This window comes from Anguilla anguilla, chromosome 5, assembly GCF_013347855.1.
Source record: "Anguilla anguilla isolate fAngAng1 chromosome 5, fAngAng1.pri, whole genome shotgun sequence".
Classification (NCBI taxonomy): Eukaryota; Metazoa; Chordata; class Actinopteri; order Anguilliformes; family Anguillidae; genus Anguilla; species Anguilla anguilla.
In genome coordinates, this window is record NC_049205.1 from 47,962,085 (window position 1) to 48,019,583 (window position 57,499).

Genomic DNA, 57,499 nt, shown 5'->3' on the forward strand with positions numbered 1-57,499 from the left:
CCCAGGATCATCAGTGTTGCAGAAGGGAATGCACGGATCTCCGGTAAGATTCGACTCAGAATTTCAGACATTAAACAGGGAAGCTTTAAGCCCCCTTTTAAATGGAAGTCAATAAATGCATCAGTGGTAATAATAGCTTTTCATTAGTGGTAGTAGTGGTTGTCCCATCCCTGTCAAGTCAAATCAAATGAATTTTATTTGTATTGCACTTTTTCCAGAAAACTGTCACAAAGATACTTTACAGGGTAACAGAAAAAGGGGACTAAAACCAGGCCTGAACCCCCAAATAGCAAGCACATGACGTACAAACTCCCAGTGGGGAGATGAACCCTCAAATTATGGTGAGAAAAAATAAGTAGACCAGGCTGAAATATCTAATTTAAAGGCATACTATGCAGGATCTTTACCTTGAAAATATTATAAAATAATCATGCTAAGGAATGTCTAAGATGCACTGGCAATCTCTGTTTTTACGTTATTCTAATGTGCTTGGGAGGTTTCTGGGCGTGGGACTCTTTTCTGTGTGGGGAGGGGTGGGTGTGGCTACAGAGCCTGTGGTTTGGAATACAATTTCAGCTGAAAGTTTGTTGCTAGCTAGCTAGCTGCTGCTCTACAGCGAAGCAAAAAGACAAGCCAACAGGCCTTGTACAAGAACTACAGTTAACCTTGGAAATGCTTTTCCTCAGTGGCGTCAGCTAAAGTTCGCCTAGGGGATGAAAAGCAATAAGGAGTTGGCTTACTTTCTGTTGGATTTGTAAGTAACGTTACCTCTAGCTATCCAGCTAGCTACGTTAGGTGAGGTACTCTCAGTGAGTGGGTGGGGTTGAAGACTGAGGAGGAGACTTATTTGAGTGTGAACACAGGACTACAGCAAGGCTTTAAAAAATCCTGCATAGTATGTTTCTCACATAAGCCAAAGTTACATGCAGATTTATTTTGAAGCTCTCAATTCCTATGAAGCCAGTCCTTTCAGAGGGATTGCATGAATCGTTTTTCTCTGCAGAAGTTTAGTTCCAGTGAAGGCTATCAGCTGATGAGTTTCCCATCACCCCAAGCTTGCATCCCTCACAGTCCGGTTAGAAGTATAATGGCATGGATGAAGAACTTCCATGTTACAATAGTCCCACGGGCATGCATGGGCTCCTTTGTCTTTTTCAGAAAAATATAAATTGGGAGTGCAGTGTTATAAAGTATGAAGCAGAGATTCACTTGTACATAATTATACTTGTGGGCTAAGATAGGCAAAATCCCAAAACGGCATAAGGTTCCTCAATTTCAACCATCTCCTCTTCCTTTTTTCTGGCTTTATCTCCCAGAGCGCTAATGCTTCCTGTTTAATCAAACGCGGTAGGACCCTGGAAATGATTAATTAAAAAAGGGCTGCAAAGATGCCAGCTCTCAGCGAGAACTCTCATTATGAGGAATTAATAAACCAATGCAGGGGACGGTGGCAGATAGGTTTGGCTCGTGCGTGCCCCGGGGACGGTGTCGCCAGTGCCCCGGGAACAGAAGTCAAAAGCGTGACGTGAGGGAAGTCGAGGAGGCCGACGTCGTGAACCGCGCTTACTTTCATGCGGCCGCTTCGCCGAACGACCCTGAGAGAAGGTAATGGAGGAGGAGTGATGCTGCCCGCTTTTCAGTCGAGGCGTCGCCGTGCGATTGTAGACAACACTTCCCACTAGTCACTACGGATGAGGAAAAAAGGGTTGCGCCGGAGAGTTGATGGAGAAAGACCGGGACTAAAACGACCCTCAGTGTAAAGCCCCGTAGTTGACTTTAATCCACTGCCGTTTTCCTGGTCACCTCTGTCCGTGGTCTGTGAAGCGCACTGTCACACAAGGATTACAGGGCATTGGTATGGACAGATCTTCCTCTTTTATTTCTGCTTTCCATCCGTTTGTCTCCCAGTATTACACAGTAGCGAATTTGACATTAATATTACATAAGGGGGACAGTGTTGCTCAGCTCTGGGGAGTTGAATGGTAATTGCTTTATGTACTGTTTTCTCTGCAGAGCATTTACACTGCTCTCTGATAGAGAGCCGTCCTTTCACTTAATACACTGAAAGCGTGCCAGAAAATGTGCATAGCACAATAAGCTTGGGAACACTGTGATGGATCTTTTAAAAATTCATTTTGTTTTATTATTAATATTTTTTTTACATCTGCAGAAATCATATGTTATTGTGCATTTAGCTTTTGGAGGAATGCATGCAAGACCAGACATGAATGCCATATTTGTTCTTTCCAAGCAATTATTATTACTGTTAATGTTGAATATGGGCTAGAGGTCAATTTTTATCATGTGGTACTGATCTGTTAGTAATATACATTGACAACCGAATCTGCATTAAGGATTAATATGCTTGCATGAATTTGATTTATGTATTTATTTATTTTTTTGGTTTTAAGATTTGCCTACTAAATTCTTTTTAATGTTCCTTTTTTAGAAATTCCCAAAGCAGCAGTAATGATCCATAGCTGTAAGCATACTCCAAACAGCACACCAAGCTAGCAGTCAGTACCAAATGAAATTTGAAAATGTCACAGAAAGGAAATGAATAATAGTCAAACTGCTGGAGTTCAATGTGGCATTCTACTTCCAGAAGCTCTCAAATGAGAGGGGGGTGAGAGAATGTACACTAGATGGAACTATGATTTAAAATCCATTCTAGACAGACACATTTATTTTGGTCCTTTGAAGAAGACAAAAAAGATAAATCTAAATTTAATCTAAATCTAAAGGAAATTGTAGAATGCATTGTATCTATAAAACAGTCTGCAAGCTGCAGGGTTTGTCATGATTAAGGAATGTGATAGGTCGCTGTAAGAAAGTACACATAAACTGAAATTAAACATTGATTCAAAACATCTAAATTAGTCTGATATTTTTAACATTTACTTTATATTTTTCCCCCTGAATTTGAAATAGGAAATTGCAACCATGTCTGCAGCTGTCGGTTCAGGAGGCGGTATGATAAGGCAGGTAAACTCTGGAATCTGCCACTTCTTTTCATTTTGCAGTTCACCGACTGGGCAGACACACTTTCTGTGCTTGCAGATTGCACAACTGACCCAGTCGGTGTAGGATTGTGGGCTGCTGATTAACTGTCAGAAATGGCTTCAGGACGGATGCGAATCACTCCTGCTCCTGACCACAACCTTGCTGGCTGTGGACATCCATTTGAAGCAGGCCCTATATTTCACAGATGCTCACTGCGTTGTCTGGAGCGGGCAGACAAATGAACCCTGCTTGCTGTCGGCGGCTGGGGGTACAGGCTTCCTTTGCCGGAGGCCTGGAGGCTCAGAGCCGATTGCGTAACACTTTATGGGAGGCCGCTCATAGGAGAGGGGGGGGAAAAACCCAACTCATACATGTTTTCAGTCGGGGAGCGTCCCGCCAGGTTCATAGCCCAGTGATTCATGAAGGTGGAACAACGCGCACAGGCAGGCCAGGAGGGGACCGCAGATGGTGCGTCATTTTTCAAGGTCGGCTCGGCCAGGCTGCACTTTGCCGAGTCCTGTGCAGGCTAACTTTTCCTTTGGCTGCGATTTACTGAAGTGCAAATTCGGCAAACGTAAGTTCTAAAAGCTTCATTAAAGAAAAAACCGACATCGGCGAATCAATCCGAGGAACATAAAAAGGGCGGAGTGGTGTGCTGCAGTGGTAAACCGCAGTCGCCCCGTGGTGGTCTGCTGCTCAGAGATGCACAGATCTCTGAGATGCACTGGTTCTTTGATACTCAGGTCTTGTGATGTGTAATCTCGCTGTAGAGAGGGCTCTTCTGGCTTCCAGTGTTGGTGCAAGAACACAAACAGCAACCAAGATGGCACAATACAAGAGGATTAGCCCCACTTTTCCCTTTGGCACCCAAAACTAAATTATTCCATGATATCCAGTACATTGATTTAGAAAATATTTTTAAGATTTCAGAATAAAACCTGTAAATAAGTTATTGAGATACATTTTAAAATGTCCTCCTTTTATCTTTTTTTAAACTAAAGACTAAATTGTAAAATGAGAGAATTATGACAAAAAGAGAATTATAACAAAAAACACTTTTGGCTTTGTTCCTGTAATTGCAGAGGAACACAGACATCTGTCTTTATTTGAGGAGATAAAATTCTAATTGAAATACATGCCTAACTGGAGTGGAGCCCTGGGTTGAGACAAAATTATGATGGGAAAGGAGGTTTCAAAAATCATTTAATGGATAAAGATCTCATATGCTGTCAACCTCTGACTTTTATGAACCCATAAAACTGGCTTTGTTATCTGTATCTGAGCACTATACGGCTGAGAACAATGAGTCCCTGAACTATAGGGCCTGCATTTCTGCCAGCAGAGGTTTGTAGCCTGCAATTCAGTCAGAACATACAAGCCTTTTGTAGTTGCCATAGTCAAGCACACAATGGTATAGTATAATTTACATAACATTACATTTACATTACAGGCATTTAGCAGATGCTCTTATCCAGAGTGACTTACACAATGTTTTACATAGCATTTACATTGCATCCATTTATACAGCTGGATTTATACTGAAGCAATGCAGGTTAAGTACCTTGCTCAAAGGAACAGTGGCAGTGTCCTACCCAGGAATCAAACCTGTGACCTTTAGGTTTCAAGACCAGGTCCTTACCCATTATACTGCACTGCCGCCCAACAGTGATTAATTATGTAGAGAGAACAATCATATGGGGGTTTTGTGCAATCTAGCAAATTGTCACAGTAACGGGATGGATAGGACTACCGCAGTAGATGCATTATTTAAAAGCATCGTCTTGATCCTGTGTGTGCAGCTCTTGGTGCACTGGATTACATGTATTTTACGCATGATGCAAATTTCTGCAACACAGCTTTAATCCTTGACAGATATTTCTCAGAAGACTAGTGGCATATTTCTTCTAGTAACATGCATAACATGCATGGTTCTTGTGAAGAAATTATTCATTATTTCTGTTTTTTTCTTGACATTGTAGAGGCATCATGTAGCTGGTAATTGTGAAACCTTCAGAAACATTATGAATAACAGGAAAGCATGGATTTGAGGAAAAGACTGAAAAGACTAGATTTTCTGTTGTTTGTGTTAATTCAAATTTTAAGTTGCAAATATTGAGTTTGGGTACCACTTTGTTGCAATTTCCTTTTTTGCAATTTTGTTATGATTTATCAACAAGCTGAACACCACCAGTTAACTCTTATTCGAAATATGATACTCTATTACTGGCATGTTATTACTGTAAATACTGCTGAATAAAACATAAATACGGAGCCATTAGCTTCGCTAAGTTAATCGGCAGGCAATTCAAGGCAATTAGTAATCATTAAACTAAATTGAGTGACTACAGGTAGCTCAACTGGATGATTGTTAATGATTACTTGACAGGTGGTTTCATGATGAGGCTGTATTATCATCTTATATGATTACTTGACTGAAATGAAGATATCTACCGATTGAAGCTGAACCCATTTGAGGTTTATGAAGCCTAAAAAGGAGGCGGGGACTCAACATTGACATTTTCCTTTGGTTATCCTGAGCAGCAGTGGTTGCGCACTGGTTAAGCTATCAGTATGGACAGGAAACCACTCTCCTAGTCACATAGTGCAGACAGTGAGGCTTGTGCCACTGTTTTCAGAGGCCCCCAACCTGAATATCCCTTTAAGCAATTGATTTGTATTATATTGCTTGTGATTCATTATTCAAGCCACGGCTCTTTGGTTTTACTTTAAATCTACTGTAGAGCTCTACTAACTTACAGGGAAAGTGTACTGCCATTTGTAACACTAGTATGCTTAACTGTGCCCTTCAAGTTCAAATTAATTATATGTGCTTAGTTATCCAATTAAATATTTTTCCCTGGGGTTCATATTAAGTGCTTATTGACTTTTTATTCCAGAATGTATTAAATTTATTTCAATCAATTTCATACATACTCTACATGTTACACGATAAATGGAAGGTAAAACTCTGGCAGTTTCTCATCAGAGATCTAATAAGTGCTCTTTAAGAGAGCCCTCGGGTCAGCTTCTTTAAGGTTCTGGTTGCAATCAAAGAGATGCAAAGAGATTTCCACCAATAGAGCTCACTGAATGATTGCCCTTGCATTACATGCAAAGCCTGTGCCAGCCATGGGCCTTTTAATACACTCAGAAATATAGATTTGTTTACGTTCTCAGTGCGCCTGTGTCTTGATTTCATTTTTCATTTACACAACGTGTTTGCTGTCCTACTTGTGAAGCGAAGGTGTAGCGTTGACATGGGATTCATTTGTTAACAGAATTTTGCTGCTGCGAGTTTGTACTCGCAGGATTGACATTGCAATTATACATTGCTCTACTGCAGAGTTATATGCATTGAAGTGAGAAGGAAACAACAGTCAGCATTAGTTTTATAAATCCACTGCTGTGCAGTAGTCACCTTACTCACCTCTCTAAAAACCTCCACAGAAAGAACTAAAAAATAAGCCACAAAGAATTAAATAAAATACACTGCTGGCAGTTTAATTTGTGCAGTAAGGATTTCTCCGAAAATGGTTGTTAGATGACAGAATTTTTCAACCTACTGGTATATTGGTTTGATGATTATGAACATCATTTTTTATTTGTGGCGACTTATGTGAAATGTTGTGGTACAGTGAGTGATGTTGTCTCATAATGAGTAATGTTGCCCACAGTCTGGGCTTTTAAATTAGGCTCTGTCTGTATGGAGTTATTCCTGTATCCATTTCAGTTTCATCCAAGCCCAGTTTTCACCCTTCCTTGTTTATGAATTTGCCCTCTGATGAACTTGATGTCCTGTCTAAGGTTCTGACTTGTTGACTATGGTACTCTGTGACTGCCGCGTTTGATTCTTCCTAATTGCGATCCTTTACAGTAAAGTGGTTACTGAGAATGGGTGGGATGTATTGTCATCTGAACATCTTTAGGCAAAACACTGAAAATCTTAGTAAAACTTTCGTAAAAATAAATCTGTATTTTTATGAAGCCTGACTTCGCCCATTACTATCTTGGATGTGAGTGATTGCAGCTAGCGTCTTTAGTAGCAGATCCTATTGTCTTGCATTCAGAAGTGTGATTGAAGGCATGTGGAAATCCTCCTGTTATGGGGTTTTCTTTAAGGTTTCCCCAATCATTAATCCCAAACCAAAGTATCTCCATCACTGCTGAACATCTCCTGTAGGGACCTCTTTGAGTTACAAAGGGCCATATGGCGACTGGAGAGGCAAGCATGGGCAGACATAGCACAGAGTGGGGGGTACTCACTCTGTCTGCCAGGCTGTGAGCCACACAGTTGGGGACGTAGGGCACCTCTTGCCACCCAATCTGGGATGGAGCCCCTTCCTCTGTGGGAGGGGGCCAGTCCTGGCACAGGCCACCTCCACTTGAAGGGTACATGTCTTGGACAGCTGGCCACATGAGGTCCAGCTCCAGCCCTGCAAGCAGCTGTAGCACAATGCAATTATCACTCTAAAAACACCCCTCACAAGATATGAGGGGTGTTCTTTATAATGCAATTGTTGCTTTAATAAATTTGTACTTAGATAAATATGCTAATATTTTGATTTCTCCAAGGTTAGAGTACCACTGCAATACTTCCCTTCTAGTCAATTAACATAATTAAAAACCCAAAACATTCTGTGTTTTGTGCTGTGCTGTACATGGAATGTTTTATAAATACAGTAGAAGATATTTGAATTCTACTTAGAGCAATTCTCTAGTCTATACAAACAAATAATTCATAGTTTAAACACGCATATTTCTGAGTTGTGTTGTGTTTCCTTTGGTAGTATTGGGGTGTTGTTGATTTCAGTTTTGTTTTTCCAAGAGGCCATATCACATTTTATTCCTGACCTAATTTCAGCTTCTTAAATTTTACTGTCGCTCTCTGTTTGAATTTGAAAGCTATCTGAATCTTGCGAAACATTTCTCTGGGATATTTCATTGGAATGAATTCAAACTCCTCTGCATTACAAAGCAAGGGTTAACACTTGACTTGGGTAATATTCTCATTTCAAGACTTCAAATTAACATCAGATCTCTAAAGTCAGAGCGAGACAGGACTGACATTCGCCATCAGTCACATCTCAATGGTGCCTCGTCTCATTTAGGTGAAGGTAGTAATTCACTCTGACAACCCTGGTACACAGACACATTATGCAGATGTTCTCAAATCTGCAAATTGCTTTCCTTCACAAAAAGCAACTGCTACATTCACAAAAATAATTACTATTAAAAGAAGGACAGTGAGGTGGTCAGCGCCCTTGAGGACATGTTCGGTCAGCTCTATAACAGCCCTGAATAATGTCATTATTGGAACCATGCAGGGATGATGAACACAAGGTCTCTGAGCAGAGGTTGGAACTGGCTGTGATTAACCGTCACAGGTCACACTGACACAGAAAAAATCTCTTCACTCCACTGCTCTTTAACTGCATCATGTCGAAGTCAGTGAGAAAATCACTACTCTCTCCTTATCTTAGGGAACTGAGAAGAATTTTGAGACTGATGGGACTTAGTTTTGATTATGCCTTTGTTTATCAAGATCTGGGCTTCATTATCAATGGATTTATGACTCATGCCTATGTGCATATGTTTACCTCAACATTATTGATGAGAAACCTTCAGCAAGTCTCCCTCAAAAAAATTTTATACCGTACTCTACCCTACGAAGCCACAAGGGCTTAAGTAATTAATCGCTGAACCATCAATCAGGCAAAAATGATAGAAAGTGTACCGTGCAAAACGACAGACAGGGACGAGAAGGGAAATTCATCAGCAATGCTGCCGTCTATCGTACACAGTTCCTCTGTGTGTGACCCAGCCTTTCTTCACCAAGCCCATCTGCATTCAGAGGTTGTAATGTGCCTGTGTTCCACTAGCTCCGTCATTCAGCAGCAGGGCTTTGTGTGTTTCCAGCCTACAGTTGGCTAACTTGCCATTTCCCCGCTTTGTTGCTCACCGGACTCATTATTTCTCTTCACCCTCTCGTAAAAAAAAAAGTTATTCTGCTACAACAGTACTACAACTGGGCCGAATGCCTCTTGGACTCTTGTTTTGCTGGCTAGCCAAGCTGTAATCTGTCATCAAGAAGCTCGTTTCTGATTTTGACCTTGTGTGACTACAACCTTTTTTGAATTTGAATAATGCAAGGGTTGCCTTTGTTCTTTTTTCTGTTCAAGGTTAAGATGAAGTTAAAAGGGAATTACCAGAATGTTTAGAATATTTGTATTTGACATATTCAAAATACTTCATACTGTCTGAAGTTCAAATGCCATTTTTCAGTTAAGAAATAGCTGAAATTTTGAATTAATATTGTCAAATTCATTAAACGAGTTAGAAGGTACATCCAAAATGATTGAATGTATACTGAGTAGCAGATGGGTAATAAGGAAAAATAACATTCAGGAACTAATACAAAGTGAAATAAAAGCCTTGTGCACTTATTCAGGTGGTTAATTATTGTTCATAAAATCTTGCAGTGAACTGTCTGAGGTTAGGCTGCTATTGTCTTCTATTTGTTTTAGTTTATGACACTATCTATATCTACATCCTGGAGTGTTCTTGATCTATTCGACAGTTAAAAAGGGGGGTTTCTTCACAAATTAATGTATTCTTTAATCATCCAGTACAGTGGTCTTCCAGGTTCTTTGCAATTGCTGAGCTCATCAATATGTTCTTGTTTCTTAACAATGTACCCATAAGTTGACTTTGACACACTCAATGTTTGATAATGTCTCTGATTGATTTATATTCTGATTTTTCAGCCTCAGGATGGCCTGCTTTACTTGCAATCACACTTCTTTGGTCCTAATGTTGAGAGACAACAGCAGCTGCCACACCTAGCATCAACTTTTTTCTTTCTTTCTTGAGCATGAACTAATGATGCAACACAGCTGAGCAAGAAGATGCTTAAAATGAGGGAAGCATTCATAAAAAGGGCTGTAATTCCAACACAGTTTGCCTGATGAGGATGTAGATGCCCTCAAATTAAGTGCACTTTAACCCCGTTTTAACTGTTCTAGTTATCTCATGTGTTGGAGTATAGAGCCAAAACAAATACTTACAGCCTACACTGCACTGCACATATATACATTCATATATGCAGACACACACACACACACTCACACACTCACACACGCATGATTATATAAAGGTCCCAATTGGTAAACGGGGAAATGTCCCCATACAACTGTACTCATCATTAGGCTGATTAATCTTGCAAAGCAAATGACTGTTTATCTGAGAGGAGTGCATTTTCCAGTACAGAAATCAAATGCATCGTGGCACATCAGCGCATCACAAGCGATAGAGAACGTGACAGGGTTTACAACAGTCCCTAATGGTCACATCACTTGATTATCAGATGCGCCACCAAACACAAATTACATGATTGACATGTCAGAAAACTGACCGTTAGGGAATTAACATCTCCATTAACATTTATTACTTCAGCATAATTTAATCTAATCTAAAATGAGTTGCGCATACAACTAAAGAAAAATATAAAATATGCATGAATGTATATATGAAAAAAAAACAATTTTTCAAGAACAGTGATATAATGTAATATGTCTACTGTGCAGCAGTGACCCTACTAACTCCTGCCTCCCTCCAGCATTCTTTGGGATGGTGTTTGTTGGCGAGATCATTCATACCCCCCCCCCCCCCAACACACACCCCTCCAACCCTGCCAGCCCTGCAGCCCCCCAGCCCCCCCAAACCCCAGCACAGCAGGACCCCTGCACATGGTGGGCTGCATCATCTGCACATCTCAGCTGCATGCTGGGAAGGATTGATTGCCCTGCTCAGCAAGTGAAATCATGTGCTGAAAGGGAAGCAGCACCTACAAGGTCTCTTCCTCTTACACTCTCAGTGTCAAAATCAGTTGTCTGTACTATCATTAACAGTGTCAAATGAAAGCAGATTAATGAAAGCATATTTAATTGTCACAGGTATACAGTCACCTCCAGAATTATTGCTACCCTTTAATGAAGATGTGCAAGGAAAGGCTACAATATACAACACAGGTAATGAGCAATATGCTCAAAATTGTTGGAAAACATTTCATTCTAATTAAGTTACTCAGAGAAAAAGGTTTTTCTTTTAACAGGTTATTTCCATAATAAGTGTCAAAACATTTGGTACCCTTGTCAGTTCTTAAATCACCCTCCCTTGGGAAGGAAACACTACTGAGACATTCTCTATGGCGTTTGTGAGATAGATCAATATATTGATGGGATCTTTGGCCTTTCCTTCATGCTAAATCTTTTGATATCCTTCAGATCTTTTGATCTGGGCTGCTGGACCACCCTCTTCAATTCAAACCACACATTTTGCATCAAGTTCAAGTCTGGGAACAGAGAACTACATTACAAAACAATAATGTTGCGATCAGTTAACAAGTTTCCTGGTGAAGGGATACTAGGTTTTTGGCCAAAATGTCTCGGTATTTTTTGTAGTTCATGATTCCACTGACCTTATCAAGAGCCCCAGGACAAGTAAATGCAAAACAATCCATAACATCAAATATCCACCACAATAGTTCTCTGTAGAATTGATATCAATATGATATCACCAGACCAGAACACCCAGTTCCAGTTGACTTTCATCACTATCATATGATCATGATGCAATTTCCTTATTTCTAACTACAACAAGTCTAAATTATAATTAAATAAAAGTTTATTTTGCCACCTTCAATTATAATTTAACATGTTTCAAGACAGGGATCAGCTGCCTTACAACTTGCTGTGGTTCTAAGTTATTTGCAAACTGTTGATTTTCTTCACATACGGTGGAGGAGTGAAGTGTCACAGGGTCGCTTAAAACGGCACCAGTGTATACACAAACAATCTTTGTGAAAGCAGCTTCTCATGCGATGCCAACTGTGTAGCGACCAACAGTGTCTGACCTCTCAGTAGGGAGCTTCACTCACACTGATCATCTCTGCCACAAACTCTTTATAGTCCCCAGACAGCTGCCACCCTTATCCAGCATCTCTCACCTCAGAATAACTCAAAATATGTCAGTCTCCTCACAGCAACATATTGTGTAATTATTTATCTAATCGTGAACCTTAGGACAAGGCTATTAATGACTGAAAACAAAACAGCTACGGTTGCGAATGCTATCAGAATCCTTGTGATCGCTGTCTGTATTTCCAGTCCGTACTACATCATTGTGAGCTCTCAGCTCTTGCATAAGCCTAATATACCTCTTCTGCAAGAAAGACCACTTTACACATTGGGCTCAAGTCCCTCTGCAGACACACAATTTGTCCATGCTTCATATTGATATTTTCTATCCCACAAGTGAGATTTCATTTCTTATTTTTATTTAGGCCTCAATGAATAATTTAAAAAACAGGGCATTTAAGTATCTAGAATGCTATTTATTTTATTTCATACCAGGCAATTATCAGTGGAAAGGACAGGTTTTTTTTATCTGTTAAAGGTGCATGTTTTTAACACTATCCTGTCAGTGTTGAAACAGCAGAGCTTCACTTCCAGTGCCAAGATATGCAGAATGCTAGTTATAATTAGACAGGAGAGATCACAGCTGGGTTTTTCCACATTCTACTGGTCTTGCAGAAAGAAATTCTACAGGAAAGAATTTTCACTTAATGAGTGTTAGTCCCGTTTCCCTGTAAAGACCCCAATTTCTTCATAGGGCAAGGCTCCCAGTCATGACTAACCCCTAAGTTTCTGAGGACCCCAAAATGTCTTTCTGGACCTCTGTATGTGCAAATGGGATCCAGCCATTTTTAAATATTTATGTGGACACCTGCATATATAAGGGGGCTGCTCTTCATAAGCCTGTGCTTTATATATAGCACAGTTGTTTTCTGCAAGGATTTCTTTGAACTCGACGTATAACACACTTTCACAGTGTGCATGTTGGAGGATCTGCCTTATCTGCATAGAAACAAGTTTATTAGGATTTCATTTGATACACAAGGGACTGAAGTAGGCCTTTATTACTGCAGGAATGTGGTTTCTTTCCTCAGAGGAGCAAACTAGCCCTAATAAACTGTTCTATGATAACTTCATTAATCTCCGCTGCCAGCTATTCATTCAGAGCCACTTGCACAGCCTATTGGTGCTAATGAGAAGAGAATTGTCTGCCAGATCATTCTCTACTATTGATCTGTGTTTCCACGAACCAACAGGGTCTCTAGTTCACCTTTTTTGGAGGAGAATGGGCAATTGCCTTTTGCTCCATTTCCATCATCCTAATGCCATTATGAACACACTTCAAAGTAGCATGGGAAAAACGATTAGCCATGTACTGTTATGTAATCAGATCGTTGCAACGTTCATTGCAACAGAAATGAGCGACACGCATGGAGTTCGGTCAGGAAACTCTTGCTGTGCCGCCCAATTGTTGGCTTCAACAATCACAAACTACCCTAATCAACCAATCACATGCACACAACACATTTTTTCATACACATCCAATCACACGCGTACACAACCAATGGAGTGCGTTTTTAAATCAACAGTCAGATCTCTCCTGTGCTGCTTATTGCTTGCGCTGCTTTGCATGCTCCTGCACAGAATTGCGCTGACCCTCCATCACCCCTCCTGTTGTTTGGATCTGCTTCCAGGTACTGGGGGAGCGGGGGTAGTGGGGGTGGGGGGGGGGGTATTCTTTCTTCACATTTAATCATTTTTAAAAGGGACGTGGTAAGATGCATGGAAGTATAGCAGGAACTCTTTTATTCTACTCAGGGCGAAACTCACCCTTGGTTTTGATATAAGGAATACCCAGGGGACACAAACTGGTCTGCATTTGATCGTGACATGTGACATAGGTGTGTTATGCAGGACACTGCATTGATTTAAATTTACAAGAACTGCCAGTATGTTCACATTTCTAGCATATTTTATAGTAATGCCTTTTTGCATCATTCATTTTAAGGGTGGATTCCAGAGGAGAAAATCTTGCTGACACATCTCATAGTGTGAAACAATGATTTCCATTTAAAGTGCAGTAGAACATTTCTTATGCCTTTTATTAACCATGTGTCTGTCCCTTCCCACTCTTCTGGAACATGACTTTAGAACTATTGTGATTGAACTCTGTTGGCTCCCAGATCACAATTATTAAAAAGGAACAATGACAGCGAAGCTGCCAATGAGTTTTTATTGCAGTACAACCAATCAATACTGCTTCAGTCTCAGCCAGGGGGATAAATATGTTGCCATGGAGATAATGGGTACAGAAGCCATAGTGCTGTTATGAAGTGTTTCTGAATTTGGGATGAGGGGCTGGAGAAATTTCCAATTCGGTGCAGCTGCAGTGTCCCCGCCCCACCCCCAGAGCAGTGAATGTTCTACAGCAAACACAATGTTTATGTTGTAACAAATCAAAATTGTTCCTACAGCAGGATAATCACAATGTGATGAGCTGCACTGAAAACAACTCAGCTATGTCAGAATGGCTGTCAGTGGTTGACACAGGTCAGTGTTGTTATTTTCGCATTAGGGATGTAATTTGAGCCATCATCATGCTGCTGTGTAACCGAAACTAGCCATCAGTGCGCTACTGAAAGCTTGGATAAGATCTTGCTATTGTCAACACATTTTAAAAATAAAACAAAACCATTTAGGACCACAAAGCCAGCCCCTGATGCACCTCTTTTTCAGCAAGATAAATGCACAGAAGGGTATGTTTAAATGTGAAACATCTTTTATATTAGAGACCACTATATTTTCTGACCCATAGGAATGGGGGAAAAAAAGATGGATATGGGAAAAAAATGTAAAAAAGCTGGCCTAAATACAAAATTTAGGTCAGCCTTTCATGGTATTTCGGTCTGACCTTCCAGGTGATTATATCTGTGGAAGAAAAATCAATGAATAACTAAAATAACTTTGAGAGAGAGAGAGAGAGAGAGAGAGAGAGAGAGAGAATTCCAACATATTCTAACAAAAACTTATCATAAACAGCTAGATAAATTGGCAGATTGAAGCCGAACAGTAGTTCCTAATCCTGTTCCTGGAGATGTAGTCCCGTGGGTTTTCATTTCTAATTTGGCCTGATTCCTCTAATTACTGTATCAGCTCTCGCTGTTGAATGAGGTGTGCTTTGTTAGGGTTGCTGTGAAATCCTACCAGGCTGGTAGGTCTCCAGGATCTGGTTTGGGAACCACTGCCTTAGAACCTTTCATGTACCCAATGACTTCATTGTTGCAAGTTCATGTCAATCAAGTGCAAGATGAAGACCTTTCCATCTCATTGATGCCTGGATTCCATGTGACAACCCATGTCTGTTCATGTCTGTCGCCTTATCTGAGACACCTTCACAATGTAATGTATAGTATAATAGATCCAGGAAATTGATTTGCAAGACTGTCATCCATTTTGGAAAATGTGGCACCTTTGTTCCACACTATTAATTCACTTTGCAGTTATACTGACTGGCACTTCAGGAAAATAGGATTAATCTGCCCCCAGGATACATCTTCCCACGGGAGTGAGTGAATACTGGAGATATCGAGACTGGCCTCCGCCTTACAGACCTCAATGCATGTTAAGCATTAAGCATGGTTTAATATGGAGACCATGCGGTATGGTCCATTGGGCAGCCGACTGTCAATCCCTATATGAGTTCTCCCGTATGGTCCTGGGTTTGGCCCCCTGCCATGACACTCTGTTCTGTGCACTGTGATCCCATCTCTATGTGCAACCCTCTCTGTGTCCCCCTGTCTCAATACAGAGAAAAAGTCATTAGGATGGTAGACTGTTCACTCTCGTTTTGTAATATGGAAAAAAAGTGAAAGAATGTGTTTTTTTTTTTGTTTTTTTTTAAAATAGAGGATAGTGCTGTTGTCTCACAGCAGAAGGTTGCAGTTTCGAATCTCAGGCAGAGCCTTTCTGTGCGGAGTTTGCATGTTCTCCCTGGGTCCGCAGGATCTGAGACTACTACATTTTCCATGGGTTTGAGTGTGTGAGTGAAAGGTGCGTGTGCCCTGCAATGAATGGGACGGCACAGTGGTGCAATGGTTCGCTGTTGCCTCATAAGCATGAGGTTCTGGGTTGCCCTTGACCCAGGCATTGGCCTCAGAACTGGAGTTGGTCCCCGGATGCTGTGCTGTGGCTGTCACTGCTCCTGAATAAGTTGGATGAGTCTAAAGCAGAGGACAGATTACCAAATGAGGTAAAATAAAGTGTATTTTATCTTATCTTATAATTTAATTGAATTATTAAATGGATGTTGAGATATATGTACCATACACCATTAAAAAAACCAGATATAGTCTTCACATAATTTGGCCATGGCTGTCAAAGGGATGCCATCCTGGCTGAAAATTCCAGCATAAATAATTCTAAACTGGTCAAGCTGGTTGAAGGTGTATTTTAAACACTTGATCAATCATCTCTTCACCATCTGACCAGCCTATATAGTCAGCTATTCCACCAGTTTGACCATCAGCTGACTTTACCAGCTTTGACCAGCTAGAGGTTGGCTTTGACCAGCCACAGACCAGTTATGGCTAGCTACAAGTGTCAAAAAAACAGTTTAAACCATCTTAAAATCCCGGCCAGTCAAGCTGGGATTTTCAGCAGGGATGTTATGGACCTATTTGAAAGTAACTGAAGTAACTACTGTGGCTATTTTTAGTTTTGTGTAACTTTGTTTATTGCACAGTTGTTTTAACAGGCAGTTGTAGTATTCTGTTTTTGACACCCTTTGTGCAGCTTTAGTTCATATTGTTATGCTAGGCATTTTCCATTATGTTTAGTTTCTACAGTAGTGGCAGTTTTTAACCAGTTCATTGAACAACTTATTAGCAGTGTGAATTCCATCAGTTGTGGAGTGAGGTACTAGTTTTCTTATAGATCAAGCTAAAAAAAACGTTTTTTACAGCTTTACTGAAGTAACTGTTGTGGTTATATTAAGCTTTGTGTAGCTTTGTTAGTTTGTTGAGAAATAGTTTTTGGAGGCAGTTGTATTATTATGTACTTTTGATGCTATTGGTGCAGAATCAGTTTCTATTATTTTGCTAATTGGTTGGGCATGTTTCCATAGCAGTGGTGTTTCGTTTCCATGGCAGTGGCATTCATTAGATTAGGCAGCTGAGTAGCAGAGTGCCTTAACTGCTGCATTGCTCAATTAGCTGTTAGTAGGGCTTTTATGTAGAACCTTTGAAGTGCTTCAGCAACTGTAGTGGCAGCCTTGCCTGGACTGGGGGAGTCTATCTGCGGGAGTCCATTGAGGATATGTCCATGAATCATGCACCTCCTTTCAATTCCTTTTGCCATTTTTGCCAGTAATCACTCTTGGATCCATATTTAATAATCGTGCTGCATATTACCGTGCCGCAAAATTCTGCGCCCGCTACATGTTTTCAATTTAATGTGGTATTTCCTAAGACTGGTTATGTAACTGCGTACAACAACAGCAAGTTCATTTAAATGTATTGCTGGTATTTAAGATGCTTCTTGTGCATTGCAGGAAAGCATTATTGCTGTACTGCTCCATCTCTGGTGAAGTCAGGTTTTGGACAGGTGTCAGTGTCCATGTATGCAATGGATAGGCACTGTCACCTTTAAATGTTAACACATCTCATTAGTAAAAACTTTGGGAACACAGTTTTAATATTTCAAGTTGTTTAATTTTGTACCCAATAGCCACCCATCCCCAGAATCACCATCTCTCAACTTCTCTAACAGGAAACTGCTCCTAATGATGGAGTCATGTGTTTTAAAAAGATTTTAAAAGATTCTCTCCTTTCACAAATCTAGATGAGAGTTGCTATGAATGTAACGCTGGATAAATATAACATGGTCAATAACTGGCTACCGTGGCCATTTCAGGTTTGCACATGTGCAATACAGGCCGCTAACACATCCTGTTAACATTTGCGATAGATATTTCTAAATAAATTTAAATAATAAAAAAATAAATAAATGAAACAGTTTTTGAGTGAGCCCAGTTTAAAAAAAAATTGTCTGGAAGCAATTTTCGAGTACAAGGCTCAAATCATACATCATTTTAAAAAGTTATCTGCAAAGTTAATATGGTTTTGTTAGTGTATTCTAGCGGGGGAATTGGATGCTAGGCGACCAAAAAATGTATAGCTCTGCTCTTACTGTTATTGCCAGAACAAGCAACATGCTGTTTTGCAGTTATACTGTATCTGATTCAAATAAGTTATTAATGTAATTGAAATGGCTACTGACTACTGACATGTCGAAGCTGTTTGAAGTAAAAATTTCATAGTGCCGGGCTCAATATTTTCTGAATGAGCGAAATCTGAAAACTGTTACATTTATAGGACTCTCCCCTAGTCTAATACGCAATGTCTCCTCTTGAGAACGACCATTCTGATCTTGTGCCGGAAAGAAGTTAACACCCGCTTTTCCCAGATGTTAAAAAACAGACGCAGTTACCTTTGCCGCAAGGGCCACCAGCCATGATAAATCACCTATATCAGGTCATATGAATAAATTTCCATTTTCTCCTCCCATATTTTTGCAGTTTGCCGTCAGAACGCCCTAAAATACATATGCATTAACCCAAACATGCACATTTCAGGGATGCTGAATTTCTCTCAGCGCAAACCTTCGGTGTGGCGCCTCAGTAAATATAGATAAACACTATTTGTCTTGTGAGCATCTATAAAAGCCCTGCAAATCTTAGTAAATATGGCCCTTGGTCTCATACAATTTCACACCCAATCTACCAACCTATGGTTCCAGGTTGGCGTAAGTTGACCTGCATCAATGTTTGATTGATGTCGCACTTTCATCAGATCATTTGGGAACGCTGTTAATCACGTCTGGCACTGCTGCTCACATAACTCAGGTGGATGCACGTATGTTCTCTTTCATTGAAAATGGCTTTGGATAAGAGCGCCTGCCGAATAAATGAAATGCAACGAAACAAACATACGGCAAATTTAATATGCCTTTCAACGTGCGACCCTGTGCTGTGGTCAAGTGGTTACGTTTTAGCTTTTTGCTAAATTTGGAAATGATGTGAGCGGTAAAAGAGGAAAAACGGTGAAAGTAAGAACCATTATTCACTGTAATGATAAGGGGAATAATGGCTATAATGGAGCCTTTGGACCTGGGGAAAATAATACAGTATGAATAATGAGTATGGAGCCTTGGGAACTACCTGTATGCAAGATGGAAAGACTAAATGAGCAACAGATCAGGAGAACCTTATTTGAATGCACATATGTGGTATCCACTGAAGGCAATATGGCGTCACAAAACTGTGTTTTTCTGCGCCTTGCTTCTCACATACATTGGAGGCATCGTCAGATTTTCTATAGCTCCTCCAGTTTTTCTCTTTTATCAGCTTTGAGCACACGCCTGCTGCCCTGCACTCCCTACCCGCGCTGATTCTAGAAACAAAACCAATCATTCGGCTGCCATTCCGAGAGCAGAATGTTGGCTCCGCAGCGTTCCCTATACCCTTTTATTGGATCGCATCAGTTTTCAAGGGTACATTATCTGCTGCTCTGATGGCTCCCGACTCCAGTGTCAGATGTGCGCTCGCGGCGGGGGCATTGCACGGGGTCACCGTGATCTTGTCCCTCGTAATCACAGGGCGGCCAACAGTCCGCCACGGCGCACCTGCCGCCGGAACGCCGCGGCCCTTTCTCTGGAGGTAGCACAACACCGCGTATTCAGAACCGAACGTGTTTGTCCAAATCACAGCTCGCAGCTCGGGTGCGAGGAACACCATCTGTTTACACACTCCTCTAGGCACACTGGCACTGAGCGAGTCCAACTTCTGCTCCCCACCACTGCGGGAAGGGTTTTGTGTTCTCTCTACACCAATACAAAATAGAGTTTAAAAGTTTAATGGCTTCCAGTCCATGAATAATTGCATATTAATTAAAGGTAGATTACCCTTGCAAGTGCAATGCCGCCATGTTCATTATTTATTAACATTCAAATCTTTTCTAAGAGTGCTGATGTGATGGAGTGGTCTTTGGCAATACAATGTGATTCCTTCAAATTAAGAAGCTTCCCCTTCAAGCTCATATTATACAGCTGTTAGACGAGCACTGATACCCTTTTAAAATGCGCACAAACTGTCTGTTCTGCAAAAAGATGAAATGGGGTCGCACAAGAGATTGTGATGTAAAAAAAAAACGTTGAAGCTGCCTGGATTGCATTTAAAGAAATAAGTTGATGAACCTGCCAAGAATTTGGAGGAAAGCAGGGAAATGATTAATTAAAGCTGGTGTGCAGCTTAAATGATAAAATGCCTTTTGGAAATGTCTCTCCGACGAGAGGACATTTTCCTAATGAGTGTGATTCATATTTTCAGGTAGCAATTCTGCTGCGGGAATTGCAATTTAATTCAGCATGCCTGAATGGTTTAATCCATTTACACTCCAGGCGCAATAACACTGCAGCTGCGAAGAAAATGTCATTCATCGCAAATTAATCCAGCCCTTTCTGTGGTGGACACAACCAAGGTCCCTCATCAGATCTATGGGAGATACTGTTCCAGACCCACAGCCAAACGATATCATAGAATTTTAAACTACTTTGCTCATGTATGTTTTTTTTAACGTTCAAGGAATGCAAATAATCGACATGGAAAACAAATATAAGCAGTATGGACAAATTAAATTATGCTGAAATTCCTTATTTTAATTCATATATATATATACCAGTAGCAAACCATGACTATTGTACCTTGGCCTTCTGCATATATAAAAAAATATATATCTGTGGCCCCATTCACACACATACACACACGCACAAACACGTATTCTTGCACACACACACACATGCAGACATGCAGGCACACATGCACACGTGCGTGCATACACACACATACGCGCGCACTTACCTGCATGCACGCACACAGACACAGACCAACACCTATTTACAGTCAAAATGAATGTATATATTATGCATGTGCATTTCCCTGATTGTCCTGATTGCACTGCTGTTTCTACTGTGAAGAATTCTTTACTTTTTGAAGTATCAGCTGTGTCATTTATTTCTAATAGTGCCACAAATCAATATGCTCATCGGCCATGCTCATGACCAGAAACAATGACAACTAATTAAAACTTAACACTCATTTTAAATCACTCTGCCAACCTACTGTTCCCATGTATTTCTTTGGAATTTTGCTTGTAAATAGTATCATCTGCCAAGTGCAGTACAGTGCTTACTACTGCTACCCAAAGCTGGCCCAGTGTACCTGAAATGGAAAGATTCCTTCTGTCTACCATAAGTAATAATTTAAATGTCATAACTTTTATCTTTTTATAGAGTGCATATGATAATTATATAACCTTCACTGCACCTTCCCCTGGGGGAGTTTTATAACAATACTAATAAATATTTCTACCACTGGCTACTACTTCTGCTACGACTTCTTTTTCTTTCACTTCTTCTTCTTCTTCTTCTTCTTCTTCTACTACTACTACTACTACTGCTAGTTCAGCATCAACCCAATAACTAACCTCACTACAAACAGGCTGTAGTGTTACAACTTTGTGAAGCTTCAGATACATCTTTACAATACAAATTGCTATTCACAATCTTGTGGTTTCTGTGGACAGTCGGCATATGAAATGTTAAATTAAACAGACCCTTCCTTCTGACAGGTCCTGTTCTTGAATGGGTGCCTTCAGTGCTGCAGTTGTATTATTTTCTCTCTCTCCAAATTTCCCTTTCAGCAGCAAAGCAGATTGGAGAAAATCGTTCATTTCTGACTGACAAATGGTAAGGAATGATATGGCAGGTAAACAAGTGTTTAGGAAAGGTGCTTTCGGGTCTTCTTATCTCACAGTGCAGCTGGTAACTTCTCCACGAGTGTGTACGCTGACTTCCAACAAGAGTACAAAATTGTATTATGTTATTTTATTGGAGGAGATGTAATCCTACTAATTGGCTTCCTGGAGAAATCTGAGGCTTCCAGATGCTCTTTTTAAATAATGCATTGTCATGTGCATGCATAATTGTGTTATGTTTAATTGTGTGCTGCAGTTTATACAGTCTTTGTGAAATACATATGCATAATTTTTTTTGTTTTTAACTTGTTTATTTAGACTTTTTTAAAATCATCCTTTGTTTATTCTTGCACTCATACAACCTCTACCTCTATGGTGCATTATTGTGACACATTCAGTGTCCTTGAGGAAAGAAATGAAAAAAGTGTGTGATGGTTAACATTCACAGGAAGGTGGCAGCCGTGGTAATTATGAACATCTTTAGAATGGTGACAGTGACTCATCTGAATTAAGAAAATGGCATTGCACTTACATATATATTTGTTTATGCTGATGAGCCCTTTGAAAGGAAAGGTCAGTTTTAAAATGAACATGAACTGTTGACTCTAAAATGTAAGATGTTGCCTGAATATATTTCTCTGGAGCATTGCTATATCCTCCATCATGGGGTTCTTGTCTTTTTCAAGGCCAAAACCGCCTCAACAGAGCTCCAAGCAAGGCTTACTCAGCACTGGCTTTTCACAAATGTTAGATCGATGATGTTATAACTCCAACCGAAAGGCTGTGTGGAAAATTACTTTTCATTAAGCTTCAAACATCCTGGGAACATATATATTAGGGACAAACATTTGGCTTGTTTGTTTCTTTCTGGCTGTTGTTCCACTGCTACTGCACACCCCTCAGACACACATGTACATTCACACTCACACACACACTCATGCACACATGCACACAGGTGCGCATGCTCATACACACACACACACAAGCAAACACGAAACAAACACATGACTGAGACTATTTCAAGGATTCCGCAATCTATAAAGTGAAGGAAGGGAAGAAGCCAGTGTGGTTCCTCAACAGGGCTATAAATCAGACGGTCAATATCAAAAACAGTGCCTCAAACCTTTTCAGGCACTGTTCATTTCATAAAACAGTACCCCAGGGGTTTGGCAGAATGATTGATGATGTCAGTACACAGACACACACACACACACACACACACACACACACACACATACAAACAGCTTAGGTACTGATTTGGTATCTCAGGTACAGACTGGCTGTGATGTGTAATTGTGCATAGAAAAAGAGACCTTGGCTTTAAACAGAGGATCATGCATCTTTTTATTTACTGTGGTTCTGGAAGGTTGGACACTGATGGACTTGTACGTTGCATAAACACTAGAGCTGTGTACTAAGCCCTGAATTTTCACAACTGATTGGACTAGAACAGGAAGCAGTAGCTAGATCAAATTTATGCTATATTAGCATCCTTAATTTGACTGGGGAAGTTTACACATATATATTTTTAATTCACCTTGTGTAGATTAATATGAATTGGAGTTTTTGCAGAGGATATTTTGGAGATGGTTCTCTGTGCTGTGAAAAAATGTGTGTGTGCTTTTTTTGATTTGTGTGTACATGACACATCTTCCCGAACACAGCACATTAGCCGAGTCTGTGTCACAAATGCTGCACTAATGTCACATGACCTTCACTCTGAAGCCTCAGCTGACTGGATCACTGGAGTGGCTACAGTGGACCCAGGTGCAGAGAGCAGACCACAGCAGACCACTGTGCTGGACCGGAAAGCTTGCAATACAGCATCTTCAGCTTCAGAGTGAGACACAGTAAGGAGCAGGTGAGAGAGGTCTGAACCCTATGGAACTGATTTTCAGTGCAGCAGGGAGTGCTGACGCACAGCTATGGACATTTACATCATTTTTTTACTTGAAGCAGGATTTTCAATTTGCTCTTCAGCGAGTGCCCGATCTCTTGCCCATGCATTTTCTAAAACCCCCTCCTTCCCTCCAATTATTCTTCATTCTATCAGCCACATAAATCAGGCAGAAAGTATCTGCAAATTGGTCCCATTTGTTTCAATTAGTTGTAGACACTCACCACACCAACACAAACACAGCTGATCCAAATAATACGCTTCAGAACAGAAGTGGAACGAGGTGTCTATTGAAGAGAAATGCATTTTTTTATATTCAATACCACATTTTTTTTTGCTGATCATTAAACAAAATGAAATGCATTTTGAAGTAGAATGTGTTATCAAACAAAACAAAGCTAAGCTAATTCTAGTTTGCAAAATAAAGAAAATGTGCTTCAAAGCACTCAGCAGTAATAACTGCAGAAATTGAGCAGGCTTGCTAAATAAATCAACAATTAGAATAATGCAATGCATTTTTTGCCAATTCCAGTTGGGCTGGAGGGTGATTGGTTTGAATGGCACATAGCAATCTGTCTTCTATGAGAACATGCCATTAGTTTTCTACACCATATGTCCAAAATGATAAAACTCACACCCTGGCTATTGGTTCTTTGTTGTTTTTTATGGCTTGTTTCTTCTAATCTGTTTCACTGTTCTTGAAATACGTATTGCATGTAACTTTATTAACATAGTGTGCCACAAGACAATTCTGTATCACTATGACTTGAAAGAGTTAATGTAAATTAGGCAGCAGTAATTGTTCATGGTCTACATCAACAACAGAGTCTGAATACTTGTCTTCTGTCAGTGGCCACAGAACAGCTTTATCTAATTAAGCAAACTTTATCAATGGATCTTGAAAACACAAAACGTGTTTTATGTCCAGGGTGACAGGAACTGGGTTTGTAACCTCAAGGTTACAGATTCATTTCCTAGGAAGGACATTGCCATTGTACCGTTGTGCAAGATACTTAAGGAGAATTGCTGCAGTGTATGTATCCAGCTGTATTAATGGATACTATGTAAAACATGCAAAAGCTGTGTAAGTTACTCTTGATGAGAGCATCTGCTAAATGCCAGTAATGTAATGATTGATTGATTGTCCTTCATGAAAACAAACAACAGGAAACTCCACCTCTTGGTGCCTAGATGGTATGTACTGGGTACTTTTATTATGAGTAAACTTGGTTACTCTAAAGCTTTTTTCTGATCAACTGTAGCTTCTTCAGAATGCTGCTTGCTGTGTTTTAATTATAACCAAAACATATTACACCAGTGATCTCATTTACTGCCTGTTTTAATTGATTGTAAGGTTCTTTTATTTGTTTTTAATACATTTTTTTGTTTGTTTTATCTGTATGTCAAACAAACATTCTCACATTTTTTTTAATATGTACATTCGGCTGCAAAAAATGCATGCTGTGTGAATACAGAGTGCATTTTGTTTAAAAGTAGCATACCTTGTTAACTTTCAAGACAGAAAATACCTGTTTTGCCTCAGTAGATTTGTACGTCTGGTCAATCATGTGCAAAAATATGACCAAGAGAAAACATGCTTGGGTCATGTGCATAAGAGTGTTTTCAAAATGTAAATCTGTGCTGGAGCATGTTCTTGCTGAAGTGAGCAAAATCACTCACTGGATTTAATTTGCAAAGCTCAGCTCCAGGCTGATGAGAAACCTTGCCAGGATGGAGCCAGTGGGATTGACATTAAAATAAAAGCCTACCAAACTGAAAAATAAGCATCACGTAAAAATACAATATTCAACAAAAAGACAGTAATACTCACAAACATGCACGCTCACACACACACACAAATAAATGCATATATACATACATATATTTGCATAAAAGCAATCCAAAAAAAATGTGCCTATGACACAGCTGACTTCCTTTTTTTTCCAATGCAAAATTGTTTGGAGAAGCAGTGTAATTTATCTGGGATAACAGGAAGTCTTAACCGTGGTGAAAGGTCACAGCCCCTTAACAAAATCCATAATTCTTCTACTGGAAGTGGACCAAGGCTATTGGTGGTGGCACGTTCAACAGTGTGCACAGTAAATTGCATGCAGGCAGCCTCACTGTGTTATATATGAGTTTGTCACAGACAAATGGCAAAGGGTAGATTTCATAGAGAATGGAATTGGTGGAGACAGCAAGGCTGTAGAATCCATGAATAAAGACCGCACCACCTCCCCCCCCCCCCGAAACACCAAGTGCCCAATCCTTCTTTTGGCTTCAGTACTGGCTTGAACACAGCCACAGAGTAAAAGAACAGGGCCAGTTGCATTTAAATTGAAAATTACCTTTTACAGCGGGGACGCTAGTGAGAGATTAATTGAGGGAAGACTACAGGAGAGACATAAAAAGCAGAGGGCTGTAACGTGCATGCTGGATAATGTAGCGTTCGGTTACATAAGGCATGATCAGTCTCTTCATATGCTAAAATCAGCCATTTTCTTAGGAAATCGAGGAGATTTACTGCATCATTAATTGGGCAAAAATGTCTCTCCATTTGGTTCTAATGGCATATTGCGGTGAAGCCTAGTCTACACAGTATGGCAATATGCATACAAAATACACATTTACGATGCTGCTTTGCATTTCCAGTGGAATGGATTTAAGACCCCATAACAAAACATTGCTGTTGCTTTGAGAACATGGATTTAATACAAATTTTTATAATTTATATTGAAACTAATCATTTTCCCCATTTTGCCAGGAAGATTAGCATTATGTTATTTTTAAGATATCAGGGTTTATATAAATACACAACAATTTTGGTTCACCTGGATGTGAGAAATTAATTGAAAATGCTTTGTCACTGTCAATTTCTTTTTTAATTAAGATTAATTTAGCATATTAGTAATTAATGTCCCTTCAACTGCATCAAATGCAATGTGCCAGATATACCCTATTAAAAATGGATTTTACATTCCTTGGAATTCACCTGAGAGGCAAATCAGAACCTCTGTAGTATGCTCAAACCTGCAGAATTAAAACAGTAAAACTTTTCTGTAGTTCATTTTAAAATGAACTACAGGAAAGTACAAGACAGGTTATGGTGACAACTGTAAACTCCAGGGGGTTACTAGATGGACTGAGGGCGTTCCATTGTCTATGGCCTGTGTGTAGATATAGGGGGTTTCAGAATCATTTCACAAAAGTAGCATGTCAATGCCTTTTAATTAGATTAGCAGTTTAGGGAATGCTTACATGAAGTTTAAGTTTAAATAAATAACTCAAGCTCATCTTTACCAGGATTAACCCACTCAGAAAAATGGGAAAAATGGATGCAATAAATGCTCATATGCAGTCAAATGCAAAAGTAATGGGACAGTGACATAATTTTTTCTGTTTTGGCTCTATACTCCCTCACACTGGATTTGAAATAAATCAACGAATAGGAGTTTAAATTGCATACTGTCAACCTCAATTTTCAGGTTTTTTCATCTTTTTTTCGGTGATCCATGTAGGAATTACAGCCCTTTTTATACACAGTCTCTCGGGGTCTTTGCATTCGAAGACTACCCAAAGTCTGCGACCCACAGACATCACCAGACGCTGGGCCTGTTCCCTGGTGATGCTCTGCCAGGCCTGTGCTGCATCCATCTTCAGTTATTGTTTGTTTCTGGGGCATTTTGCCTTCAGTCATGTCTTCTGCAAGTGAAACACATGTTCATTTGGATTCAGCATGGGTGATTGACTTGGCCCGTTGAGAACATTACACTTTTTGGCCCTGAATTATACCATGGTTGCTTTAACCATGTGTTGGGGTCATTGACCGGCTACAAGGTGACACGCTGTCTAATGGGTTTTGAGGTGTTTGATTGGACCTAAACATATGAGATGATTCTGTTCACTTTAGCATTTATTCTGCTGCTGCCATCAGCTGTTGCATTACCAATGAAGACAACTGAGTTAGTTCCATAAGCAATCAGGCATGTCCTAGCCACAAAACTACCTCCACCATGTTTCACAGATGAGGGGAGCTGCTTTGGATCATGATCTTCACAGCTCACCTATCTTTACACAAATATACATAAAGCATTATTATCCAAAAAAGACTCCCCCCCCCCCCCCCACAACCCAAAAAAAAAAAAAAAAGATGGCTAAAGAACATCAGAGAAAAGACAGTGCATGCTGAAGTAGGTTATCTCCAGACTGGTGTGTCTGATAATGTTGTTGAATGCTGGCTTCTATCCATTATATAATGGAGTTATCCTTTTCCTGTAATTCAAATTTACGACCTAAGGCAGTATTTAGGCAATCTATAAAGTACAATTGATTGCCAAAACCTGCATAACTGTATTAAGGAGGTTCTTAAAACAAAAAAATTTAGTAGCAATCATTAATACTAGGTCCATTATTGAAGTTTCTGGAAAATTGAGAGAAGATCAGATTTAAACAGTATTTATTCTTAAATTTGCTCAGCTGAACTTTGGCATGGTTTTCTTCTGTTCTGCTCCGAACTCTAGCCTTCGGATACCGAAATAATATGTTTTGCAATGGCAGATGTAAGGATGTAAGATCCCTTGCTTTGCAATAGAACGCTCTCCTAGCTGTTACCATACTGCACAATTAAACAGACAAGAGATAACTGATGTGGGAGAAGCTGGCTTCTGCACCACTCTGGCAAGCTTTGGGTCAGTTGGGAGATGGCTGCCCCTGGTGCCAGCCTGCATCTGCCATGGTGCAGCCAAAGCCCTCTCTCATGTCCAACGGGCTTCTGTTATTCCACTGATAAAAGCACTGAACACAAATAGGCTACAGATCCACATTGGGCCCAGCATCACAATGAAAATTGTAATGTGTGGAAGATATAGTATATTTGAGCAACTAAACAAGTTGGGCAGGAGGGTTTCTATAAGCCACAGCCAGTACTGTCTGGACCCAGCTAGACAAAACAGTCTGTTGCAAAACAGTCACATCAACAAATTAACAAAGCTTGCACATTCATTTTATGCCAAGCCAAATTATTCTCCCTCTCAACCGTTTGACCCAAGAAGACAGTCAAGAAAAAATTGAATATTTGCACCACAGAATTCTGAGCCAGAATTTTGAGTCAGAATCAACTAAAGAGCCCTAATGACACAGCTCAAAGTGCACACTTAGATTTCAAGAGGTGCATCTCTCCACTGACGTAATTGCCAAACATCTGACACATTGTAAATATTCATGTCAGTTTTCACCATCTGCTTCAGGGGTAGGCTGTTTACCTCCAACCAAAGAATAAATAACATGCAGGAAGTAAATCTATTGCACAAACACAATTCTGTTTTTCAGACACGTGAAGACTGAACCTTCAGAATCTATTCAGCATTCAATAAGTAAACTGGTTGAAAAACTTGATTTATAGGTCGGAAGCACAGACATCTTGTGCTGTGACAAGCTGGAGGAACACTTCTCTCATGCTGCCACCATGTTTCATTCCTGACAGCTCTTTTTTTTATTTTATTTTTTTAACCAAATAGCGTGTATATCCCAGCAGCTTTTTTGAATAATAAATGGTAATAGAGACACTAGATGCCAAAATTCACCGGGAGTTACAAGCTATGGGGAACATGTTTTTTTTTCCCAATACATATTGCATACAATAATTTTTGTATAAATATTGGAATATATTTAACAAACTAAATCTACTTAGCTTAATACAAATACAAATGTGCAAGAGAAAAAAGAAGCTTCTTTAAAATTTGCCTGGTGCTTATATGGTTTGAAATCAATACAGATACTATATATACTGAAGGTATTTAACACAAGGCACAAGGATACACAAGTGGCTTACAGTCATTGGGGTAAATTATGCTGTTTGTTTTTTGTTTTTGTTTTATTAAAGGGAACCAAAATCTGAAAAATTGTTTCCATGAATTCCCTGTATCCACCTTCACAGCCAACCAGTAGCCCCAGAAGTCAATATTATGATTTTGACAATCAAAAATACATGTGTGTGGTGTTGCTCTGTTTGGTATGGTCATATAGCAGTGACTAGTAGGAGGTGCTTGGTTCAAATCATTACTTATAATTTTTCTTTATTCTTTATTTTAATGTAAATATGTCAACTGAGATGACTTGAATGACTTAATCTGAATATGTATTTGTCACCATGTGTTTGTAAAGCCTAACCACGTATACCACAGTCTAACACTAACAAACTTTTATTAGTGTGTTGCTCTTTGAATTCTCTGAGGTGAGCATATAATTAATATATTCAGGTTCAAAATGGCGCATATGGGTCCATGAAATTCAGCCTTGTTGTATAGTTTACAATTTAAATGAAATTGGATTTTCTGGCTTCTATCAGATTATTTTTTGTTGTTCTTTTCATGAGGGCACAGACATGGTAAGAGCAATGAAAAAAGCACTAAGCAGATCATCTTCTTTCCCCATTTAGGGCTCTACTTCTGCAGCATATTCTTAGCATATTTTCCATAAAGCTCAGAAGGAGGAAATTCTCTGTGTGTAATAAAAGGATGAAAAATGGGAGTATGCTCTTTTGTAATCAGTTCCTCAAGTACACACAGGCAAGTCTAACCCTTCCAACAGAAAAGATGCAAGGAAAGATGCAAGCACTAATTTGGGACTTATGAAGCATCTAGGCAGGAGGCAATAGAAACCAGTTTACCTGGTGTTTCACTTTCATTTTTGATGTTGTAATGGATTTTGTATTTTGCAATACACAATTTCATTTGTATATTAAATTGTGTATTGCAAAATGTCATGCTCAAGATTAACATTTGATGCTGTATTGATGTCCATATGTAAGTCTAACTTTACCAATGCTCCTTTGAGTCATGCTGAAGCAAAGCACCAGTGCTTTTCCGGATGTGGCTTTGATACACTCGAACATCTCAATCAAAGGGCTATTATCGCAGTTCATCACTCTGATGCTGAGCTTCATGCAGTGAGGAAATCTGCGCAGCTTCTTAAAGTCTTTGGCATGTGTCTGCTTTAGACTGAGCTTATAACCTTCCTTGAAGACTTTCTAACCTCAAAGACACTACCTGTGATGTCTGTCATCAAATCAATTTCATTTTTTCATTTTCATTTTTTCAAACACAGTTTTACAGAAAGCTATCAGAAGTCATAATAACTGAAAGCTTGCATCACTTCCATGCAACCCCATTGACATAAAACCATGCTTGCCACCCTTGCCATGCAATTAAACTAAAAGGATAGTAATTGTAGGTGTTGTTTTTCAGCACCAACTGCATTCTAAAATAAGTGTTGCACATGCATTACATCATATCTTCTACATCTGAAAAATAGCTTTTAACGAAGCAATCTGCAATGAGCACAATTATTCATAAACAGCTTTCATGTAACAGTGTGTTCTTGAAACGAAGATAATAGACATATAATCATATTGTATAAAAGACAATGAGCAGTGAACTAGACGTATAAAGGAGTGACTAAATTTTTTTATTTTCTGAGAGCATTCTTTAAAACATTATGCAGTCTTATGAAGACTTCAATTCACACCTTGCTGGTCTGAGGAGTAATATGAACAAAGAATGACAGATTTAGTCACTTAAAAGGAAACAGAGTAGGGAGAATTGTCATGAAACATTTCAGCAATCCTTCAATCTTAAGAGTGCCTGTCTTTCAAAACATTTGACAATGGCAGTGACATTTTGAGAAGGCTGTCGGGCGCTTCAACAATTAAATGAAAAAGGATTGCTTCATCTAGGTTCTATGGTAATGACACATGAGCACCTGCCTCTCTCCCTCTCCTACCTCCCCCTCTCCCCCCTCCCCATCCCCCCGACACCTCGTGCTACACACGAGTGGCACACGCTGTGCATTCACGGCTCGCATTCTTCCATCTGGTGATTTATGTTAACACACATCTTACAGAGCTCTGATTGCTTCGCTCTCTGCTTTTCTCACTGTCTGTGGATAATTGCTTTCCTGGCTTCATTGAATCGCCTCTTTTTCTGCTAGCTTGAATCTATTTTTAAAAAATGGCCAGCAAACCCATCAAAAACGAGTCCTCCACAAAGCCACAGCCCAATTCATTAGCCTTTTATGGTGATGTGGTGATGTGCCATTTTACAGTTTATACATATGCAGGGTTATTTAAATGGCTAAGAAATTAATCATCTTTGATTGCACTAGGCCACCTGACTCTAAATGTCAATAATATAGAAATTATTATTGCTTCTTTACTGGAAATATTGTGTTCTACAAAGCAGAAAAAATAAGTCACAGAATAGCATAGCTTTTATGCCTCTTAAAAGAATATGCTGAAGTTTTTTTTTTTCCTTTTTCAATTTGCAGTATGAAAAGCAGAGATGAGAAATATCTATGAGTGTGATTGTGAACTATGCTTTGCATCTTGTAATTGTTAGGTCAGAGGTGTCAAATTAGTTTTTAAATGTTCCTGTTAATTAAAGTGCCATAACTGATTTGTGTGTGTGGCTGTATGTGTGAGAGATGTCTCAGGCTGCTAATTAGATTATTTTGGTCTGAGTTATTAATAGTCATTCATGAATATTCATTACACATTGGCATTCCTTTGTTTTAACAACAATGAGGTGCCTGAGATGTTTTTTTAACATGACTGGCCAACCAAAATGCACTGTTCTCAATGACATAGTCTGAATAACAGTTATTTGAATTTATTATGTTGTGCAGTTAATTATTATGCTGTTGAAAAAAATGCAAGGAGTACAATGTGCTGTCATGATTTTTGAGAGAGATTTTGTACCAACTGCAGATATGATTTTTATATTTGTGCTTGTAGAATGGGCACTCATGACAGTCTTGTAAAACTCCATTGTAAAACTTTCCTGCTTGTTATTAGAGTTACCAGAGCCACACACTGTGATCTGACAGGCAACTTATCATATATCGTATTTTTTCCCCCCTAAATTTATCCTCTATCTCCAGGGACAACTTTCAAGCAAATCAACTTTCAGATGTTCAGTATGATCCCAATTGTTGCGCTTGTATACAACTTTCCAAAATTCTGAATAGTTGCCAAAATATTTATTGTTATTCATAGAAAGATTCCCTTAGAGAATGAATGGCAGAAAGTTCAGATTGCAATTTCTGTGAGATGGTAAATGACATTGTATACCTTCATAAGGCAATAATTCCCCCACCCTGTGTCTTCTAAAGGAGCTACAAATGGATCTAATATAGCTCTTTTGTTTCTGACTAATATGCCCCAAATACCAAGGACCAAAATACACATACAGTATGATATATAAACCAGCCCACCTGCATGGACAACATGGCTACTCATTGACCAATGAACTTTAAAAGGGATGTGGCCTATGAAAATATTGGTCATAACTCTGTTTGTACTATCATCTTGAAACATGAGGTACATGTTAAGGGTAGACTCCCTGTATTACAACTGAAGGGAATTTTGAAATCAACCAATAAGGCACATTACAAATTCAAAACAATTTACCCCAGTTGGCCAATAGGTGGTTCTACAATTAAAGATCCCTATTTTACACCTTTTAAAGGCAATAGCTCCCATACCCTATGTCCAATTTTGACTAAACTCGGTACACACAATCTTTTCAATGGGCTCTAAAAATGGATCTACTATAGCTCCTTTATGTATGGACCAACCTGGATCAAATTTGCTGCACAGCTTTAATTAAATGAAACCAATGAAACAAGTAGGTATACATGATCATGGGGCAGATATCAAGTTTGGTGGAAATCAGTGCAAGTGGGTGTGGCCTACCTCATGGCCTATAAGCTTATACGGCTGTGGGGCCAATCACTATGAAACTCATTATGGTCATCTGAAACTCCATTTGGAACTTGTTTTGTGAAATTACCCGGCAACTGGCTAGGAACTGTGTCTGCTGACATGGAGCAATCACATTGCGTTGTCTTCAGAAAATACACTCCTCCAGTTGTGCATACAATTTTGGGCTGGATGAGTCAGGAGTTTTTTTCCTGTCAGAAATGGGACAAATTGCATTTGTACAATATTTTCAACCAATTTTCCTTTTATTTGGCTGAAGAAAAAGACAGCAATATGTGTCTTTTTTCTTTTGTGTCCTAGCAATAGGCTGGGGAGCACAAGGATGTCTGGATGTCTCCTTCATAGTTAAAAGGGCAGCCTATGATGCATGAAAGGTCACGTGCTGACAACAAACTAGTCATACATCGCCTTAATTGTCATTTACCTTGCAATCCAGATTGTACTTTATGGCTCCATAAAACCCACTGCGAAAGGTTCACATTTAAAATGCATGAATTAGCCTTGGGGGTGCCTCCGATTCCCCTCTTGTTTCTTAGGGTTGTAAATGGCAGCACACCATTGATTAGGATTTATGCACATTTCTGTGCTTGATACGGTGATAAAGGATAGAGGCACTTGAAAATGAAACTGGAAATAGCATCATGCAAATGCCTGAGGAATTAGTAGGACGGCCAGGTGTTGTTGACCTGGCTGGTGAGGGAAGCGGCATCTGAGGTCAGCCGTTCTAACAGAATTCCGACAGGGTTCCCGGAGAAAATTCTGAGAGGTCATTTGTGATTGACAGAATGAGGGCTCGTATGTTTAACTCTGCAGTAAATACCCCAGGGTTTGGGCTTATCCTTGACTGATCTGTCAGAAAAGTGCATTGACTGCATCAAAAGCCACAGTAACAAAATCTTTGCATAATGCAGTCCATCAATGACACTTTAATGCTTTCATGTGTATATACTGCAATGAGCAGGACGTCTAGTTTTTGTACTTCAATTACCATCTCTCTTAAGGCCACATTTTAATACACCCCCCCCCCCCCCCCAAAATAAATTAATAAATAAAATCACACTAGAGGCCTGATTTACCCTCAGACCTTCCGCATGTGCAAAACCGCTTAGCATGTGCAAAACTAATAGCTTGATCAATGATTGGTCATGGTGTTTGTTTTGAACCAATCTTCTGGTTGTGTCATTAGTTTTCTGTGTGCTAAAAGGTATTGTCATGTCCTAAAGGTCAGTGAATCAGGCCCTAGATTATGTATAGTTGTCTGTAGACTGGGCTACCAAACAAATATCACATAGTAGGAAAATACTATGGATTTATATTTTTAAAAACATCAATTTGGTTCAGCCAGTGGATATAGAGCAATAATCTTAGGACATTAAATGGCATTAAAACATCTAAGGCACTGACCAGAAGAGTCCTACATGATAGGGATCTCTGCTGGTAGAGTCTGAAACTGCATTAATCAATATATTTAAAGCTCTGCTACGGGGAACAATCTTGGTTTTTCACCTTGAGTGTGGTGTCATGGTCCCTGTCCTCTCTATAAAACTTTTGCCTCATGGAATATTCTCTCCTCCTCTGCTTGGCCTTGCTTTGTCAATTCCTTTTAAGTGCAATGCATTTCCCCTTATCTCAATCTGAAATAATCTAGGTTGTGTTTGAAAAGAACAAAGTAACCTTGAAATGGTTATAGTATAACTACAAATTAGAAGGGCAGATTTTTGCCCCTGGTAACCTTACTTGAAAAAGCAGTAATTAACTGTAAGAAAAAACTTTATTGCTTTAGTATATTATATTCTGCTGTGAATAAATCACTTTGGTAATCAATTATGCAATTAACAGGACTAGCTTAGGTAGTTATCATTAGTGTTAGCCGCCAAATGATGGTACTGTGCACGTAATGTAGTGTAGATTATGTTTTTCCTATATTTTCCTATTTAAAAAAAAAAACAAATTTTATATTTCAGCAGTCTTTTAGCTCTGCTGTTACACAAGATCTACATGTAACCTGTTGATATATGCTAAAATCATTACCTTCTATGGTAGGAAAGAGAGTAATGCTGACTGGCCCTATTGAATAATTGAAGTAACTTGAAGTTTCAACAACCTTTCAAAAGAATGAAGCATTAGCATGTTGACTTTGCCTTCACAAATACAGTGCATGCTCCTTGCTATCTATTTATGTTAACCTTTTCTGACTTCAGTTTCAAATGACAAACAATGCAGGAATGCAGTTTAAACAACAAATTCTCTCGGGAACACTGTCTTTATATGACAAGACTTTTTGAGGAGCATCATTGAAATTTCTTTCTTTCATTAGGCGGTGAAGATTGTTTTTCTATATTTGTGCCCTAAAGCAATGCAAACCTATTGTATTTCAAAGACCACTTCATTACACTGCAATTATAATATCAATATCATATTATAATAAACATTTGAATAAACACTCTGGGCATTGTACCTTTTGCCTATGTAAGGCATTGGTGCTATGGATTGGTGACGGCAGCCATTAAAACAGTTCTTTTTTATTATATACATGTCAGTTAATTATTCAGCTACTTCCTCCCCAAAATCACTCTGAGAAGCAAGACTCCAGATTGCAGGAATGTTCATGTGTGCATTCTCCAGCTGCTCTTTCCTGGCGGTAAAACATCTCCTGGATATCTTTGCAGTATTTTTTATTTATTTATTTCGCTGTTATTGTTGTTAATGCTTGAAAAGGCTGGCCTGGAATAACCAGATCCAAACGCTGAAAAACATTTCTGTAGATGATGTATTCTGTTATTTTTGCTTTCTTTGAGGGAAATAGTGTTTTGCCGATCTGACGTTCAAAAACGCTAGGATTTTGCTAGAGCTTGAAAAACCTCAATAACCTCAACATTTCAGGACTGCATCAATGCTCCAGCTGAAAAAAAAGGCTGTGCTGCTTTTGGAGGCATTCAGCAGATCCCCAGAACTTTAGAGTGCCCTCTTTTCTCCAGCAAGTCGCTCTTCCCCCTTACACTTTGCCATTTCTCGTTGCTTGCCAAAATGAGTTGCCCCACTTAACAGTGTACTTGAAGCAGCTTTCATTAGTGGAGCTCTGGGGAGTGAATGAATTCAATTCAGAATTTAGAAGGCTGCTGCAGCACTGACATATCTACAACAAAATGTGTTCCTGTCTGATTGGCGGGGAACTATATTGGTTGCTTTGCATAATGTGCAATTTTTCTTCATCGACACGAAATATTGCATAGGAAGCCTATGCATCTCACAAAGCCTAAACAAATGTAGTGCATTACAGAAAATACATCAAAAGATAATAATTATGAATTATGAATAAAGCCTTAAGAAATATCATGAAAACGAGCCTCCAGTAAGATTCAGAGGCAGCCTATTTTGAGAGTCACACGGGAGAAAGCACGAGCAGCTGGAGCCTTTGCCCATGCAGCGACTAGACATCACACAGAGAGCCATCAGAACAGCGCGCTTTTATTAATCTATTCCAGTTACACCAGGGTTTACATCATGAGATTGCATCCTGAATTATTTACAAAGTTCTACAGTGTGCCACGGCTCACAGTTCAAAAAAACAAGGCTACCGGACCAACTGTCCCCGATCGTCAAGTAAGCATGTTTCGAATTCAAACGCTTGTCTGCTCATTTTTATCGGTGTTGCCATCCAAGGACAGCTGTTCCAGTCGTGTGCTCCTTGCTGTTTGTAAAAAATGAGGGTTGATGTGGCCAGAATGTTCATGGATGCAGGCAGTTTGCATTCAGTGCCTTCAAGGCCCCTCGGGAGACTAGAGGTACATTACATTATGGTCAGCAGAGTGGTCTTGTTTGTTTTCCTCAGTGTTGGTTGGAGCAGTCAATACTGTTGACAGAGCCAAACAACATTCCCTCCCCAGTGAGTGGTACTAGTTGACGATAAAGAAGAAATTCAAGTATTTATAAATGGACAGGATTTACCCTTACAAGATGAAACCTTTCTTTGACAAAACAGAAATGCACTTTAAACTTCTTTGCCTATTTGGCCTAATAATTATGCGGCACGAATCAAAGGACAGCAGCATTAATCAACACTATGAAAATACTATTTAATGCTTTTTTTGTCTTTCATAATTCAGCATTTCTGCTTTTCATACATTCAATATTGCTGCATGTGTGTGGATGGATTTTATTTTTACCTTTTTATACACTGTTGTTTTGAACTATGTTATGCTATTTTTAAGACTACAGTGTTATGTTACCTATTAGGAAAATACATTGCACAAACCCATTGAAAATATTATGATTCACAGGGGAACATCCTGGTCCGTTTCACCCTCACATTCTATCTGCAAATGTATTAAAAAATAACTCAAATTCATAAATGTATATTATCATACTAAAATTTTAAAAGGCCATAAACTTCTTTTATAAAATAACAAAAAATAAACCCTTTTGATCTTTCTATTCTGTTAACAATCAACTTGTGGTAAATTTATAGAAAACAGAAAATATTTCCTATAATTCCTAATAATAATATAATAAAATACATTAAATAATTCAGAAGATAAATATATACACAACCCCGCATTGTCACATTTAATTTGTTAATCAAAACAAAATAATCAATGCATAATAAAGCAAATTAAGCCCTATATATACAAAACAACATCACAGCTTCTCCCAACCCAGAATGAACATAATAAATTTATTCCTATGTACCACAATAATTTTGAGATATCCATCTGTGGCACCTTACAACCTTAGGTAGAACGGGAACATCGTAACGCTTCATGACTTCATAGTGCAAATGGGGACAACGATAACAAGGATCACTGTACAGGCAGCTGCTGCAATGAGTGCTCCGATCTTGCACGCCTTGGCCCTCCTGAACTCCGCCTCCTTGCGCTTCAGCAGCGAATCGTAGCCCGGCGTGTAGATGTCCTCCATCCAGTACTCCAGGTTGTTGGGGTTCAATGACTCCTGTGTCTGGAGGAAAATGGGAGAGCCGTGAAAAGGAGGGAAAAGGAGCGGAATTTCTCCAGAATGAAACCGGCTATGTAGCGAAGCGTGGCGTACTGTGGGGAAAATGAGACTGACCCCTCGGCTAGCAATTCAAAACCCATCATCTCTCAGGACACTTCTGTGAGATTAGCGTGGCAACAATGTTGGTTTGAAAGGAAAACTTGACAATGCCTGGCAGTGTGGACAGCAATTTCCTTATTGAGAAATTGAATTTATAATCAATTATAAACACTGACAGAGAAAGAAGCATAATTTACTGAGCTTAGTTTTACCGAATGGAGGTAAACTAAGGCGAACTATAGCGACCACTCAGATGTCACGTTCTTATTTTACCGTGTAATATGCTTTCATATAGTCCGTAAAATGCTCAAAAAATCAATTTATTCGTTTTGATAAGGATAAGGATTTTTTTTGTTTAGAGAGTTTTGATAAGGATAAGGACGTTGAAAGCTAGAGGTTCTTTCACATAATAATATTTCTTCCATATCTTTTTCTTCTCTTTCTTCATCTTATTCTTGTCCTTCTTATTTCTCTCTGCCTGCAGAACCACTATTATTAATTATCCCTATCGGTCAATACGTATTGACCAAAGATTGATAACAATCAACAATCTGTAGATTACTCACAGCAGCCAACTGCAGGACATTCAGTACAAAAAGTAGGTATGGCCAGAATTGCTGGGAAATTAGTTGCTTGGTAGTTTGTGTACATCTGGCTGCAAGGAAAGCTATCTTCAGTGTTTGCAGTGTCTTTTTTATTATTAAAACAAATTGGTTATCCACAACCCTTCCTCATGACCTGAAAATGTGCAGGGAAATGAAATTGCAAAGAACTGTAAAGGAGAATGTATTAAGCCTGTTACCTATTTCTGAAGGCAAAGTAGTTGACATGATTACAGCCAAAGGCCAGACTCTATAATCTTCAAGCACCGTTTAAATAATCTGGCCATTTCAATATATTGTCTGGCTTCGCTCACTCAGTGTACCCTAGGAGCAATGGTGGGTTCCAGTTTTACTGGAATTAATGGCGCTGGTTTGGCAGTGATGCTCACATACACACTAGTGGAATTAAGACAAATCTTTCTCATCCTCTTGGATGATTGTAATAGTTTTGAGTTTTTCGTTTGAACCAGAAGGTAAATTCTGTTGCCTTTTACCAAGAACTGCCAGAATTGATCATAAGTAAATTAGAAACCTGAAGCGGACCACGGCTGTTCCTGGAAAGCTGAGTTCGACTCCTGTCACTTCCTCAGCCCTTAACAAGGAAGTAGGGAAGTGGAAGAGCAAACAGTATCACACTTTATCAATAATTTCATACTAATTGTCTTAACCATGCAGTTTAAAGATTCCTGTTGCCTGGCTTCAAGAAAAGGTATTACTGCTTTGCAGGTTAATTACACGCTGAGGATTGCATTATAAACAACCACAGATATTAAATGGGAATTAAATAGGAAGTCCACCAAAGCATGACATTACATAATGCTGCACTTTCCTGGATATTGGAAGCCATGTAATCAAACACACCTCAAGAACAGTTTTCAGAATTGGGGTTTTATTAAAATGATGGATTAGATTCATGATTGTTTCTGGACATGTGACTGGACCCTGGGCACATGTGACCATGGACCCAACTATTTTTCATTTAAAGCAACAAAACTTCTGTGAAGTTGATAGCATCCACATCTTATTAAATATTGAGCAAGTCCCCTCACCACAACACATGAGAGATGGTTTCTGTTGTCTTATCCACAACAATACCTGGTCCACACGAACAAAATGAGAGAAATAATCACTCACCCTGTACCCAGAAAGCGAATGAGTTTCCTTTGGTAGACGCCATTGACATTAAGAGAACCAAAATAGTAGACTTGTCGTCATAAAAATCTTGCCTTATTTGTTAATCAAATGCCATCCTCAACCTCATAAGCATCTGACCTTGGATGTACAGATAAAATTTGATCGGGACTGTTTCAGATATTATAATGAGCTGACCCAGGTCATAAGTGCTGCAGTGTTTCGCTTTCCCACCCCCGAGCATCGAAACCGCATAATGATAATTGTCAATGCACGGTCGATCAACTCCCATGAGAGCGAAACACTGTTCTTCATGGTAGGCGCAAAGCCAGTCAAGGTGATTCAAAATCCCAAACAGCGGCCGAACCTGCTGAGGTGGGAGGGCGGACGCCGCGCGCTCACCTGCAGGTCCAGTGCGGCGAGCTTGCTCTTGTCCCCTGAGTTACGCTTGTACTCCTCGATGGTCCAGGAGGGCTGGCCCCGTTTGCCCTCGGACAGTTCCGTCAGCCTCATGTCTGTGTAGAGCGGGCTGCCCTTCATGTGGGCCTTGACGGCCGGGGAGAACGGGTGCGGGCTGAACACCTGCTCAATCAGGTAGGAGTCCTTTGGGGGCTTTGAAGGACGGTGGGCCTGAGGGATTTCATACTGCCGGTCTGTCTGTGGGTGAAAAGAGCTCATCTCAAACACAGGTAAAAAGAGAACTGGTTACTGGGCAAACTTGTGCATGCATGCCACACACACACACACACACACACAAAGCTCTGCTCCAGTAGTTATAGTGGTAAATGGGATTGTTCTTGTGTTCTTGCAGTCTTGCAAAACTGTTAGAGGACCGTTGTGCATTCTCATCAAATGCTGCACCTCAGCTGATTTGTATTTGTACAGAAAACCTGGAGACCTGACACTGTAAATATGTCCACTGGCAAATAATGAGACCAAGTGGCCATTTAGTTGCTTTGTGGTTGTCCTTCACAACAGCTAATTAAAACAGTGCTGTTTTTTTAGAAGCATGCAGAGCATAATATGTTATAATTGCAGAGATAACTGAACATTTTGTGAGCAAAATAAAAATGAGGTCTCAAGCACATTAGTCAGACTTAAGAAATAACTGCAAGGCTGAAGGATTGAAAAGCCCTTACTAAGCTTTGTGTGCTAACGTCTGTGAGACAATGATTAATTATTCTCTGAAACACCGTCACCGTGTGTGAAAATTAAGGGCTGACAGAGAATGCTGCTATACCCACTTAATGATTACAGATTAATTTTTACAGGACAGGATACATTATTTCTCAACATTCGGATGTCATTGCCAGCACCATCAAACTGCCTGATAAATACCATCTGACAGTCTCAAAAGCTCCTTACCACCCAAAGCAGATTTTATTTATTTATTTATTTATTTATTTATTCTTTATCTAACCAGGAAGGTCCCGATGAGATACAATAACTTTTCGAGAAATTAATCTTCACTAATCTTTTACAGAGCCGACTTCTTCAAAGTCATCCTTCCGTTCGTACAATAATGAGGGCTCCTGGGCCCTGAGTTCAATGGCTCCCAGCTGTTATCTAGAGCTTGTAAAAGGCTGGTGTTGGCTCCAGAGATTGCACAGCTGATCCACAAACTGTCTGGCATTTCCGGGGCTCACTGAAATCCCATTTGTACCTCCGGCTTACACCAGGTCTGAACCGAACCCTCAGCCATTACCAGCTCAGGGGACAGTGTTCCCTCTCTCCCTCTCTCCTGGAGCAGGTCCATATTCACCAGATATACAGGCAATGCATAACAAATAGAACATTTCTGAAGCATTATTTTTCCATTTTCCCCTGTTATGCTTCATTGATGGTGAATGCGTCTGCCAGCTACAACCATTTTTTGGACTTCATTTTGCAAATCCGCTGACTTGCATAATTATCTGAGTTTGTGCGGAAGATCTGTAGCTTAAAAAAAAAACAGACTGCAGCACATTCTGTTGATCTGTTGGCAAAAAAAGTACTTTTTTCTTTGAGAGAATAACAGAACTGGACAGAATTGTATTCTCCAACATTCATTTTTCATTCCCTCATAAACTGAAAATGTGATTAAATGAACTACGTTTGATGCTTTAGGGGTGAAGGATGGGGGTATATTTTTGGACTCATTTAAATATCTAACAATAAATTATCCTTTCAAAACACATTCCACCATGGATTCCAACTTCAATATTTGGAGACAAATGAACTGATATATTAATCAGAAGCACAGCCATCTGATAAACATGGCTTATTGAATAACTTGCTGGTCATTTTAACATGTGATGATTTTGGTTTATGTGTGATTCTTTGGCTCGCCAGTCTATTCTCACCCTCACCAGCTCCCTAAAAGGGATGCCCGTTTATCACCTATTAGTTTCTTGATGTGGTCAACATCTGTGAAGTCACAATTGCATGAGACAGGCAGCTTGTTCTGCAACATGGGAGTGTTTACAGACAAGAGAGAACCTGACAGGTGAGGTGACACCTTTCGGGTGTCATTGCTCAGCCTGCAAGGCCACAGCATCACAGCCTGCCTCGCTTTCAGTCAGTGGCTGGTCGCTCCCGGGGGGCAGGGCCTGTGAAGCACCTCTGACAACTGGGTCCAAAGGAGCAGGTCCTGTGAGGACTCCCAGACAGCTGGATTAGTCAGCAATTCAGAGGCCTGCCGCATCACTGATCTCTCATACTGTACTTACTTCTCGCTATTCAATGCTATTGTCCACGTATTTTAAACAAAATGAATCTATTTAACACATTCAACATATTCTTGCTAGAGGGTATGACTGTTGCTGTTTAAATGTTGATACATAATGCTGTAAATCATACCAAACTATCAACACTCCAGTAATTAAACCATGGTCACACATATTTGTTTTCCACATTTATCATGTTATTTATTTGTTTAATTTAGGAGTTCTTCCATTCTTGACAATGATTCAATTAAGAAAAAATGGCCTTTGAATAATTCATTGTGCAAACTATTTCTCAACATTCCAATGAAGATATGATATCAAAGCTCAACATATTAATAAATGAAAGTTATTAATGTTAATGTGTAAGTGAAACACTATTATTTGGGCCATAATCATCTCCTTTGCTTAGGCTCTAGCCTGTATTAGCTCACTCTCACTCTAATACATACTACAAGAACAAAAAGTTCAAATCCATTATGCTATACTGGGGACCAACCCTAGTGACGCCACTGATGGGAAATATATTGTATTATTTACGATTATAGGTAAGAAGGATATATAAATGTTTCCACATCCCCGACCTGTTGTCTTTACCTCTTTTGGCGGGGGTTCAAGTCCTAATTATGGGGGTCAGACCCCCCTAATTCTGCCCGTAATTCGAACCCTGGCTTATATCTGTGTTCAGAAAGGGAGGACTCCTGAACAATTGGAATGGTGGTGTGTGGGGATTGTAGCCAGCAGAATTAAAAAAACACCTGCAATAATATTCACATCAGCTATGGGTACTGTAAGAGAGAAAATGTGGGAACACCAATGAATTACAACAGAATGTCCACTCAGCCACAAGATTAAAACTCATTATTCTGTTCAGACCAATATTAATAAAAGCCAGTCTGGTGAAATAGCCCGCTCTATATTGTTTTTTTTTTTTTTTTTGATTTCTCATTTCTCATCTCAAGTTTAGATTTAACTCCTGCCCCACAGGAGCATAAAATTGCAATTAAAGGCTTGAGAAGCCTTACACTTTTCAAATAGTACTGAAAGGTGTGGTATGAACAGCCGGGTGAATATTAGGTCTCAGAATAACTTAGGGTACAACTGGGGAGCAGCAGGAGGAGCTGACATCCACTTGGGCAGAATGCCAGCAAGGAAAGGAGATAACAAGTAGAGTGACAGAGAAGGGCCTAGAGGCTAGGAGAACTGTTACCTAAGATGATATTTCATTTACTTGTGCAAATTGATCTTATTGACAATGGCCAATGTGGATGTCATGATAGCAAGGTAGGGCTTTTCTGTGGAAGCTGGACTGATATCCAGCTCGATGGATAAAGGCCTTGTTCTTGACCTGAGCTCACACAGCTCTGTTCTGCCTACCAGGAGGAACAGACAAGGACCAAGCAAGTGAGATGCCTCTGATACAGGGCAAGAGGTGAGGGAGTCAGAGGTATGATGAAGGCTGCATTGTCACAGCTCAGGTGAAAGGCCATTTCAATTAGCAATGGCTCCTTTTGAAATCTTTGGAAAAGGTCCATATAAAATGAACTGACAACACAACCGTTGACAGAAGAAACTGACATTTCAATATGTTTCCATCCCAGGGTGCAACATGTTGAAAGACCTGAACTCATACTCAGGAAATGGGATTATAACACTGTTTGGTTTAAAGGGGAACAGGGGACATTCTACTGATTTAGTGAATACTTCCTGGCACCATTAAACACAGCTTAAAGGATTTATGTTTTTGTAACCCCACGTATTTGTCACTTGATGAGTATAATATTCCTCAATATGGAGTTACAGATCTCTTGAATTTTCCAGTAAGGTGAGTTATCTCAGAATCATTACCATTTTGTGAGCCAGTTTCAAACAGAAAGCATTTCTGCTGTTTTGAGTTCATCTCTGCAAGTTAGTTTCAATATTCTGAACTGGGGCGTGGATTTGGTTTGAACTGATTTCCTCTGCCGACATGTACATCAGCAGAAACAGCTTCAGATTCTGTTTCTCAGGCAGTCGCCTTCCTGCAAGGCTCCAACTGTGCATCCAATGGCAATTAGCAAGGGACTGGATAAGATAATTAGTCATCTTTGCAGGATCTGTCTGCCCAGATCACGTCTGCAGCATCTCATGAAAGACTACACACAAGATAATAACATGTCATTATTGTGTGGTTGTTGTATCTGTCTGAGCCTGTGTACAGTAGCACAAGACAGCATTTGATTAATAAACCTGACTTGGCATAAATTAGCAATATAACAGCATCAGCCAGAACACAAACTGATGTCTGGAGTTCTAATTATTTCACTGGGGAATGGAGAAATGCAGAATTCTGTGACATAATAAATGTCCTACTAAGACAATCCATTTGAGTTACAGTTTAATGGACCTCCACACAGGACCAATTGAGAAAGCAATATGCAGTAACAGCCAGCATGCCTGTGTCATTACCTCCTTGGATTTCCTGTGTCTATCCTTGCTGTCATGTTCTTTTTCCTTCCCTTCTTCCCCAGGGTGTTTGGAATAAGTGACAGCCCTCCAGTCCCTGGGAGAGTTGGAAATGCTGGCGATTTTCGACTCCGTAGCGCTGTTCTCTTCAGTCAGGGATCGAGAGGACCGCCTGGTGAACAAACTCTTTTTCAGGGCTTTGACCCGCAGGCTCTCGCTGTTGCTTCCGCTGGCGTCTGAGCAGCACCACTCCGGGCTGTTATCCACTTTGGCAGGGTGCCCAGTGGTGTGGCACTGGAAGACGCGGGGTGAGATGCTGCTGTCCGACCGAGCCTCCTCCGCCTCCACCGCCTCACTCTGTCTGCCATTGGCCTCTGGTTCCTGGATCTTCTCATCAAGCTTGTTCAGCTTGGAGAGGACCTGGGAGATTTCAACACGCACCCCAGAGAGGGACTCGAGCTTCTTTTCAATCTCCCCAATCCGGAGGACTAGCTTACACATGCTGCTCTTGAGTTCATCGTCTGTGTTCTCTAAGGAGTGAAACAGTCTATCCAGTCGGTTGCTGGATTTGCCCAGTTTGATTGTGTTGTGCTCTGGTGAGCTGTCTCCATCAGACTTTGTCACATGAGAGAGAGACCCATTGCTGTTGTAGCAGGAGGACTGAATGACAGTGGAATCGCACACGCTCATGTCATCCAAGAAGCGAAAGATATCACTAATGTCATCACTGACAATCTCAGAGTCCTCATCTGAATGCTTAAAGTTGTGCCTCTCACCATATTTACTGTGACCGTTATAATCTTTTACCTTTTTCGGATCAGATTTGTCAGTTTGCGTCCCCACACTGAATGAGGTGTCTATGCTTCCAACATGGAAAGACGAGCAGTTAACACTTTTTTCTTTGAACCTTTTGATGCCTTCTCGCTTATCCATGACTGGTCCACCTACCATAGAGCCTGTATCTTTTGTTTTGGGCACATTTGTTTTAATGGCAAACGCTGGAGAGGAGATAGATGGCTTCTCTTTGGCACACTGATAATGTGGCTCACTGTCCATGTTGCTGACATTGTGACGGTGATTGTCTTTGGTCTGCTTTCCATTTAGGAAGGACCTCTCAAACTCAGGCCCCTCTTCAGTGTTTAAGCTCAAGCTCTTGACGGGCCAGGCTGACTGCCTGCCCTGCCTACCTGAAGTTCTTTTGGTGTTCACACACTCCGTTACTGTCGTCGGGCCAAAATACGTGGATGCTTGGAGGTCATCCAGGCTTTCGTGCTTTGCCCGTCTTTTTTCCTGAATGGGCGAGTTGATTGGCTCAAAGTATGGGTTGCTGTATGGCAGCTCAAAACTGTGGTTGAAGAAGGTTGCGGGCTTGTGTGTCTCCTTACGGGAGTATCCTCCGCTCACTTTAACACTGGGTTTGGAGTCTGTGGTGATCACATGGGGAGCAAAAGCTACCAGGTTGTGAAAATCCTCTTTGAAAATATTTCTCTTCTGCACACAGGAGTGCACAGTAAACGGTTCAGAATTAGAGATGAACGTCTCTTTTATCCCGGAATTTATATGCAAAGAGTCCTGATCCGTGGTCGACTCGCTGTCTATATCCATGGGAAAGTAGGTGCTCTGCATTTCGCAGGGAGTAGGGCTGCCACTGGAGTACTGCGGGAGATGCTGGAGCTTGTCAAGTGAGGCTGCCCTGCATTTGATCTCCTTGTTGATTCCCAGGAGGAAATTAGGGTCAGAGGTTGGAATGAACTGCTGACAGCTGTTGCAGTCAGATTTAGGGCAGGGAGCAGCATGTGATGTGGGATGGCCTCTTGTGTCCAAGAAATCATAGGGCCTATCACAGTCGGGATACTTATACACGTCAGTGTCAGATCGACAGGACTCAAAAGATTGATTCTTATGAAATTTTGGTCTGTATCCCATTGGGAGCTTTTCTTTGGCTATCCCCCCATTCATCTGGATTAGATTGAACATGGTCACTATATCCGCAGCCACCATAAGTTTTTTTGACTGCTGGTCCTCCATAGAACACCTCATCTTGTCTTTGAACAAGGTGGCAGGAAAGCTGGGGTCCAGGCAGGCAGTGTAGAAGAGCAGACTCCGTAGTTTGGCGAGGTGGACCAAATCAAATCTTGCACACAGAGACCTGCACAGGTCTTGGTAGGAAACACTACTGTACTTTGTGTCCAGTTCTTCCAAAATCCTCACAAGAAAGAGGGAGTATTCAGGCATAGGATCCATTGCTGGTCTTAATTCTGATTCTTTTTTTATAAACAGAAAGCAGCCACCCTGCAGAAAAAAGAGGTTGGATTAGTGCATGGTTGCTCAGGATATGCTGCTACCATTCTCAAACGACAACAGCCATGTACCCCCGTACTATTTCTACTACTGTTACTCAAACTCTAGTACCATTGCTCACCCCAAAGAGTAAGAAAAAAACAAAATGATTGAAAAGTATTTTTTTACATATTGCTACTTGAAATCAGAAGGCTAGACTTCATATCTCTAACTATCTCTGATTGAAACGTGTTTTAGTTTGTGCTTGCGCTGTTAAACATACCAAACGTTAGGTAACGAGCACGCGTATCAGGTTCAAAATGAAGACACCTACAGCACATTTTAAATATGTCATTTTCTGAGGGGAATGTAGAAAATGACTTATTTTCTACATCCCCCCCCCCCCCCCCCCCCAAACACACACACACACATTTTCAGCTTTCTCACGTTGCGTTTATAATAATGTAAATAGTAAAACGCATTATATGTAGCCTACTACCAGAGATACTTTTCTACACAAATCAAATTCACATTTTGTGGTGCCAATTTAAAAACAGTAGTAGTTTCCTACCCAAAGGCTTTATATGCGCTTATGCAACTCAAATACCACAATGGAGGAAAATACAAGCATAACAACATACCTTATGCACTGTCCCATTTCCCGACGCCCGTCTTACGGCTGAAAACTAGTAGTCTTCAAACTGAAAAAAACGGGAAGGCAAAGTTAACGTGCACCTTATTACATTGCTGCAAGGTGCATGTACATTCTCTGTAAATAACATTCCACGATTTTAGTATGCAGTCCGTTTCATCGGCGTCGCCTCTAGAACTCTTCATGCCCACTTTATTTTTTCCCCATTGATTTTTTCTGCCGACTCCGGTGTCCGCGAGTTTGGAAAACGGGAGCTGTCCGCTGTCTGAGTTGACTGTGGTGCTGAAAAGGACGAAAGCGGCTTTGTTTCTACCGAGAATGACGTAATTATACCTTCACACCAACTACAGGAGATGTATGGAAGTGCTAGGTATCGTAATCATTTTTACATCACTTTACCATCTAATCTTTCATATTGCTAAAATTAATATGTCGACGTTTGATTTTTTATCATATTAAATATTTGCAATATAGCTGCATTTATATAGCTATATTCCAATTCAACACGAAATGCAATAGCGATTCAGTGAAACAGGCGCCTTGAACACGAGCACCCAATGTACTGTAGCCTACTGTGTGAAATGTATCGTGGAGAATTATTTACTCGTCAGTGTAAATTATGTGTATGTGAATAATGTTCGTTTGCTCTGACAGATAGGGCTTTGGGAGAAATGCATTAGTAGACTATGCAGCAATGATCACCATCATGCTAAACAAAGGATAATCATTACATGGGACCGCAAAAGGCTTATTGTGAAATATTTTTATTTTTAATTTTATTCATGCTTTGTAAAGCAGTTTGAAGCTGAAGAAAATTCAGCAAAATCCTCACCTCGAATTTTATTTCATAACTAATTTGTTGTTGTTCAAATGTATCTTTATCCTAATTCCTAGAATGGCTAAATACTGTGATAAATATCACAGTTTTATTTCATTTTAATTTCCATTATCAGTTCTGGTATAGCCTGTCACTGACTGTATCTACTGTAGCTGTCGCTCTTTGCTGTAGAACTGATTCGTCACTGTAAAATCCGTTCGATTGTCTGCCCGTGGAGCACATACGAAAGCATTTTTTCGGAGTCGCTATAAAATGGAACGGTTTTTGGATTTTGCTAATTTACTCAGAAAATATTTAACATAGCACTATGAAATTTAACTTCAAACTGCTTTGACATGTCAGTAGTCATTCCACGTTTTAATTACGTGTCTAACTTGAGTCGAATTTAAACCAAAGTACATGCTGTCAGATGTTACTTTGATACTACTTCGGTAGAGGGGCGGAATCATTGTGACAGTAAATGAAAACGCCCTAAAATGTCCGCATGGAGGTTTTTTCTGCACATAATTATTTTAATTAAGAGGACACATTCCCAATGGTAGCGTGAGACTAGCCACATCCTGAGATTATGAAGCATGGGGCTTTATTTATGAAAAAATATTGTGCGCAAACATTGACGCAAAAGCAACTTCGTAACTTACCGTGAAGTGAGTTGTGGCAACGTCCAAATCGACGAAGCTGCTTTTGTTTGTTTCCTAACACCCAAGTAAGCTTTTACAAGGCAAATAGTCGACCATACGGACCAAACTGGAGTGTGCTTATTATAAATGCCTGCGAGCAGGTGGCTGTTTCTTTTCCATTTATCACTTTGAGCATCCATAAGATGAAGCTATGTCAACGAAGCAAGCAAATTAGCTGAACATGTTTATGATTAAGCACTGAACTAAAAAGTCAAACACGTTGAGTACTATTAAACAGATATTATACGCAATTAAAATGGCTAAGGTCTCCCCAAAAGGACACTGCATGTAGATGGTTTTCAACACGAGTTGAAAACCATCGAGTGTCCATAATCTCCTAATCTGAGGGCAAAATACACTTGCATCCTCTTCCAGGCAGTTCATCACAGCTCCAGTTGTTTCAAACTTCTTAATTATAGCCAGAATAGTGAAGATGGGTACTTTCAGTTGTTAAACTATATTTATAGCCATTGTCTTATTTATGAAGGTCAAAAACCCTTTGTCTGTTTCATCAGTTTGTTCTCTGACCTTCCACATGTTGATGGATAGCTTGGCATTAGTCACATCATCTTTATAACCCAGTTAAACAAAAAGTTTTCCTCATCTTTACCTAGTGTGTCAACAATTCTGGAGAGCATTGTGTGTGTGTGTGTGTCTGTGCTTTGTGTGTGTCATTATACAAGGCAGGAGTCCAGTTTGTGAGTGGAGCTTTGGAGCCCACTTCATTTTATTACCCTTTTAAACATCTCAACAAGTCACTGTTAATAAACCAGAACAAAGCGGAAAAATTGCAAACAGAACGTTTAGTTCCTAAACACTCACACAAATAGTCTTTTTGCTTGGCACAAATCAGGGTTTCTGCGCATCATGTTTAATTCTCTGCACATAAGTGTGAACAAACACGAAGCATGTGGTGTAAAGTTGTTTGCTGTTTGCTGTTGACTATGTCAGCCTTCATTGCACGGTAATTCCAATGCTTATTCATTTCACCCTACAGCCTTGGTTTTCAATAGAGGGTCCATGGTCTCTTGCGGGTTTTTGAAGGTACTGTAGGGGGGTACCAGGCCAGACTTAACCCATTTAAGCCCGCAGGCAACTAAAGTTCCTGAAGTCTCTACCACTCTTTTTCCATCTGTGAATATTTTTTGGATGACCGTAGTTGTTTAAAGCTCTTCCTAAGGTTGTCTACGTGCATGGCATCTATAGTCATCCTAAAAATATTCACAGATGGAAAAAGAGTGGTAGTGACTTCAGCAACTTTAGTTTCCCACAGGTTTAAATGTGTTAAGATGACTGGGAAAGTATAAAAACAAAACCTTTTAAAAAAACCCTCTTTTACTTATGATGGGGGTCCCCTAGCCTTTGAGCCTGGGTGGGGGTCCCTGGATCAAAAAAGGTTGAAAACCTGCAATATAGTAAGAGAGTCAAATATTGTTTGTCTTGTTGCTGAAAATGAATAGTTTTCTGAACAGGAAAAATCTTCTGTCATTTGAGCCAGTAGTTCCACACGGAATCTCCTTCTCATTTGCATACAAAGTGGAATTAACAGCCATTTTCACCAACCTCTTCTGGCAGGGCTCTTTATTACAGCTGACTCTTCTAATAGCTATTCTTTATGTCAGCGTAACCTTTCATATCTGAACTGTACGTATGTGAACTTAGCCACTCTAAGCGCATAAAGAGGAACAGTGGGCGGCAGTGTAGCATAGTAGGTAAGGAACTGGGCTTGTAACCGAAAGGTCATAGGTTCGATTTCTGAGTAGGACACTGCTGTTGTACCCTTGAGCAAGGTACTTAACCTGCATTGCTTAAGTATATACCCAGCTGTATAAATGGATGTAAATGTAAATGCTATGTAAAAAGTTGTGTAAGTCGCTCTGGATAAGAGCGTCTGCTAAATGCCTGTAATGTAATGTAATGGAAGATACAACAATATTTGGTTGTAGTGTGAATGAAGGAAAGGTGGCATCAAACTATCAACCAATGCAACACAAAGACCAAATGGTTATCGATGACTGTGGGCAGGTTATTTTAGTCGGAACCCGAACTCCTTCAAATATACTATATCTTGTCACAGCATGTGTGACTTTGTTCCGATCTCCCGCAAGCTTTCATTTTGAAACATTATTCATTAATATTTTAGTGAATACATTTATAAAAGAAATGGGGAAATAACAATCGAAATCAGTAAATCTGAACACAAAGGAAGTGTCACACTCATGACAATCTCAGTCTCTGCAGCCAAATTAGGCTCCAGAGGCTCAGTAAGCAGTAACAGTAAGACCCATCAATTGGTAGTCACTACTGTACTGTACACATAAAAAAATGTGACATCCTTTTAAGAAACACAGAAAAATTCAGATATCTTCCCAAAGGAATAAGTCTAATCACTGTCAACTGTAGCTATAGTACCATTACTGCAGAACTTGTGGTAGTTGTTGGCTTTGCAGTGTTTTCAGACAGGCTATTGCAAATGTTTTTTGAAGGAACAATAAAAATTCAGCAATGGCCTGTAATCAGTGTGGTTTCTATGGTGTATCTATATACTTATGCCAGAAAAATCTATCAGCCTGCGAAATAATCAACCAAGTATGAGTCTCACAATATGTTTCAGCTTTAGCAACACAATGGTAAGACATTAGAAACAGCAAAGTGCGGTTTGTGGGTTATTGTGTGTTTTTATTTTTATGCTAAATAGTTTTGGTCAAAATGATATACAGTACATTATGAAAGCTCCTGTTGTCCGCTGCTACAAGAGCACTCCACCTGAAATGGACATAATGGGCCTGCCCGGAGATGCAGTAAATCCTGGCCACTGTTCTCCATTTTCCAGCTGACTACACAAGATTTAATTGAAGCTTAAGTTGGAGGAAATCGGATAATTTGGGGGAAGAGTCAATCAAACTTCCTAACGGCATGCAAATGAAGCATTGCACTCTACAGGAAAATGCAGCTAATTATGGTGACCCTGGAAATATAGGAGTGTGAGGAGCCAGCACTTCTCACTTTGCACAAACTCAGAGATAGAGAGTTTGCTCACTTAATTGCTCTAGGGTTTGTATATTGTTAATGTGGGAGCAAAAGGGTTTTTACCTCGCATATTTAATGCGGTGAGTTTGTGTAAAGGTAGAAACCATGGGTTTTCGAGAAGGGGTCCATGGACCATTGGAGGTCCGCGATCGCACCGTAGAGGATCTGCAGTTGCACACTTGAATGCCGCACCCCCCCCCCCCCCCCCCCCCCCCCCCCATGATCTTTATAAAACCTTTTTTTTAAATGCAATCTTTAAGTTATGATGGGGGTCACTGGAATACCTTTGAGCCTTGGTGGATGTCACTGAAAACCTATTAAAAACCCTTGATCTACAGTATCGAGACTGAGGAAATAGGCAGTGCCCTACAAGGAAATTAAAATCACAATGGAATAATAATAATAAGGAAGAGGAATGTATGTCAAGGCAATTTAGAGCCTTTTGTAAGGAAGTAACACATCTGTAAATGGCCAGCAGAACTGCTTGTTGGAACGCTTTTTTTTTTCTTTCCCTTCTGCAGCTTGAAAATGTGTGAAAATGTGTCAAACTGTTTTCAGTGTAGGCAGTTACCATACAGTCTACTGGATGTTTATGCTGAACTATATGTAGACACATCTGTTTTTTATAATAACAGATTAATGCTACAACTAATACTACAAGTATATGCAAAATGAGTGAAAAATCTTACCTTCTGAGATAGAGACATTACCAAAATATAACTATTTTCTTCTGCCAGTTGTAACAATTGCAGGCAATTCCTAATTATTTATCTGTATAGTTACAGTAGTAGCTGCACTGTGTAAAATGTGCACCTTAAACAATGAGAAATGTCGCATTAAGCCACAAGGTACCTTTCTGAATGACATAGAAGCTACATACCTAGATGCGTGTTCAGTATGGATGGCTAATTTGAAAATATTATGTTGGCCTAAATCATCCTTACTGTTGCAATGAAAAACTTTAAAGGATTCCATTATGGAGTTTTAAAAAATATATATTTTAGTTTTAATGTATGTTTAATGGATATTTTAGATACTTTAAATACATTAGATATTGTAAATATTTTAGATACCTACAAAAGTTTATGCTGGCTTCATAATGGCTGATGCATGGGCTTCTGGGAGTCTGCGGTTTAAAGCACTGCAGCCAATGTTTCCAGAGGCTATATATGTGAACACATTCATTTTACAGTGTTTATTTTCCATTATAAATATAAATATCTGTTTTGATATAGTACCAGTACTTCTGTCTGAAAGTTCCAACCATAAATAAGATTATAAGGTAATATGCAAGTAATATATACAACCCCTGCTGGTTTGGAGCTATTTCAAATGTTGTTTTGTGTGTGTGTGTGTGTGTTTATTTGTTTAGGTTTTTTTTTTGTTGCTGCTTAAAACCACAAATTCCAGAAAGTGGAAGATGGCCTAGAAGGCTAGTCTGACAATGCAAACCTATTGTACTCTGTCAACATTCCTTTTCTGATCCTCTGTGCTGACTATTCCAGCATTAAGAGTCAGTTTCTGTGTTTGTTCTTCTCTAGGCTCACAAGGACACCCACATGAGGTGATAGCACCAAAGGACAAATCACAATAGCTGAAGTTTATAACTGTCATCATAACAAATTTGATAACAATAAACATTGAATATGACCAGCAATTGTGGGTAAAAAAGCAGGCATTTATGTCATCCCATAATATTTAATGCAGCATGGATTAAAATGGCAAGGAGAATGCATGGAAAGTGCATTACAGCTTGGTTGCGGTTGTTTCTAGTGTCACTTGAACTGTGTTTTTCTGATATTGACCAACCACAAGATGGGCCTGCCGGAAGAACTCAGGATTTTGGAAGGCATCTCAGTTCGAGAGCCAGATGCTGTACCCCAGATGTACATTCACTTCCACACATTTGAGCATGGAGAGTGTCACTGATCATCAGTGACACCATGAGAAGCCTGCTGCTTCCCTCTGTAATGAGATTTTTGTATATGAGTAAACCAAGCGCTCTCACAAACTGTGGATTCATAGCGTCTCAATGGACCTGAACTGGCATAACAACTCTCCCCAAGACAGTCATCAGGCTGATTGTAATTAAAATACACTGCCACATTAGGTCCATGTAAATTCACATTTCCGTTCATCGTCTGGTATGGTAGAACATCAGGTTGCTCCCTAGCATGTATTGCTTTTTATGAGCATGTATGAAGCATTACAGTATGGTATCTGCATGGTTCACCATCATAAATGTGAATCATGTTTGAGGGTAATGATACTTTAAATTACATTCCAACAATTGATCTGTGCATCCCCCTTTTGTGCATGAGAAATGCATTCATGCAATCAGTGGCATATAACAATTCATTTTGAGGCATGCATAACATTTTGGGCAAAATTGTTGTTTTACTTTGAGAAAAGTGAATATTTGAATGAAATGTCAGTTGTATTTCTGTTTAAATGGTCTGTTTATTGTCACAATCCAGGACCCACCCATCTGCAGGGTTGTTATTGCCAGCATGTCTTCTCCTGATGTGGGAGATACAAACTGATGGCCGTTCTTATCACAGTAACTTTGACTGAATGTAGTGCCAGAACAGACACACTGTGTCTGACCTTCAGCTCTCATGTTTAAAAATGACATACTTTACATGAAAATGGAATTTAATTATTTAATTATTTTTTATTTTAAATATGGAAAAAGTATACATCTCATGGCTTAATGAGCACTTTAAGTATTTGTAGGGTATCTTTACCATCTATAATTCTGTTATTATTTGTTTTCTTATTATATATAAATTTAAACAATCCCATAAATTATTTTCAAGTTAGTGATTGCATACGTAAGATATAAGCTGATAAATGGCAGCCAGAAAAAAGTATACTGCACCTTTTCAAAATATGCCAGTTTATTCAAGATCAGGAAGGGGAGAAAAAATCATTTTCAACATTATCAGATGCAGAACAAATTAAAACATTTCTGCTTTTGTGCCTCTATAGAATGGGATTTGATGAGATCTTGTTAAGTTGGCTCCAGAGCGGTACAGCACACAGGAGACCAATTTGAGTGTCCCATCCAATCACTACTGTTTTGCAATGAGCTCTGACACTAGTTTAATAATAGTTTTCAAGTCGTTTTAAGTTAGCTAAGTCTGCACATCATTGAGACAAAGACAATAACACTTTTTGAACGGAAACTTTCCTTTTGTCCTACAAAAAACAGTTTCTATTGGCAAAACAATAATGTCACCATGTAAATTGTCCGGCCACAATTGAAAACATTTTCAGATACCTCTTGAGAATAACTGCAGGCGATGAATTGTGGTTTTTTGGAGAGTTGTGGTTCAACTGACAACAGCTCTACCCTTAAGCAAGAAGTTGAATTAGCTTAGTTCAGGTACAAGCTACATAACACAAATGCCTTTCCTTGCCTGTAATAATACAGATGGGGAATACAAATCAATCAGTGTTTTTTGAAAACGTCGCTGACGTTGTCCTACCCTGTTAATTAAACAGTGTCTTTTGCCTTGAGCAAAGTGTGCTTCGGTGTTCTTTATTTTGGGTTAAGCGTCTGCATGAGGAGTTTTTTTCTCAAATATGTACCAATATTTTGGTAAATTCATGGCACTATAATGGGCAAATCTTCCATTTCATTTGAATTATAGGCACCGCAGTAACAGGGCACTCTATTCTCTCTCCGGGTGCTGCCATGGCATGTGCTTCTCCTTCCACAGTCTTCACACAGATGACCTGTTTGAAGATAATGCCCACAAATCTCCACAGACATCTCTCAGGGGTAATTGGCAGCATGGCTAAAAAGATGAATGGAGTAGTTCTCATTGGAACATTCAAGATTCTGCAAGGATGGTACAGCACTCCAAGATGAAATGATTTGAGTAATGAACACAAACATAATGTTATGTTGAGCCAAGTTGTATACTCCAAATCTACATTCGTATTGAGCACATTAGCTTACATGTAAGTACATTATTTTCTCTTGATGTATTGTTTTTCAGACAATAACATGAATAGTGTCATTGTGCTTTACAATCTGGAAACATTTTTACATGTCCTTCTTCATGTTCTTATCCCTTTGCTTCAAGTTATGAATAGCTCACGAATAAGGTAATGCAATTAGCTCTGTACGTGTGGTTGGGGTTTTAAATTAGTATGTGCTATTCTTTACGGCAATATTTAATAAAAATGTACAGTACTATATATGTATATGGGTTTGTATGCATCCTTATTAAAATATCCTTTTTATGTGTCCACGTGTCCAAATATTGACAGCAACATTGAGTACTACAAACAGGCACACTTTCAGTTGTGCAATTTCCAAAGGTATTCAGCACACTGTTACATATGAAATATATAATATTCCATTAATTTTGCATTTTAGTACTTATTGCTTTGCAATTCAACACAAACTGCTTCTTACCACTGCTGAGTCTTGTTCCCAATCACAAATCCTCTCTGAATACTGCCAGTCAATGCTCCCCTTACTGTACATTGGAGAAGACGACTTAGCAGACCCTCATCCTAAAGGCAGCGTTCTGACGTCATCATGCTGTGCAGGGCAAGGTGACTTGCTTCGGCCTCACAGTGGCCCATGTAAACCTCAGGACTGCTCATGTGGAGACATACTGTAGGAAGGAGGGGGGGGGGGGGGCACTCTGGAAACACATATTTACAGCACTGTG

General features: G+C 39.7%; 1 protein-coding gene across 1 annotated transcript; it reads right to left on the reverse strand.

Annotated features, from left to right (window-relative positions):
* Positions 1-36,846: 36,846 nt before the first annotated feature.
* Positions 36,847-48,836, reverse strand: minar1 (membrane integral NOTCH2 associated receptor 1). The gene is made up of 4 exons (XM_035416813.1): positions 48,250-48,836; positions 45,332-47,620; positions 40,584-40,838; positions 36,847-38,352 (listed from the first exon to the last, which is right to left on the reverse strand). The coding sequence occupies exons 2-4, from the start codon at positions 47,570-47,572 to the stop codon at positions 38,155-38,157; spliced, it is 2,694 nt and encodes an 897-aa protein (XP_035272704.1). The 5' UTR covers positions 47,573-47,620; positions 48,250-48,836; the 3' UTR covers positions 36,847-38,154.
* Between the last annotated feature and the right edge of the window lie 8,663 nt (positions 48,837-57,499).

Coding starts and splice junctions, on each gene's coding strand:
- minar1 (XM_035416813.1), bottom strand. CDS start 47,572: ATGGATCCTATGCCTGAATACTCCCTCTTTCTTGTGAGGATTTTGGAA. Junction 40,839..45,331: donor GACACAGGAAATCCAAGGAG/GTAATGACACAG, acceptor TTTCACCCACAG/ACAGACCGGCAGTATGAAAT. Junction 38,353..40,583: donor TCGCCGCACTGGACCTGCAG/GTGAGCGCGCGG, acceptor ATTTTCCTCCAG/ACACAGGAGTCATTGAACCC.